The 70,917-nt window shown below is 34.5% G+C and overlaps 7 protein-coding genes and 3 non-coding genes across 10 annotated transcripts; 2 read left to right on the top strand and 8 right to left on the bottom strand.

Annotated features, from left to right (window-relative positions):
- Positions 1–19,425: 19,425 nt before the first annotated feature.
- On the bottom strand, positions 19,426–20,656 carry LOC113783672 (membrane protein PM19L). The gene is made up of 4 exons (XM_027329877.1): positions 20,398–20,656; positions 20,061–20,280; positions 19,806–19,851; positions 19,426–19,716 (listed from the first exon to the last, which is right to left on the bottom strand). Exons 1-4 carry the CDS (start codon positions 20,522–20,524, stop codon positions 19,624–19,626), a joined length of 486 nt encoding a protein of 161 aa, XP_027185678.1. The 5' UTR covers positions 20,525–20,656; the 3' UTR covers positions 19,426–19,623.
- A 1,890-nt stretch (positions 20,657–22,546) lies between these two features.
- Positions 22,547–25,045, top strand: LOC113783683 (pentatricopeptide repeat-containing protein At5g46460, mitochondrial). The gene is made up of 2 exons (XM_027329885.1): positions 22,547–24,411; positions 24,498–25,045. Exons 1-2 carry the CDS (start codon positions 22,627–22,629, stop codon positions 24,513–24,515), a joined length of 1,803 nt encoding a protein of 600 aa, XP_027185686.1. The 5' UTR covers positions 22,547–22,626; the 3' UTR covers positions 24,516–25,045.
- A 4,189-nt stretch (positions 25,046–29,234) lies between these two features.
- LOC113783216 (60S ribosomal protein L32-1) lies at positions 29,235–31,692 on the bottom strand. Its single transcript, XM_027329290.1, has 4 exons — positions 31,589–31,692; positions 31,344–31,468; positions 29,721–29,902; positions 29,235–29,586 (listed from the first exon to the last, which is right to left on the bottom strand). Exons 2-4 carry the CDS (start codon positions 31,431–31,433, stop codon positions 29,457–29,459), a joined length of 402 nt encoding a protein of 133 aa, XP_027185091.1. The 5' UTR covers positions 31,434–31,468; positions 31,589–31,692; the 3' UTR covers positions 29,235–29,456.
- Positions 30,470–30,554, bottom strand: LOC113748488. The gene has a single exon (XR_003464345.1). It is a non-coding gene; the product is annotated as a small nucleolar RNA Z196/R39/R59 family (small nucleolar RNA).
- Positions 30,762–30,841, bottom strand: LOC113748487. The gene has a single exon (XR_003464344.1). It is a non-coding gene; the product is annotated as a small nucleolar RNA Z195/SNORD33/SNORD32 family (small nucleolar RNA).
- LOC113748503 lies at positions 30,951–31,034 on the bottom strand. The gene has a single exon (XR_003464360.1). It is a non-coding gene; the product is annotated as a small nucleolar RNA U31b (small nucleolar RNA).
- Positions 31,693–33,707: 2,015 nt separating the features above from the next.
- On the bottom strand, positions 33,708–42,196 carry LOC113783762. The gene is made up of 10 exons (XM_027329976.1): positions 41,868–42,196; positions 40,530–40,666; positions 40,298–40,429; positions 39,925–40,035; positions 39,014–39,295; positions 37,989–38,188; positions 36,769–37,030; positions 36,113–36,220; positions 35,069–35,260; positions 33,708–34,261 (listed from the first exon to the last, which is right to left on the bottom strand). The coding sequence occupies exons 1-10, from the start codon at positions 42,061–42,063 to the stop codon at positions 33,917–33,919; spliced, it is 1,965 nt and encodes a 654-aa protein (XP_027185777.1). The 5' UTR covers positions 42,064–42,196; the 3' UTR covers positions 33,708–33,916.
- Positions 42,197–44,252: 2,056 nt separating this feature from the next.
- LOC113782525 lies at positions 44,253–45,182 on the bottom strand. The gene has a single exon (XM_027328415.1). It carries the CDS (start codon positions 45,180–45,182, stop codon positions 44,253–44,255), a length of 930 nt encoding a protein of 309 aa, XP_027184216.1.
- Positions 45,183–46,580, bottom strand: LOC113782523 (zinc finger MYM-type protein 1-like). Its single transcript, XM_027328414.1, has 2 exons — positions 45,807–46,580; positions 45,183–45,752 (listed from the first exon to the last, which is right to left on the bottom strand). The coding sequence occupies exons 1-2, from the start codon at positions 46,578–46,580 to the stop codon at positions 45,183–45,185; spliced, it is 1,344 nt and encodes a 447-aa protein (XP_027184215.1).
- A 5,710-nt stretch (positions 46,581–52,290) lies between these two features.
- On the top strand, positions 52,291–59,604 carry LOC113783569 (protein MEI2-like 5). Its single transcript, XM_027329749.1, has 12 exons — positions 52,291–52,393; positions 54,143–54,286; positions 54,384–54,853; positions 55,487–55,645; positions 55,736–55,852; positions 55,969–56,120; positions 56,915–57,006; positions 57,135–58,083; positions 58,176–58,260; positions 58,344–58,412; positions 58,608–58,787; positions 59,054–59,604. Exons 2-12 carry the CDS (start codon positions 54,163–54,165, stop codon positions 59,186–59,188), a joined length of 2,532 nt encoding a protein of 843 aa, XP_027185550.1. The 5' UTR covers positions 52,291–52,393; positions 54,143–54,162; the 3' UTR covers positions 59,189–59,604.
- The last annotated feature ends 11,313 nt before the right edge of the window (positions 59,605–70,917 follow it).

Raw genomic sequence — 70,917 nt, 5'->3', positions numbered from 1 at the left:
TTTTTTCTTCCAAGTTGTGTTGATTAGAGATTAGTTCTGAGTTAAAAGATTGAGCAAGTGGCTCTGAGTATGCTTCTTGAACAACAGCCTCTGTGTTCACTTCTTGAACAATACGCTCTGCATTCAATTGTTGAACAATAGGCTCTGAGTTTTCTTGATGAAGAAAAGGCTCTAAGTTTGATTGTTGATCAAGTGACTCCTCTTCACTCTCGCTACCAGCAAGATCAATCTTTTCCACAATCATTTCTTGGTTTGGCTTAGCTGATCGTAAATTCCTAAGCCGTCCTGACCTCCTAACAGTTCTAGCCATATTTAATAATGCCTTCTTAGATGAATTCTTCTTTAAAGGTAAGCTTCTTGGTGATGCTTTCTTTGACAATTTCTTCTTTGAGGGTAAGCTGCTCGTTGATGCCTTCTTCTTTGATGGTAACCTGCTAGGACTTGTCTGGTCGTCCTCCACGCTCTCCAAATGAGGATTAGAAGTCTCATTCGCATAGACGTCATCTTTGGGCTTGGCTTTGGCCTTGGCTTTTTCCCCATTCCCCTCTCTCTTCCGCTACCAGCAACTCTATCTCTGTACTTCTTTTATTATTATTATTTTTTGGTTGGGGATATGTATCTTTGGGTCTTTACTGTACATTTTGCCTCTCTCTATAATATCAGCGAAATCTATCTTGAGACGAATCGGGACACCAGTCTATACTAGAGCAAGCCAGAGAGTGCCAAGAGAGGGGGAGTTGTCGGTCATGTGACTGGACGCAATTGGGCGGGGTGGCATTAAAAACTTTCTTACCCTCGTCCCGGTTTCCGGATGCCACGTCCCGGTCGTGTGTTGTGTTTTTCTATCACCGTTAGTATCGAATTTATCTCACTAACATATTTTTTCTATTACAGTTAGCATCGAGTTTATCTCACTAACGTGTTTTTTCTATCGCAGTTAGGATGGAATTTATCTCACTAACGTGTGTTTCTTCTTTTACCGTTAGCATCGAGCTTATCTCACTAACGTGTGTTTTTTCTATCATTGTTAGCATCGACTTTATCTCACCAACGTGTGTTTTTTCTATCACCGTTAGGATCGAGTTTATCTCACTAACATGTTTTTTTTTATCACTGTTAGCATCGGATTCATCCCACTAACGTGTCCACCAACTTCGACAGGTTTGGGTTTTATTCCACTGACCCTTTTTACCTTGTTGGACTTGGATTTGATTCCACCAACTACGGCGGCCCTGAATTTTATCCCACCGATCATTTTTATTTGCATTGGGCTCGGGTCTTATCCCACCAATCTGTTATTTCCTGACAAATCAAATTTAATTTCCTGTTGATGAATCTCAACGTCTGCCGTGCACCTTTCTACCTCCCTTCTTGACAAATTTAATTTCCTATTGGAGCGTAACCAAGTCCCAGCGCGCATCGTTTTCTAAATCATAACAACCCACTTTTCTTGACTATTTTGATGAATAATTGTTCTTTATCATTCATTTTGTGTTTCATGTTTAGAAGTTCTGAGAGCTCAAACTTTTTCGATTTTGCAAAGATCATAGATGGTCAATGCACTTGTTTTATTGTGGTTCACTTGTATTTGAACTACGTTTGACCTGATTCTCATGGCAGGATACGTATGCAACTCTACAAGTGTTCGGTCACATGTTTTGCAACGTTATTGCATCATTTTGCCCAATAATTTCAGCCAAGTGTTGGCTTGTTTATTTTAACTCAGGTGCAGTTAGAAGAGATAGGTAAGTAATTTAGTGTCTACGTCTTTGTCTTGAGTTGCTTTGAAACTCTAGACAAAGAAAGTCATCATGAGCCTTCATGATGACTCATGATGGCCATCAATCCTTTTGACCAGAGAAAGAAAAGAAGAAGCAACAGATCCAACAGAAGAAAAAAAATTAGAAGAAAGCAACAAAAAAACTCTCTTACTCTCTCCCTCTCTCGGCTGGCTCAATGGAGTAGAAGAAAATTTTGCAGAGAGACCCTCACTCTCTTCTTCTCTCAGCTTAGGCTGCCGAAATAAAAAAACAGAGAGGAAGAAGGAGAAAAAAATTTCTCTGATCCTTTCGGCTCTATCCCTCCATTTTCTCAATTCACACAACACATCTACACACAATTTAAATACAACAAAGCAAGCAATGAAGGATTGAAGCCTGGGAGTCCCTTCAAAATTTTGACCGTGAAACTCTTGCTTAGATTGAGGTATTTTTTTCATTTTTTTGTTAACCATGTTAAAGCCATATTTTATCGTTTAATTTTCTGGCTTTTGTGGTCTTTTATTGTTATTGTTGTATTGTTAAAAATTTGGAAAATGATTTGAATTAGATTAGGGAAAAGGAAATAATTTTTATATATGCATGCTAACTGTTTGAAAAAATGCCAAAATGAAAAAAAAATAAATTTTAGGGGCTGTTTTGCTTTATTTTAAAAATATAGTGGTATTGTAGAAGTTGCAAGGAGTGTGGTAGTATAAAGTTTTGTGATTTTTGATGAAGATTTGAATGTTAAAAAAAAACTGGACTGACTTTTGCTCTTTTGGCCACTTTCGGGTCATTTTTTTGTAAAAATTAACTTAAAAAATGGAATCTACTTCAAAAATCGAATGGGGATGTGTATTTTGGTAATTTTTGGCAACCAGAGAAATTTCCGGTGACAGGCGTCGGCGCCGCCGTGGCTGTCGGAGCTTCAGTTGGCCGGACAAGCAAACCCAGAAACTGCAGAAGAAAGCTTTGGGCAGGATGCATGAATTTTCTGAAAATTTCATTTTTGATCCCCCAATTTTTACCTAATTTCACTGTGGATCAAAAACTTCTGCAAATAATCAATTCTGCCCCTTTAAATTTAAATTTTCTTTGGCATTTTTTAATATGATTTTTTTTACAAATTATTTATGAATTTTAGGATGAAATTTAAGATTTAATAATTTTGATAGATTTATTATTTTGATTGGGTTTGGTAAAATAGTTGGAGGTTTTGGTTGAGGTTTGTTAGGTGGGTTTTATATAAAAATCTGGGCTATTTTGTTTGGGTTTTAGAAATGGGTTTTAGTTTATTTTATTGGGATTTTCGGCTTGGGATAGGAGGCTAGAGCCCATGCATTTGTCATTGGGCTGGTGTTTTGGATACAACTACGGGCTAGCCTGTGTATTTTTCCTTAGACTTTTGTGTGGACCTTATGGCCTTTGGCCCAAATGATAAATAAGAGTGGCCTAATGGCCGATTTGGCTAAGAATCTGGTTACGAAATTATTTTCAGTTCCTTGATTTTTGAATAATTTTATTGTGATCCTAAATACTTTAGGTTTCTTTCAATTAAGTCCCTAATTTAATTGCAAATAGGTCCCTAAACTTTATTTTTCTTTAATTTTGACCTTGGGTCTTTGTGATAATTCAATTTGATCCCTAAAACTTTGTTAATTTTTGTAATTAGGTCCCTAATAGATTTGATTACTTAAATAGAAGTTGCTTTTCCTTTTTAATTATGAATTATATTCCATTTGAATGTTTCAGTTGATTGATTTCATGTTTATTTCCATTTTTAATGATTTATTTGTTGATTAAATGGGTGCCTTAATGATTTTGGTTAATTTTGGAGTTAAATAGGGCAAATCCAAACTCAAGTAGCTACTACTTCAATGGGAGGTATTTTCTTTCATAATTTAAAATTTTTTCTGTGATCCTACATGTTTTATTTGTAATTGCATGGCTTAAGTGTTTTATTTATTTATTTATTTATTTACTTGTTATATTTTAAGTTCTACAAATTTATTTTTTGATGATTATTTAAAAGGCAATTGAATGCCAAATTGTAATAGTTAGGTCTCTATCTGCTCTTATTTGCTTTGTGTGTTTGCATACTTGTATGTTTACGTGTTTACTCGTTTTCTTAGGGTCTTTGCATTTAGATATCATGTGTTACGTGCTACGTGCTCTTATGTGTTTGTTTATTTTAATTTATGCCTTATTTATCATATTATGTGTTAAGAATGCATGACGTCACCACACTAGTCCAATGCTAGTTGTGGTTTCTCCCTCTATTTACTTGCTAGTCCAATGCTAGTAAAGATTTTTTTAAAAATGGGCTAGTCCAACGCGAGACCCGTATATGGTTCATGCATTAGATTCATCTTTTGTATGATATCCATTACATTTTCATGTATATTTTTATTTTTAGAATTTTTCTCATTTGCATGATATTTCCTATTATATTATCCCCTACCCTCTATATGTGTTAATCATATAATTTAGAATTGTATCTCATTTCAGCTAATTCATTTGTTTGCTCATGTTAGGAGAATTATTCTTTGAACATGGGAAATGGGTGATTATAATTTTTTAGTTTAAATACCCATTAATCCCTGTATAAGAAAATTAGGTCACGAGTTTTTGTCTCCCGTATCTATTATGTTGTTTTTCTATTCTTTGCGCACTTATATCTAGATATATAATTTAAGTTTCTTTTCTTTTCTTTGAATTCAATTTATGCATGCTCGTGACCCCTTCAAGAAATTATTTTGTCTTCGCAATCAATGCGATTGGTATCAATTAAACCCTTAAATGGATATTTTGTCCCTTTTGATATTTTATAAATTTAGATTTGCATTCATGTAGAAAACATCCAAATGTGATAGAATTAAGAGCTAGATTAGGAAAATTTTGACTAAATCTCGCAACTAACTTAGACTAAGTTGAAAGGATGCCTTAAGTTTGAGTTAATCAAATCTTTGCCTTCCCTTTCTTCGACTGTGACTTCCGAACCTATTTTCTCTTGTTTTTCAAAGACCTGTAGTTGTCGAAAGGAGTTTTATTTTATTTTATTTTTGTTAAAAAATATTTTTTGGGGTGACTTGGTACACTCAAACTCAATACCAAGTGGCGACTCCTATTTTCTTTAAAATCCTTTTGACTAAATTTTTGGACCCAAACTGTCGCATTTTTTAAAGTCTCATTTTAGGTCCCTTTTCACATTTCTTTTCACTTATTTTAAATAAAACCAAATCTTTTGTAAAATATTTTTTTTCCATCGTGAAAAATAGGGCGCGACTACTTGGCGAATCTACTGGGAACGCTAGAGAGTCCAAGCACTTGGCATAGTTGTTTTTTATCTTTCTAACCCTTTCATTTATCATATTTGAATGTTTTAGGTTGCATTTTTCTTTTTTTCAGAATGTTTTACATTTCACACTAGTATTCGTTCCTCATTTTTTGTGTATGTGATAAATGGTTTATCTATTTACTTTTGTTTATTTATTTATTTGTATCGCGCTTAGCATTTGGGGATGGGGAGCGACATTACCATAGAGCCTTCATGCATGTTTAAGGGTATTACTCCTTCCCCTCAAATGAGCACTTCATACGTGCATACGTTATTATTTTTAACTTTTATCTTATTTTCTTTTAGTGGTTATCACACCACTCCTCCCTGTTAGGATTAGGATCGATCCACTTGAACATGTGACCGTGGCACGACATGCACGTTGCAATATCAAAGGGGTCACTCGAGCCACCGACTAAGAACTTTGGAATTGAGGACCCTTCGCCCTTTTGTCTGAAGGTTTGGGAATCTGAAACTTTATCGAGTTTAGATGCATTAGTGAGCCCAACCTCATGCATCCATTTAGAAATCACCTAAGATAGAACCTTCATCTACCCTATTAAGAACACTAGATACGACGGGAGGGATTTTACCCCCTCTCTTTTTCTTTTTTATCTTATATTTATGTATTATTTTGTTGATCCAATATGTTATGTGTTGTTTATTAAACTAACCATTGTTTTATTTTCTTATATTGCATTCATAAGCCCTAGAAACAAGAGTCCTAGCGTGGTACTCACTTAGGGCAGACCACCTTTTGTAAATAGCACGTTTAAATTTCAGTTTATCGCGTTAATACTATGTGTATATATAAATATATATATATATACATGTACATCATTTTAAGCTTACCCTGCCATTTAAATGGGACACTTATAGGTCATATTTCAATTATTTCATTGTATATTTAATACGTTTTAATAAATTGTCATCATGCATTAACCATAGACGGAATGCCGCATAGGGAATCCCACGTTAGGAAAAATCTATCTTTTGTCTCGAATACACAATCCAATGTGACTTGCACGTTTATATTTTTGTACCATCCAAAGAGGTAATTCACAAGGTAAGGTAGGATCTGATCCCTTCCACGATGACGACATTGAGAATAGTGATGGAACAGTTTTCGTGCATTGGAATATTAGCCTTTAATAATCATTTTTTGGCCATTTTGTCAAAGTTGGTAAAATCCTTTGCATAAAGGACAATAAATTGAAAAAATTTACAAATAATTTCTCATTGTTGAGATGATAAATATATCGAGGTCAAATCTTGATTTTAGAAAACTCATAGACTAATGCTTTGCAACAAATTTTGTGAGTTTTGAAACTACAAATAGTGGAGTAATCCAGTCGATTTTCGAATAAACCGTTAATTCCATCCAATCCATTTTGACCGATTTATTCACTTCAGGTCAGTCCAGTCAATTTTTGAATAAATCGTCAATTCCATCCAATTCATTTTACTAGTTTATTCACTTCTTGGGCAATCAAGTCAATTTTCAAATAAACCGTCAGTTCCATCCAATTCATCATTCATTTTTAGGATAATCCAATCAATTTTTTTCGAATAAATCATCAATTTCATTCAATTCATTTGATCAGTTTTATTCACTTTTTGGATAATTCAGTCAATTTTTTGAACTAACCATCAATTTCATTCGATCCATTTAACTCGTTTATTCTCTTTTAAAGTTTCGATCTATAGTTCACCGAAAAAACTAGTCGAGACATTTCAATTCTTTCAAAAATAAGTTTTTCACATTAAATTGATTTTTAATATCACTTTATGTGTCAATCAAAGCAATCAATCCATTCGGACTTTTTCCTCATTTTGTTAGAACAAATTGTCTCCTGTCACTCCAATTAGCCAAAATTTTCAAAATTGTCTTTTATTCGAATCTCAATAAGTCGGTCGGATCTATCAGGTATTGTATGGTGCTTACCCCAAAAGATTGTATTTTTCATGCTAGGCCAACCCTTGGCATAAAAGGACTTCCCCATAGGACATGTATCCTGATTTTACAATTTTGCTTACTAACTCTGGGTATTTTTCTTTTATTTTTTCCCCTCCCCTGCATTTAGAAAAAATGTTTCAATGGAGTAAAAAATATTTTTACTATATCTGATAATATTTTTGGTCTGATAAATTTTTGAAAATTATGAGTGTTACTTGATTCTTGGGCAGATCTTATAAAAAAAATAAATGAAAAATCCATTTGAAAATCTTGAAGCATCTCAAAAATCTCTTGATTCATTGTTTCCAAAACATTTTATCTCAAAAGATAGAAAGAGAAAGTGTATATATTTGAAAGTGTATACTTTAGAGATTTTTATTTTCTCATATGTATTATATTTGAGTAAAAAAAATTCAAATATTTGAATAATAAGTTTTTATTTAGACAATTATTATTTTGCATATATTCATTCTTTATTTGCTCATTGAAAGATTTCATGATGGATTTTAAGAAATAAGACTAAATTGAGATTTTTCGACCTTTTGTTTGAAAATTCACAAATGTTTGTCCAATTCCCAAAAATCTTTGTATACACTAAATTTGTGATCTAAACTATTCAATGAGAGTAGTTGAAAGCAAAAGGGGTCACTCAAATTTGATAGTTTGTCATAAAAGATCAACTCCGATACTTTTCTCTCTCTTATTTTTGTAATTTATATTTTTGTCCACGTCTATCGAACTTACAAAGCCAGTCACATTGGTTGACGAGCTTTAAAGTGAGACAATCTTTACAGTGAAAATGTTCACTTTGTCTAATCAGATTCAATCCACATCTAAGTGAAAGCAAAAATGTACATTACTTCTTATTTGTTTTGAAAATTTGGAATGATACTTTAAGTTTTCGTTTATCAATCTATACAGATTTTATCATTTGTTTTTCCATTTGAGACTTTAAAAAATAGAATTTCGTTTCAAATAAAAGCCTCAATGATCATGACCTTACATGAAAAAATTTTCAAATGTCAAAAGGAAATGGATTATCCCAACAGGCTATTCTTTACTTTGGTTGTCATGAGAAATAAGAATGATGTTTTGGCCATCGTTTCTACCATCCAAACACTTTTTATTCTTTGCATCTTTATTTGAACCTAAATTGGTGGGTTCGTTTCAAAAGCAATTATGATCGTACCCCCACACTGAGGAAGGAGTTTTTTTTAAAAAAAAAGAAGAATAGAGAAAAACTATAAGTTGGGGGAATTTGACTCTACCATTGATATTTGGTCTTCAATATCGAAAAGAAAGAGGTGCCATCTACACTCCAAAATTAGGGAGTTTTCAATTCTATAATTGACATTTGGAATCTCAGTATTGGTAAAAAAAAAAAGAAAGAAAAAAAGAGAAGAAAAGAAAAATGAAAAAAAAATGCAAAGACATCCAATGCTGAATTCCCTCTCGTGATTGATAAAAAAAAAAAAAAAAGAGTCAAAATGGGGTCCCGAGTGTTAAGTCCAAAACTGGGGCAATTTTTGGGAAGAAATATGATCTTAAGTGCATTGTTCTTGAAAATTTTATTTCTTTTAGCTATCGTTGTCAAACCACATTACAAGCTCATAAAGTCCATTACTGACTTATCTTTCATGACAATTTGAAGTAAGGATCATGTTTCTAAGGAATCTACCAATCACTCATGATCATAAGACCATAACCTGTTTTCATATATTTAACTATCGTTTCTACCCATATATTACAAGCCTATAGATCTTATATGTTGATTGAGTTTTCTCAAGAAATAAGAGTGATAAACTATTTACTTTCATCAAGATGTGATATTGAATGGGTTAGACAAAATTTGGGCACAAAAAAAAATACAAATCCTGACATACCATCCCCCAGAGCCATCTCAAAATTAGAAATAATACTTGTTTGTTTGATCCTAAAGGATGAGCTAATAAGAAAAGTGGCCACTTTCTCTAAACACCGATCCCAAAAATGAGAAATCGATCTTTTGCAATTTTGTCTTATTTTGAGAGAGTTATCATGGAATCTTCTATATGAGTTTGGATATGACATTTAAATTCTGCATTTGAAAAATGTAGTTTCTATTCACATTGCATGTGATTATTTTGCAACTAAAATAAGCTCAAATTGAGGCAAATTTTTTGTGATATATTTGTGAGATTTCACCAAATAAGTTCAAATTGAGACAATTTTATAATACATTTATAGGATATGTCCAAGGTCAAGTATATATTTTTCAAATTTTGGTAAGTCAACACTTTGCTTGAACCTTAATTCTTATATCATTACTCAAAAAAAAGGAAAAAGGAAAAACAAAACAAAAGAAAAAAAGAAAAAAAAAGAATTTTGAAAAATTCAAGTGTTTTGAAAAATCCCCCTTGTGCAGGAGTTTATGGTTAAGATTGAGAAAAAGACGCAAGTCAAAATCTTGCAAATTTGGAGGGTAATCACGAATAAAAAAGGGGCAATAATACTACATTGCAAAGTGGAGGATCGGCTATTTATTCAGAAGGAGTACATACTTCAGTAGCCAACTTGAAAAAAAAAAAGGAGAAAGAAAAAGGGGAGTGAAAAAAAGGAGAGAGAATTTTCCCTTCAATTTTGCAAATTTTTGCTATTGAACTTTGGGGAGCATTTCACTTGGAGATTACATTTCTAAGTTGGGGCAACACCTTATGCTTCGAATGGAAGTGGTAATACCTGCCAAAATTGAGATTCCGTTCTTGTGCATTTTGACGAACGCTCAGGTAGAAGAAATCAAATGGATCATGAAGCACAATGAATTGCTGTCTCCAATGGATGGAAAAGAGGTTGAATGTTATTTTTCATGAACAATGCTATCAACAAAGGATGGTTTATTGGTTATGACAAGAAAGACAAATGTCGCTTATTTGATGTATGGGATAAGGTTTCGAAGCGAATTCTTCCGATTCAAGAGGAGGTTAAAGGAAAGTTTGCTCCAACTTGACGACTCCACTGGGGAATTCCAACTTTTTGGTGAGTTGATGATTTTCCTCAGTTAAGGCCTCAACCTTTTTTTGTGACTCAATATACAGACTTTTATAATTAAGTTCCATACGCTGAGTTTCACTTGGAAATGACCTTTTTTGACCCTGAACAACCTGAGACTTGAATTCTTCAACAGACTGAACAAGAAAGTCAATTTTTTCTTCCAAGTTGTGTTGATTAGAGATTGGTTCTGAGTTAAAAGGTTGAGCAAGTGGCTCTGAGTATGCTTCTTGAACAACAGCCTCTGTGTTCACTTCTTGAACAATAGACTCTGCATTCAATTGTTGAACAATAGGCTCTGAGTTTTCTTGATGAAGAAAAGGCTCTAAGTTTGATTGTTGATCAAGTGACTCCTCTTCACTCTTACTACCAGCAAGATCAATCTTTTCCACAATCATTTCTTGGTTTGGCTTAGCTGATCGTAAATTCCTAAGCCGTCCTGACCTCCTAACAGTTCTAGCCATATTTAATAATGCCTTCTTAGATGAATTCTTCTTTAAAGGTAAGCTTCTTGGTGATGCTTTCTTTGACAATTTCTTCTTTGAGGGTAAGCTGCTCGTTGATGCCTTCTTCTTTGATGGTAACCTGCTAGGACTTGTCTGGTCGTCCTCCACGCTCTCCAAATGAGGATTAGAAGTCTCATTCGCATAGACGTCATCTTTGGGCTTGGCTTTGGCCTTGGCTTTTTCCCCATTCCCCTCTCTCTTCCGCTACAAGCAACTCTATCTCTGTACTTCTTTTATTATTATTATTTTTTGGTTGGGGATATGTGTCTTTTGGTCTTTACTGTACATTTTGCCTCTCTCTATAATATCAGCGAAATCTATCTTGAGACGAATCGAGACACCATTATAGACTAGAGCAAGCCAGAGAGTGCCAAGAGAGGAGGAGTTGTCGGTCATGTGACTGGACGCAGTTGGGCGGGGTGGCATTAAAAACTTTCTTACCCTCGTCCCGGTTTCCGGATGCCACGTCCCGGTCGTGTGTTGTGTTTTTCTATCACCGTTAGTATCGAGTTTATCTCACTAACGTGTGTTTTTTCTATCATCGTTAGCATCGACTTTATCTCACTAACGTGTGCTTTTTTATCACCGTTAGTATCGAGTTTATCTCACTAACATATTTTTTTTATCACTGTTAGCATCAGATTCATCCCACTAACGTGTCCACCAATTTCGACAGGCTTGGGTTTTATCCCACTGACTGTTTTTACCTTGTTGGACTTGGATTTGATCCCACCAACCACGGCGGACTTGAATTTTATACCACCGATCATTTTTATTTGCATTGGACTCCGGTCTTATCCCACCAATCTGTTATTTCCTGACAAATCAAATTTAATTTCATGTTGATGAGTCTCAGCGTCCGCCGTGCACCTTTCTACCTCCCTTCTTGACAAATTTAATTTCCTATTGCAGCGTAACTGCGTCCCTCTGCGCATCATTTTCTAAATCATAACAACCCACTTTTCTTGACTATTTTGATGAATAATTGTGCTTTATCATTCATTTTATATTTCATGTTTAGAAGTTCTGAGAGCTCAAACTTTTTCGATTTTGCAAAGATCATAGATGGTCAATGCACTTGTTTCATTGTGGTTCACTTGTATTCGAACTACGTTTGACCTGATTCTCATGGCAGGATACGTAGGCAACTCTACAAGAGTTCTGTCACATGTTTTGCAACGTTATTGCATCATTTTGCCCAATAATTTCAGCCAAGCGTTGGCTTGTTTATTTTAACTCAGGTGCAGTTAGAAGAGACATGTAAGTAATTTGGTGTCTACGTCTTTGTCTTGAGTTTCTTTGAAACTCTAGACAAAGAGGGGCAAGTTGTAGACACCAAATTTTTGTCAAATTTTAATGTTTTCTTGATTATTTTTTATTTAATGAGTTATTTATTTTATTGCATTTTAATGTGTATTTTTCTTATATTTGCAGGTTTGTTTTAGGAAAAGAAAAGTAAAAGCAGAAAAAACAAAAAAAATTAGTTTTTGTATTAAAAAAAAAGGAAGTCATCATGAGCCTTCATGATGACTCATGATGGCCATCACCATCTTTTTTACCAGAGAAAGAAAAGAAGAAGCAACTGGTCCAAGAGAAGAAAAAAAAGCAGAAGAAAGCAAGAGAAAAACTCTCTCACTCTCTGGGCTGGCTCAATGGAGTAGAAGAAAATTTTGCAGAGAGGCCCTCACTCTCTCCTTCTCTCAGCTTAGGCTGCTGAAAAAAAAAATAGAGAGGAAGAAGGAGAAAAAAATTTCTCTGATCCTTTCGGCTCTATCCCTCCATTTTCTCAATTCACATAACACACCACAGACAATTTAAACACAACAAAGCAAGCAACAAAGGATTGAAGCCTGGGAGTCCCTTCAAAATTTTGACCGAGAAACTCTTGCTTAGATTGAGTTTTTTTTTTTCATCTTTTTGTTAACCATGTTAAAGCCATATTTTATCATTTAATTTTCTGGCTTTTGCGGTCTTTTATTGTTATTGTTGTATTGTTCAAAATTTGGAAAATGATTTGAATTAGATTAGGGAAAAGGAAATAATTTTTATATATGCATGCTAACTGTTTGAAAAAATGCCAAAATAAAAAAAATGAATTTTAGGGGCTGTTTTGCTTTATTTTAAATTCATAGTTGTATTGTAGAAGTTGCAAAGAGTGTGGCAGTATAAATTTTTGTGATTTTTTATGAAGATTTGAGTGTTAAAAAAAAAACTGGACTGACTTTTGCTCTTTTGGCCACTCTCGGATCATTTTTTGTAAAAACTAACTTCAAAAATGGAATCTACTTCAAAAATCGAATGGGGGTGTGTATTTTGGTAATTTTTGGCGACCGGAGAAATTTCCAGCGACAGGCGTCGGCGCCGCCGTGGCTGTCGGAGCTTCAGTTGGCCGGACAAGCAAACCCAGAAACTACAGAAGAAAGCTTTGGGCAGGATGCATGAATTTTCTGAAAATTTCATTTTTGATCCCCCAATTTTTACCTAATTTCACTATGGCTCAAAAACTTCTGCAAATAATCAATTCTGCCCCTTTAAATTTAAATTTTCTTTGGCATTTTTTAATATGATTTTTTTTACAGATTATTTATGAATTTTAGGATGAAATTTAAGATTTAATAATTTTGATAGATTTATTATTTTGATTGGGTTTGGTAAAATAGTTGGAGGTTTGGGTTGAGGTTTGTTAGATGGGTTTTATATAAAAATCTGAGCTATTTTGTTTGGGTTTTATAAATGGGTTTTAGTTTATTTTATTGGGATTTACGGCTTGGGTTAGGAGGCTAGAGCCCATGCATTTGTCATTGGACTGGTGTTTTGGATAAAACTACGGGCTAGCCTGTGTATTTTTCCTTAGACTTTTGTGTGGACCTGATGGCCTTTGGCCCAAATAATAAATAAGAGTGGCCCAATGGCCGATTTGGCTAAGAATCTGGTTACCAAATTATATTTCAGTCCCTTGATTTTTGAATAATTTTATTGTGGTCCTAAATACTTTAGGTTTCTTTCAATTAGGTCTCTAATTTAATTGCAAATAGGTCCCTAAATTTTATTTTTCTTTAATTTTGACCTCGGATCTTTGTGATAATTTAATTTGATCCCTAAAACTTTGTTAACTTTTGCAATTAGGTCCCTAACAGATTTGATTTCTTAAATAGAAGTTGCTTTTCCTTTTTAATTATGCATTATATTCCATTTGAATGTTTCAGTTGATTGATTTCATGTTTATTTCCATTTTTAATGATTTATTTGTTGATTAAATGGGTGCCTTGATGATTTTTGTTAATTTTGGAGTTAAATAGGGCAAATCCAAACTTAATTAGCTACTACTTCAATGGGAGGTATTTTCTTTCATAATTTAAAATTTTTTCTGTGATCCTACATGTTTTATTTGTAATTGCATGGCTTAAGTGTTTTATTTATTTATTTACTTGTTATATTTTAAGTTCTACAAATTTATTTTTTGATGATTATTTAAAAGGCAATTGAATGCCAAATTGTAATAGTTAGGTCTCTATCTGCTCTTATTTGCTTTGTGTGTTTGCATACTTGTATGTTTACGTGTTTACTAGTTTTCTTAGGGGCTTTGCATTTATATATCATGTGTTACGTGCTACGTGCTCTTATGTGTTTATTTATTTTAATTTATGCCTTATTTATCGTATTATGTGTTAAGAATGCATGACGTCACTACACTAGTCCAATGCTAGTTGTGGTTTCTCCCTCTATTTACTTGCTAGTCCAATGCTAGTAAAGATTTTTTTTAGAAATGAGTTAGTCCAACGCGAGACCCGTAGATGGTTCATGCATTAGATTCATCTTTTGTATGATATCCATTACATTTTCATGTATATTTTTATTTTAAGATTTTTCTCATTTGCATGATATTTCCTATTATATTATCCCCTACCCTCTATATGTGTTAATCATATCATTTAGAATTGTATCTCATTTCAGCTAATTCATTTGCTTGCTCATGTTAGGAGAATTATTCTTTGAACATGGGAAATGGGTGATTATAATTCTTTAGTTTAAATACCCATTAATCCCTGTATAAGAAAATTAGGTCACGAGATTTTGTCTCCCGTATCTATTATGTTGCTTTTCTATTCTTTGCGCACTTATATCTAGATATATAATTTAAGTTTCTTTTCTTTTCTTTGAATTCAATTTATGCATGCTCGTGACCCCTTCAAGGAATTATTTGGGCTTCGCTATCAATGCGATTGGTATCAATTAAACCCTTGAATGGATATTTTGTCCCTTTCGATATTTTATAAATTTAGATTTGCATTCATGTAGAAAACATCCAAATGTGATAGAATTAAGAGCTAGATTAGGAAAATTTTGACTAAATCTCGCAACTAACTTAGACTAAGTTGAAAGGATGCCTTAAGTTTGAGTTAATCAAATCTTTGCCTTCCCTTTCTTCGACTGTGACTTCCGAACCTATTTTCTCTTGTTTTTCAAAGACCTGTAGTTGTCGAAAGGAGTTTTATTTTATTTTATTTTTGTTAAAAAATATTTTTTGGGGTGACTTGGTACACTCAAACTCAATACCAAGTGGCGACTCCTATTTTCTTTAAAATCCTTTTGACTAAATTTTTGGACCCAAACTGTCGCATTTTTTAAAGTCTCATTTTAGGTCCCTTTTCACATATTCTTTTCACTTATTTTAAATAAAACCAAATCTTTTGTAATAATATTTTTTTTCCATCGCGAAAAATAGGGCGCAACAACTTGGCGACTCTACTGGGGACGCTAGAGAGTCCAAGCACTTGGTTTAGTTGTTTTTTTATCTTTCTAACCCTTTCATTTATCATATTTGAATGTTTTAGGTTGCATTTTTCTTTTTTTCAGAATGTTTTACATTTCACACTAGTATTCGTTCCTCATTTTTTGTGTATGTGATAAATGGTTTATCTATTTACTTTTGTTTATTTACTTATTTGTATCGCACTTAGCATTTGGGGATGGGGAGCGACATTACCATAGAGCCTTCATGCATGTTTAAGGGTATTACTCCTTCCCCTCAAATGAGCACTTCATACGTGCATACGTTATTATTTTTAACCTTTTATCTTATTTTCTTTTAGTGGTTATCACACCACTCCTCCCTGTTAGGATTAGGATCGATCCACTTGAACATGTGACCGTGGCACGACATGCACGTAGTAATGTCAAAGGGGTCACTCGAGCCACCCACTAAAAACTTTGGAATTGAGGACCCTTCGCCCTTTTGTCTGAAGGTTTGGGAATCTGAAACTTTATCGAGTTTAGATGCATTAGTGAGCCCAACCTCATGCATCCATTTAGAAATCACCTAAGATAGAGCTTTCATATACCCTATTAAGAACACTAGACACAAGGGGAGGGATTTTACCCCCTCTCTTTTTCTTTTTTATCTTATATTTATGTATTATTTTGTTGATCCAATCTGTTATGTGTTGTTTATTAAACTAACCATTGTTTTATTTTCTTATATTGCATTCATAAGCCCTAGAAACAAGAGTCCTGGAGGGCAGACCACCTTTTGTAAATAGTACGTTTAAATTTCAGTTTATCGCGTTAATACTATGTATATATATATATAAGTAGGGATATTTATGTAATTTCGTATGACTTGCGAGCAGTTCGCGAGCCGCTCGAGCTTTCGTACAGATGGCTCAAACTCGACTCGTGTTATAAACAAGCCACTCGAGCTCGTCGAATGTTGACCAACCTCGCGAGCAGCTCGATTCGTTTGCATCCTATGAGTGACAAAGCAATTCTTGCTTAAATTCTTGACCGGAAACCTGCTTCTGCAACCCTTTGTTCATCTCGTCATCATCAGGGCCGAGTGATTGAGAAGGTATTTTCTGGATGACGTTTTTGGTTGTTGTGCGATACTTCTTTCTTGACTCTCGTCTCGTCATGATCTCCTTAATTAATAGGTCGTGTTTATTGAGCTTTGGAAGATATGATCACGAACTATAATCTGACAAATTTGCTTAGAATTGAGGTGAATAAATTGAAAGTTTTTTTTCTTTTCCTTTTTCTGATGAAGACGAATTTGGAAAGAGTTCTTGCAATGCAATCTTTCCTAATGATTGGCCAATTTTGTTGTACTTCAAAATTACTGACTGGCTTTGGATAAGTGTAAATCTCCAGTACCTAATCGTCATTCATTTATAATTTGATTATTACCATACATCGGTTAAATAAGAATCGCATGAGAAGTTGGTCTTTGATCAATGAAGTATTGCCAATTGCACAAATAAAGCCCCCCCCCCCACCCAAAACAATCTTATTTAAATTATATATAATGTAGAATTAGTGAGTACCACAATCTTATTTGTAGCATTTTTATTAGTCAAGATAAAATTTGTTGATTGATTCCTATATTTCGCTAATTTACAAATCAGGGCTCAATGTTGTCATTCATAGCATCTAACAAAAATTTTGGGGTGTTGTAGGGTGGGGAGGATTTGAGAGCATATGGATTATATTATGTACTTCAGTTTTACTGGGAAGCTTTAAATAAGCAATAAATCTTCACTAATCAATCTTTCTATGTTGATTGATTATCGAATATCTATACTTGTAGTTTGTGTACATGCACACTTATTTACAATTCCTTCTTCAAATTAATTAAATTCTCACATCTATTCAAGAATTATGCAATAGCTACTCGTTAAAAAGTTAGTATTAGATCTATTTCAAACTAACATAGATGTCACTTTATAAGAAAAAATTTGTAATCCCACAAATATGGTAGCATTCACCATTAAGGGCCTTAATTTAAGGCTTCCATTGTTCGACTAACAAAATCCACATGACTAAATGGAGAATTTTCTATAATTAATTAAATAGCACAAAATCTAAATTGTCTGACTGTCTGGTGTAAAATGTGCACCCTCCCGTTCACCAAATTTCTTCTTTTTTTAGGATTCATTTGGTTTATGGGATGACACGAGATTGAATTATTAATCCTATGATATCCCATGTTTGATTGCATTTTATATATGAGATGATACATTTTACCTAACTAAATCAATCCCCCATATAGGAAATAAAATAATCTCATTGGGCGAAAAGTGATACAAGTTATCTCAGGATGAACAAGAGGTAAGATGATAATGATTTGGAGTTATATGCCCCCACTAATAGAATAATACTTTATTCAAATCCCCTCTTTCCCTTCTGCGCTTCTTAAATTCAATCATTCCCCTTCTACACCAAAAAAAAAAAAAGAAAAAATTAAGACTCCAAACTATAGTGGAGGGAAAGAAAGAGGTGGGCTTGAGAGTTGAACCTCAAGGCCACAAATAGATGTTACATTTTGATCTTGTTAGATTCCTCTTCTATTTTTGGTTTTCTGGACAACAATATGCCTTCTAAAGGTGTTATGGTTAGACAAGTCTCAAGTAAAATCATTATTATTGGCCAGATAGTCATTGTAATTTTGTACATAAACTTAATCACAACTAAGGGGAGAGGAGTAGGGTGGCCTTGAGCTTCCAATCCCAGACTCATCTAGTTAATGTTTTTACCCAGTTGAAGTAGATCTTTGAGACACTAATACGCTTTCTAAAGGTGTTAGAGCTTGATAATCTAAAGGAAATTCATAATTATAATTTTTCCATGTAAACTTAACCACAACTAATTAATCCAATAGATATACATGTTGGTTTTATTCCCATACTTATTCAAACATGCTAATCATCTGATCATGACTGTGAATAATTTTACCCTCTTTTAACATTAATTTCGGCAGAAATAAATGTAAGATTCTTTATTCTGATTAGAATCATGACGCGTTTTCCAAATCTTAGGTACTCCTCAAGTGGTAGGCGACTTGCAATTTTAGTCCAGTGGATTTTTTTTTTTTTTTGTCGACACAGGGGTGTCCGGGTCAATCCTTACGAGATCCGACTAATCTCCTGCGGCCCGGGAGAGGAGGCCCCACTCCACACCGAACACGTTAACAGCGGGACTCGAACCCTGGACAAGCCAGGAAGGTTGCCATACCCTAAGGAGGGGGAGTGGACCGCTCGAGCTACCCCGCGGGGGCAAAGACCAGCCACGTAGAGTGGCAAGTTGTGGGAGGCAAGGGTTGAACCCCTGACCTCCAGTATCCCCAAAGAAGGGGATGACCACTGGACCAAATGGCCAGTGGCTTAGTCCTGTGGATAATGTTTCACAATTCGATCAAAGCAATTCCGAAATTTTCCGAGTTTTCACTTCATCTAGGCCATCCAAATTTTGCCTATGCAAAACCTGGCAAATTACTCTAATCCAATTAAAATGACTTAGATAATACACCGACAGCTGATTATTTTCCCAAATATATTTGCTTAAATCATCATTACAATTTCCAATACACCTTTTTATCTTCCTAATTACCTTTTTATCTCACATACATCACATCACAAAAAGTACTACAGTAAAAATATCTCAAATAACTTACAATCCAAACAAACCTTACAATCGTAAATTATAGTTTATATTTTCATTCATTGGATAATCTTGTTTAACGTTTAGTTGTTTGGATGTAGACAAATAGACGAGTAAATGAAGAAAAATCCAAATCAAGAACTATTTAATTTTAACTTTGATCTGTTCACAACATGGTTTAAATGTCATGATGGCTTATCATACTACTTAATTCATTGAGGTGGTTTTTGATCTTGAATATGGCAAGGCAAATTTTTTCCCTTGAATAATGTATATATACGGCATAGATTTTTCATATATTGGCCTATAAAATTTGTTACTGCAGATTTTTAGTGATGTTCTCTTGCTTTTTTTTTTTTTTAAAAAAAATTAACTTCTCAGATGCTTATAAGACAGTGAAGCTAATTTAGTATTAAGCAATCATACTTTTTTACATCCACAATAAATGTATCAAACAAATTGAATCAAATCCGCAGGGCTTATGAAAGAAACTGCCAGTCTTGAGGCTAAATTTGTACAAACAAATTGATTAAAAAATTTTCAAAAAAAAAAAAAATTCAAACACCAAAACACGCAGATCACACACTGGAACAGGGGTTTTGATTAGACTCGTCTTCTTGTTGACGCAGCATGAATGGCAGCAATGTACAAGAGTTGAGTGGCTGAGAGAATGATCAAGAATGCTTCCATAGTTCTCTGAGAAAGAAAGAAATTTATTTTCGACATGAATTTCGTTCCATTTCCAAATTTTACCAAAAGAAATATAATGCATGTGGAATACTAACCAGACGGGCATTCCTGATGCGTAGTTCAATCTCTTTACAAGCAACGCTGGAAAAATCGATGCATTTATTTTCATGTCAGTGAACGGTCCAAAAACGTGGAATTCTATGATATTTCTATTTTTCAATCAACTATATATCCTAATGAAGATATGCTTTTATTTATTAAAAAAAAAAAAAGAAAATTGAAAGAAATGAATATTTCAAATTTGATCACCCCCTAGCAGTGAAATGTACAATTGTGGTTAAAGAAATTACCCCATGGCCAGAAGCGTTAGACTCCAGGCAATTGTGGCAGCAGAAGCAGCAGCGGGCAAGCTATCAATGTCCCAGAAACGAAGATGGTTTACTCCAGTTATGATAGATGCTACTCCTACAACACCAGCAATCAAGGAAAACAGCACAAGAAATCCAGTGGCTGCATTTCCCATGGGGAAGTATATAGGTGAAAAGTGTGCTGGTAAGTCAAATCCGGCACCTGCAAAAATAATCCTCCATAGAATTCATTACCATATATCCCAAAAAAAAAAAATTCCATAAATTTTTGTTTTTAGTATCACTACTATAATTAAGGTAAATTTGGATGTATACTAACCAATGACGAAACCATGATCAATGGCTCTATTCAAAGACCAGCCACCAATGCCCAAAATTATGACGTACATGCAGAAATTAAGAGCTAGTAGGAGTCCGGCGACAGGTCTCATTGCCGCAACAGCCATTTTTTGTTAGTGAAGGTTAATATATATATATATATGTATATATGTATATATGTATATATGTATATGTATATGAGAGGGTTTTTGGAAAATTGGCTATCTGAGCTAGTCTGGTGCTGGGGGCAGAAAATTGTATTTTTCTACAAAGTTCTTTACACCTACATGTGTTTCTTGCAAGTTCTTGGGGTCTTATAAGTGGTTAATGTCTTAGAAGAACTTGGTTCCTTTCTTCTAAGGCTGAATTGCAAAAAAGGGCTTTCGTGGGGTTGTAAAGGAAATGCTTCATGCTCAAGGAAAGGAACCTAAGTTCCGATCCCTTGTTTGATCAGGCACTTTTAGTTTGGTCTTATTAATTCTATCTGTGAGGAAAACTTTATTCTCTCCATCCCCTTTTGCAATCTTTAATGAATACATTAGGTGGCTCAAAAATTTTAAAATGCAAAAGTTTAAGTTTGTCAGGATTGAAAATTATTAACACCAGGGATTCGGTATATTTTGTATTCCCCAAAAGGAGTGAAGAAATGCTAGTAAGCAAAGAATATTCCTAGTGCTTAACCTTTGAAATTGGATAATTGATACTTTCCATGTGTCTTCAAACTGTCAAAAGCAAGAACTCAAGCACTTAAAGAACAGATTTAATGAGCAATCATTGAGTGTGTGTGCCTATATGTATATGTATATGTGTATATATATATATATATATATATAACTTGTATGCCTGACAATATTCAGATTGAAGAGAAAAAATGATACCCCGTCGAATGGAATGCAATGGAATGTAAATCTAAGGACAAATCTCATAATTCTTGAGTCAGAGTCTAATGATTTTGGGGATTACATAGTTGTGAAAGAAATAGGTGTTAAGCATCTCTTTGCAATTGACAAAAACAAATTATAAATTAAGTTATATGGTCATGAATCATATTAACCAAATTACACGTTGTGGTATGTTAAGTCATGCATGAATTAAGAATAAGAAAATTCTAAGTTACTGACATTTGTGGTCGAAGTGTATAATATCAATTTGATTTTGGGGAATAAACTATTACTGCCCCTAAAGTTTGGGGATGATGTGTCCTTGAATATAAGGACCAAAATTTGCATTTTATTATACACAGTTTTAAACACGGTTTAAAAGAAAACCCAAAAAACCTTGAAATTCAAGAGGGAAAGTATACATTTTATTTTGGTTCAGGGGAAAAAGTATTATTACCCCAAAGTTTGGTGCTAAAAGGTTTTTTAGTTATTTATTACCCCAAAGTTTAGAGGCATCTCTTTCGAACATTATTCTTGATGTGCATTGTAGTACCTACATCCCACTGACCCATTCTTTAGCAATTAAATTTGTGAAATTTTGAAATTTGGGGTTGGTTCTATCAAAATAGGCAAACTTTTGGGTAGACCCGATCTATATAGATTTTGTAATCTAAATTTTGCCATATTATCTCGCCAACTCAAGAATTGATGGTACGATAAAATTTGGGTTACATGATCTACAAGACCAGATCTACCTAAGTTTTTGCCATCAAAATAAGTTAAGAGGTTGAGAGACTAATTGATAATAGTGAAAATATATGTAGGTTAAGTTGAAAAAAAAATTAAAAGAAGATGCACTTTATTGTTTCCCTTTCTCTCTCTAGGATTATCTTGCAATCCTCTTCTTCCTCGAGGTGAAAATCAAGAAATTCAATAATGTAAAATAGGCAGGGGAAAAAAGAAGCATAGGAAAAATTAAAGGATTAAATATGTAAAATGCAATTTGTAGTCCCCCGAAGACACAAGTCATAGCGGGCCTAGTTGCTGTTTTTCACCATAATCTAATGTTAACTATCTAACGGCTAAGCCAATGAATCGATATGCTGTTTCTTCGCGCCTTATTTCAAAAGTTAAACTATATGTCAAGATCATCAACCATCCAAAGAAATTTTGTCCCAATTCTTCTCATAAAGCCCTTCAAATCTTTGTTGCGCTTTGCAAAATACTCTACATTAAGTGCTCCCAGTTGTAATTCAGTCCTGCATTATCGCATAAAAAACGGAAAACTCGATGAAGCAAGAGCAATTTTTGATAAAATTATAACACCAGATGTGTACTTATGCACTAGGATGTTATCTGGGTATTTGGAAAATCGTAGATTCGATGAAGCATTGGAACTGTTTGATGAAATCCCTGTGAAAGACATAGTAACATGGAATTTAATGATGAAGGGGTGTTTCGATTGTGGGGAAGTTGAGATGGGTTTGACACTGTTTGATGCAATGCCTGAGAGGAATGTGATTTCCTGGACTACTTCGATGAGCGGATTGTTAAAAGTTGGACTAGTTGAAGAGGCTGAGAGGTTGTTTTTGGGGATGCCTGTGAGGGATGTAGCAGCATGGAATGCAATGATCTATGGGTATTTTGCAAATGGAAGAGTGGACGATGCGATGAAGTTATTCAATATGATGCCTTCTAGGAATGTCATATCATGGACCTCGATGATTAGTGGGCTTGATCAGCATGGGAGGACTGATGAGGCTCTGTTGATGTTTGCAAAGATGGTGGGGTTTGGGATTGTGCCCTCTTCCAGTACTTTTTCCAGCGTAATTACAGCTTGTGCAAATATGTTAGACTTATATCTAGGTGTTCAAGTGCATGGGTACATATTGAAGTTGGGATGCCTTTTTGATGCATATGTCAGTGCTTCTCTTGTCACTTTTTATGCTAATTGCGAGAAAATGGATGATTCTCTTAAAGTATTTAATGAGAAGCTGCACATGAATGTAGCTGTATGGACATCCCTTTTGACGGGATATGGTATGAACAGCATGTATGAAGAGGCATTGAATGTTGTGGTGTCCATGTACAGAAATGGGGTTCTTCCAAATCAATCTTCTTTTACAAGTGCTTTAAATTGTTGTTCTGAAATGGAAGATGTTGATCAGGGTAAAGAAATGCATGGTGCAGCAGTCAAGCTTGGATTGAACACTGATGCTTTTGTGGGTAATTCTCTAGCTGTATTGTATTCTAAATGTGGAAATTTAAAGGACGGGATAGTCATATTCAAGGAGATTTCAGACAAAAACATAGTATCATGGAATACCATTATTGTTGGATGCGCACAACACGGATGTGGTAAGTGGGCACTCACCTTTTTTGCCCAAATGGTACGTGCACGAGTGTGCCCTGATGATATTACATTCACAGGTTTGCTCTCAGCTTGTAGCCATAGTGGTATGCTTCAGAAAGGAAGATATTTCTTTTATTATCTACGGCAACACAAAACCATGGAGGTGAAGCTTGAGCACTATGCTTGTATGTTGGATGTACTCTGCCGGTGTGGAGAATTGGAAGAAGCAGAGAATTTGATAAGAAACATGCCCATGAGACCAAATTTGTCAATGTGGCTTTCTCTCCTAAATGGTTGCAGGAAAGATTGTAATTTAGATTTAGCTGAAAGAGTCGCAAAAGATGTTTTCTCTTTAGATCCAGATTGTAGCTCTGCTTATGTATTATTGTCCAACATGTATGCTTATGCTGGTAGATGGGAGGATGTTGCAAGAACTAGGGTGCAAATGAAAAAAAGGAGAACGATTAAACAGCCTGGATGCAGTTGGGTGACTCAAAAAGGTGTGCGACACATATTTGTGTCTGGTGATAAGTCACATCCTCTGAGCAGCAAAATATATCAAAAGTTAGAGTGGTTAGGGGAAAAGTTGAAGGAGTATGGGTATGTCCCTGATCGAAGGTTGGCTTTACATGATGTGGAGGATGAACAAAAAGAATCAATCTTGTCATATCATAGTGAGAGGCTTGCTATTTGCTTTGCACTCATTGACGGTGAGGAGAGAAGTGCTATAACAGTAATGAAGAATCTACGTGTGTGTGAGGATTGCCACTCTGCCATCAAGGTAATAGCAATAATTGCTAATCGTGAAATCATTCTTCGAGATTCTACTCGCTTTCATCATTTCAGGGATGGGTTATGTTCCTGCAGGGACTACTGGTAGTATGATCAAGACAAGATTAAGCTCCTCTCCATACAAATTACCTCCAGTTCTCCTAAGTATAGGCTTTCATTGTTGTTGACATGTGTACTTTGCCAATATCAATAGCTTATGTGATTTTTGGTTGGCCCTGATAGTTAACTTTGGTTGGGTAGCTGTGGTTAAGGTTGCTTAGTAAAGTCTCCTTCTCTCCACGATTATCATATCACTGAAAAGCATATCAAATTCCAATTAGCTGAAGATCAATAGCATCCTTTGACATTTCCATCCTATTTTAATACATAATTGATTGGAAAATGTGTAGGAAGACAGATTGGCTTTTGGCCCTAAACTTTCACGTCTGACTAAAAAGCCAAGGTCACACAGGATAAGAAGAAGAAGACAAAGAAGGAGAAAAATATGTCTCAATTGATTTCACCAATATAACAGGTATATCTCTTATTTGTAGAAAGTTTATTTGTTGTGGGCTTGTAATTCAAATGAAGAAGAAAATAAGATAGAAGAATTTGAGGATAGCAATTCTGCCACAATGTTTTAGTTTGCCAAGAAGTCATTGATTATTTGTTTGAATGAAAAAAAAAAGCATCATAGAGCTCATGTTCGAACTTGATAGCTAGTAATTGCATTAAATTTCATTGTTGGTATAAGATGTTAATCAAATGATTGATCCATTATTTAGTTTTAATCTAGTGTGTGTGTAAAGCAAAGCGGAGGGAAACCATAAAGAAGATAGAGAGATAGGTCATCTTCTTCGATTTACTGTATATACTGCCATTGTCAGGAGTTCTCTTTCTGAAATTGATAGCTGTTTTTCCCCTGGAAAGTAGACTACCATAGATTGATGGTCTCTTTATTTTGATAAGGCATTGCATTTGGAGATTTGAGTTGTTACAATTTTCTTCTATAACTGTTGGAGAATCATAGTATGATTACCACTGATTCATTACGTTTCCCTTCTTTATATTGCCTCTCAAATAGCTTTTGACTTGTTACTGTTACTGAACTTCCAAGATGGAATTTCCTTCTTAAATTGATCACTAATCTTGGTCAATATTTCTTGGATAGTGAGCTTTTTGCGTAATTTATTTTGGTTTGACATCTACAAAGGGAATATCTTCTCTGGCAAAAAATTTTCACTATATGGTTAGTTGACTGATGATTGGAAGACACTCAAGGAGATAGTTTAAAGAGATTAGAAAGAGTAACATAGCTTTAAAGGATCTGATACGTAGATTTCCATTTTCTTGCCTTCTTCTCTTGGCTTGATCATCTGTACTTTTGATGCATTTTCAAATGAAAAGAACAACATTATGGCCTCGATGATGATATTATATGCAATCGTATTAAATTAAGCTTGGATATCAAGAGAAATAGACTAGAAGAATTTAGAGAAGAAGCATAAGGTATAAGAGACCAGAAGAATTGTCAGAATACCTATAGTGCTCTTCTATTTACTTGTATATCTTGTAACTATTAATTTCTTTAGGTTTATGGAAAGTTCCCCAAAGGAAATGGGGAACAATTACATTGCCATCTGACAGGCTAGCTCATCTTTTCCAACTGAAATCTGGGAGTGGACTTTGACTCGATTCAAAGATGCACATACTTGCTATGAAGCTATGCTGCAGCTGTTAATTTTAGTATTCAAAAATAATACGAAGCAAGAAAATACATGATAGTCCGGATTGCTATTTTCAGGAGTTTTTGCAGAAAAAAAGTACTGTAGCGATTTGATGTATGTGAAATAAAAAGGTAATTAGAAAATGTGTTAATGGAAAACGTAAAAATTTTTCTGTGAAAAATCACAATCCAAACAAATGTAAATGCGTTGTTGGAAAGAAGGCTACAAGTAAAGATTGAGGGATTTTCTGGTGAAGAAACCAAGCAAGGAAACTTGAACGGATCTCCAGTCATATAATCATCCAGCTGTTCCAGCATGGCAGAGATCAGGTTACTTCTTTCGAAGCTAAGCATAACCACCATCTTGTTTCATCATAAATGTCTTGCTTATTGCCATCAAACCTAAACAACGTGCTCGATCTGTTGAACTGGACTTAGCCAATTAATGATGCAAGAGTACAACCCAAAGAAGCTCATCTCTCTACACAAGCTTGGGGTGAGAATTTGTGGGATTTACTAGAAGAAACATTAATGTATATTCAGTAACAGTCACAAAAATGACTTGAAACATGGGAAGTCTTGTAGCTTGTCAGTGTATTTTTCAAACTCGTCGACTAAAAGATCCTTGATCATATTAGTCATATCCCTTGACCCTTTTGACAGAACTATGGATTGAAGAAAGCCTTGAGATTACTGGCATTATTCCTTGGCATGAACAATTATAGGGTAGTGATGTATTTTTGTGAGGGTGCTAATTTCTTTGCATGGGTTTTTTAGACATTTTCCGCAGCGATATGTGAGAAGCTTAAGACGTTCATTTTAGATGAAGATAATGGAATAATCATTGTTGTTCAGTTGGTAAAGGTTGAGTCATATGATCATTTGTGCGTTTGACACTTGGTAAAAAAATGCCAAGAAGAAAACATCTTCATCATCCTTATATAAACTGATGACTAATTTTCAGGTGATGTTAACAACTTAATTTACAAGGATGACACTGGGGCTTGAAAAGAATATTGGTTGAAAGAAAATTTTGCACTCAGACAAAAATGGTTTCTTGTGCGTGGACAACATACGTCTTAAGTAGGTCTGAGCAGCAGTCAGTTAAGTCAGATTTTGAATGGTTCATTGAGGGATTATTTGAAGTTTGATTGGGATTTCATACGATTCTTTAGGTTTACTGTGAATTACAAGCGTAGATAGCCCTAAATTGGAAAATAAAAAAAGGAAAACAATACACTGCAGAGAAAAGAATTTATGTGTTTCTTATGAATTTTCTCAACCATTCTCATTGGAAAACAATCCCTTTTTTGCAATTATTACTAACTTGTAATTAAAAAAATGTACACAAAAACAAAGCAAAAATAGTAAAGAAGACTAAAATCACATGAAAATCTATAAACCAAAAAATAGTGTAAATGTAGAAACACCAATCCTGAGGTCAGCCCAGTAATCAGGAGATGATTCTTAGTGTCTTTCCCCCTATCCGGTTAAAATCAGCAGCATAAAGGCAAAAACAGAAATAAGAACCATCAAAAATGAAAGGTTAAGAATTTTGATAAGAATCAGCACAAGCTGCATAAAATCAGCAGAATAGAAGCGAAAATTTCACTAAATTTAGTTCAGCTCAGAAACTCTCTTGCATCACAATCGTGTAATCCAAATCTAAGTAGTTCAGATACATCTAGTACAACATTGTAATATGATTGTACATCAAAAATTTAAAGATGCATAATAACTAGATCACATCGCACACAATACAACTATACCAGCACTCAAGTCGATCGAAACATGTTCTTAAAGAAACCAACTCGTCTTATTAGCTACCCAGCAACACATAAGGTGCAGTCCTAACGGGGTTCAATCCCTTTACAACTTGCACATTTAGTTCAATCATCAGTGTTGCGTGATAGTCTCCGTGGAGTGTGTTTCTGATTGAGCTTTGCAGATTCTATGGTTCTGCACTAATTTAAGGTGCTTTTTTTTTCATTTGGGAATATCCTTTTGACTAGACTAATCCCCTAAAGTTTTGTAAAGTCTTGCTCTAAAGATACACATGGTAAGACTTTGTAGAACTTTGCTCCAAGGATACACAACGAAATAGCACACGGGAATCCACTGCTGGTAACTGAACCAGTCGGACTACCTGCAAAGCTAATTTAAGGTGCTTGTTCACTTTGCACATTTAGCTCAATCCAGAATGTGTGTGATAGCCTCCAATAGTGTAATTCTGGCCTTCTGGCTGAACGGACTCCGTGGCTCTGCACTAAATTCGGACTCTGTGGTTCTGCACTAAATTCAAGTGCTTGTACGCTAGTTCTCAAACGGTTATATGGTTCAGCACCATTCATACGCTTCATGTGCTTGTTTTATGTCAGCTTTCTAATGATTACACGGTTCTGCAGCAACTCCACATGCATGTTCCATATGTTAGTTTCCGAATGGTCATATGACTAATTCCAGTCTCCTTAGGCTCCCCCTCCTCCCTAGATTAGCCTCCTCCCTAGATTAGGATAGAGTAAGTTATACAAATGTATCGTTACTGACAAAAAAAAATATGACTAATTCCAGTCATAAACCATCCACATGCATGTTCCATATGTTAGTTTCTGAATGGTCATATGACTAATTCCAGTCATAAACCATCTTATTCATATTGCGTATGAAATAAATCTCTGTTACTATGTTATCATAAATCTTTGTTATTATGCACCTACCTGATGAGATACTTTCTATATTTGCAGAAAATGCCAATTTTGCCAACATGTAGTGATCAAACCTTGTAATATACAAATCTATTACAAATAGTTACCAATTATTCCTCTTACCTACACAGTATTACGAGTAATACCGAATTCCGTGTTACAGTTAGTTGATATGGTTTGGAAAACATTTCCCGGTGACGCATCAAAAAAGAAAAACATCGAAAAAAAATCTGCTTGTTTCACTTTTTCCAGCAACGCTAGGTTTCCATTGCCCGTAGGAACAAGTCCTTGCCATCATCATTCTCGTGTTGCTGAAACACAAACGTCAACATATAACCAGTAACAAAATCTGAAAGTAACTAGGCCCCAGCCACATCCTGCGACTAAACTTACCAAACGGACTTCAGGAAAAATCCCAAGGATATCAACTTAAGAAGACAAAATCACTTTACTACATAAAAATAAATGCACTAACCATATTGTATATCTGTATGCATGAGACATTATAGAACGCTCTAAACCATCTCATCTGTCAAAATTACAATGTTACTAACAAGGGATAGCGTAAACAAAAAGGCATGATAATCAAAATGAACCAAGTTCAGCGCATGAAAGCCAAAAAGCTCATTCATCCTCCTGGCTCCGCAGCCTAGCAAGCTTGTTAGTAACAACAACATCTAGCTGAGCTGCACGCTCCACTATCTCTTTTCTCTTCTTTGTGGACACGTTGTGTGCAATCTCAGCACAGTAAGTCCTGGGTAACATAAACAATAGATGTTCAGAAGACAAACCATCAAGATGAACCAAACTCCATACAAAAATATAAGTCCAAAGTTCCAAGTATAGAAAAATAAGAGACAGTTTGACTTAGGTTGAATGCATTATTACCTGTTGTGCATCATCAATAACTCAAGCTCACTGACATTGTGCACAACAAACTTCTTAAAACCATTGGGAAGATAATGGCGAGTCTTCTTATCAGATCCATACCCAATATTGGGCATCAAAGTGCATCCCTTGAACTTTCTCCTGACCCGAGAGTCAATACCCTTAGGCCTGCGCCAATTGGTCTGTCATAGAACAATAGTTCATGATCAGCAAGCAGTGCTCTAGAGTGAAACATTGCAAAAACATGTAAAACTGCAGTATGTGTTTTATTTTTGGAAATTGAGGGGCAAGAGATGACGTGCATTAGTTTAAGAGACAACAATTCTGCTTCTACCTTCCACCCAAATCCCAAAGGTTACAGTCAACACAATGGCGTCTACTTAAAGGTTAAAACAGGATTTTCGATATGCAAGTTCATACCACATTAAAAAAGAAGCCATAATAATTTCTCCCAGTTACTAATTCAACAAAATAAACATCTTGAATATAATAACTAGCATCACTAAAACACATCATGATATGTGAAGATGTAAGCAGGGATATAGTAACAGAAAGCTTATCATGTTTGAAGCTAACTGTGTCGCAAGACCTGTTTTCTAGATTAATTTCTGCCCTCAAAACGAAACATCCAGCAACCAATAAAAGTCTGGACATTAGATACCACGGGCAAACATCCCAATTTGGGAATGCAACAGTTGATACAAGTACACATAGAATTCAAAAAATGAAAATAAAAAAATAACCTTAAACGCAATCTCAGCCGAAAGATGGTGAAAATGTTTGTGATAATCACAGTTAAATCAGTAATACTAATGACCGTCATCATAGATTGCGTAGAATCACATAATAAAAAAAATACGGATAATAGAATGGATATTTGGACTTTTTGACAGAAATAACATGCCCTAATTCTTTTGCTGGCCAATATCACATTAGCTAGCTGGTTACCATCCAAAAGTCATCATTAGAATAACTAAACCTCCCCAAAACGCACCAAAAAAAGGTAACTCTAGAAATGACATCACAAAATGAGATATACAACAGAGATCAGATGGTAGTGCATGTATGATAATTCATCATTCAGAATGCAGAATAGGTGGATAAGCATCATCACACCTCGTTGCATATCTCCATCAAGCAAATTTCATTGCAATATGAGAACCCTATTAAAAATAACCCAAAGACCAAATTTGACAATTTAAAAAAAATGTAAATAATTATACAGAAAAGGAATCAGATATAGAATATGTCAATCACCAATTTGCATCTCAAGATGCAAGTAAGACTGGGGCGACAATGTACATCATCATATTCCTCAATACCTCCAAATAATTCAAACTACTACCAATCACAACAGAAAAATAACATACCCTCTTACTAATTACAACAAAAAAAACTAAAAACACAAAACAAAATCTGAACCTAATATCGAAGATTCCAACTTAGTTCCTCTACATTTCTTATCATTTTCTTTAAAGCTTCCACAATCATTTTCCCATTTCGCAAACAAAACACTAAAATAAACATCAATCTGCAAATGCCTTAAATAGTGTGTTTCCTAAATTGTAAAAAAAAAATTAAATTAAAAAGCACAATTTTTTCAAGTGAATCACGGTGATATACCTTGACGGAGATTTTTCGGTCGCTCTGGGGTCGCTTGAACTTCTTGACCCTCTTCTTCACTATCTTCTTCGAAAGCAAAGGTACCGCCATCGCTGCTGATTCTTCTTACCTTTTCCCTCCTTAACCTGCACATTCCACACACAAATCACAATCACCAATCTATCTATAAGCGTCTGTAAAGAACAGCGCAGCGCGGGGAAGAATAAGAAAAAAGCGGCAGCGGCCGCCGAAGATTGAGGGCTTACTGTGGATTAGGGTTCTGCGGAGCCGCCCAGGTTTGGAATGGAAAGGGTTGTTTGAGGCTTATATAATAGCCAGATAGGCTTGGTCGAAGCTAGGGTTTTGGGGGATTATTAGTTGAAAAAAGTTTAGTATGGATGATCAACGGTTAGGAAATGAGGTCTAGTTAAAGAGCGGCGGAGATTTTAGTACACTATTTTCTACAGTTTTTTTTTCCGAGGAAATCACGCTTCCAAGTTTTAAAACTCCAAGTAACCGGAAGTCGAGCAAGTTGTTGCAAAAGCGATATTTTGGTACAGTTAATCAAGACAAGTATTAAAATAGAAAGGAACAAATTTTTATTGGAAAATTTGTAGTTTCAGTCTCTAATGTTTAGTCTCTGTGCAAATTTGATTCTCAATGTTTCAGTTAAAATAAATTTAGTTCCCAAAATTTGTGATTTTAGGCAAACTTAGGACAAATAACAAAAATAGAATAATGACTAACCGTCAACATCGTCAATTTATGTCTGTTTGGATTGATGAGAGCATTTTTCAAAAACTAGTTTTGAGTTTTTCAAATACAATAAAATTTTTTAAAAAGTACTCTAAAAGGTAATCTAAAAATTAGTTTAAATATTTTTAAAATTTTAAAAAATATCTCAAAATATATTCTAGAAACTCTTCTACTCTTAAATATCCCAAAATATTTTCTGAAAATATCCCAAAATATAATCTAAAAACTCTGCTACAGCAAAATTTTTCAAAAACACCCTAAAAAACAGTTAATCCAAACGGATTACCGCAATATTTTGATTTTCAATCATAAAGCTTCCCTAATTTATCAATAGTGGTATTAAGGGTTTTAGGATGTGTTGAGATGCAATTTAGAATGTAAATAGTATTCAATGGATAATAAAAATTCTAGTCTTTCAAACCTCTTTTTCTTCTTTTTTCCATTTTTATTTCATTTATTCATGTTAATAATATATCATATTTTTTCTTTTATATAGTTAGTCTCAAATTTAGTATTATATATATATATATTATTTCTCACTATTAATAATTAATTGATAATGAATTTTATTATTTTTATTTATAATGATAATTAAAAACTTAATTAAATATCACTTTAAAGTATAAGGAATACATACTTTTTGCAAATTAAGTTGATCTTTTTTTTGGCCTTTTAATATGTTATCAATTGAGTTTGAAATTAAGTTGGCATTTCATACACATTATATGCACCACTAAATGATTATCAATAGACATAGATATTAAAATAAATACTTTAAAACTACAATATTGGAACATTAGTTTTCTAATTAGCAGGAAAGACAACAAAAAATAAAAAATAGCTTTCTTAAGAATTCCTAAAACTACTTCATATTGATGCTTACCTTCAATAGTTTTCATAAGTTTATAATGGCTTACTACAAGAATTTGAAACCTATGCACACAAGCCATGCAACCAATTTTTATAGTAACTATAATAAACTTAGATTATAAAACTAGAATTCTCATTTTCTTCCACTACTTTATGTTTTATTTGTTATAGGTATATTATCATCCAATTATAACTTATTTAACAAAGATGGTTTTTAGAATATGATCATGTTATGCTAATATAAAGTGTTTTAATTAATGGTGGGAAACAATAATATGCATACGTTATACCAAATTTATGACTAACTATGCAAATGAAAAGAAAAGAAACATATGATATATTATTAGCATGAGTAAATGAAATAAAATTAAAAATAATAAGAAAAAGAAGCATAATTAGAATTTTTATTATCCATTTAATGCTATTTTACCCTAATGTGTATCTCAATTCATGCTACAACTCTTAATATCACTACTTAATATCACTATTTAGTGATGTATAAATGATTCACAATCAAACATTAGGGACTAAAAGTGCAGAGTCAATTGATATTAACTATTAGTCATTGTTTCATCTCCATTAGTTGTCCTCAATTTGCCTAAAATAAAAAATTTTGGGAGCTAGACTTATTTTGACCAAAATATTGTGGATTAATTTGGCACACAGGTTACACATTGGGGACCAAAACTACAATTCTCCCTTTTTTTTTGTATATTTAGATACTTAGATTTGATTAGCTGTAACAAAATTTTAACCAAATTGACTCAACTGTAACAAATTTCTCTAATTTCACACAAATCCATGTTTAAAAGAAACCAAAAGAGAATAAAAACCAATTCATTTGGGACCTGCGGATCCACTCTTTTTCCTATTCAAAGATCAGCCCCCTGGCTCTGTGTTTTCACGAGAATTATCAGTTGGCATTTGCAGCTTAGGAGACTTTTTGCTGATAAAGAACAATTCATCTATCACTCTGTAACCTCCAACACAGAAACCTGACTGGGAGGACAAGAGTTCAAGCAACTGTATATTGAACAACGAAACTCCAAGGAGTTTGGAGAAGTCGGAATAACATCAACCCACTCGGTGTCAACCTTCTGTGTGTGTGCACTTGCCTTTGGAACAGCTTCAAAATGCAAATTATCCGTCTGCTTCGTTAATTTTTTCATAAATTTCATCGAAAATACCATGTTCAGATTTCTCTCTGTTTGGTCCATAGCCTCGGTGATTTCGACTCCAGCATTTGCTTTGCGTGAATCAACAAGCCCGAGTAGCGTTTGTCTCCGACTATCTCTAACTCTGTAATTACAAACCTGAAACAGCATCCCACGGTAGTAAATCAATGTCAATGACATGCAAATTCAACACAGAAATTTGAACATTTGAACCCGCATTGACTTTGGATACAAGGGATGGCTTAGTTACAGCTAAAATCATCAAATGGTTCAGGTTCAAATCCATTTCTGGGATACTTTGTATGACAAAGAACGGAAGCACTGAAAAAAAAGCAGATATTACGAGTGACTAGGACGAGAAATGCTGCTTTCAGCTACCTTGCCACCTTTTTGAAACGCCAATTTGTATTTGGAAATCTTTTTCTGATTAGCTTCACAGGCAGAAGCTAGAAAATGGGAAGTGATGCACAAAGATGCAGACTACTAACACCTAAAGCAGATGCTCATATTACAAGCATATGTTCCAGACCATCATAAATTCCATTTTGAACATCTAGTGAGACTACACAAGTTTCGGAGTTCTATTTACAACTGTTAGCCTTTCTCATCATGTGGGTTCATGCATTTGCGGGTAATTATATGATTACTAAAGCAGATGCTCATATTACAAGCATACGTTTCAGACCATCATAAATTCTGTTTTGAACAATTAGCGAGACCATACGAGTTTCTGAGTTCGATTTACAACTGTTAGTTTTTTTATCCTCTGGTTTCATGCATTTGTGGGTAATTATATGACTGCAGTATCTCAATTGTCAGAACAACTGTTAGTTTTTTTATCCTCTGGTTTCATGCATTTGTGGGTAATTATATGACTGCAGTATCTCAATTGTCAGAACATAAGAGCAAAAAATGCAGAACCTTTCACTACGAAATATATCTGACCTGAATATAATCCACATCATGTGTACTAAGGTTATTCAACAAGTTATTGGATGAAAGGAAGCTAATCACTCCTCCTGATCCGACTGGTGTTTGAAGTATCTCCCATGGTGATTCCATCAAAATCTTATGCTTTTTGGGTTCTTCGAGAGGAACACCAACAACTGGAAGCTTCTCTTCTTCAAAGAACCAAACCTACAAATAGTTTTAAATGATAAGAGCAAGCGCATAATAAGCCAAAAATTTGAAGCAGATTTGGTGAACAGGATCTAGACATTTTTACATCCTCGAAACTATTTAATTAAAACATAGCAATGGTATTGCTAAATAAGATTGTACAAATCAACAGTAACAGCATGTTCCTGAATCATATTTTTTAGCAACCACGTCTAAGATTCCAGTTCTCTAAATTATATTTTGAACGCCATATTAGAGTTCAACCCAGATTCCTGAAAAAATCAACTCTTCACTGTTTACTTTCCCCATCTGACTGAAAGAGCATAAATAGAATCAGCAATCTGCATCAGGTCAACAAATCAAAAGGCCTCAAAATCAAATTGTTACAGTCAGAAGGATAAAAAGAAGGGCCCTCCTGGCTTTTTAATATGAAGATCAGTCCAATTTAAGAAAATATGGTCACCTAAAGAACAACTTAAGTTCTTAAATCCCTGCATTAACTCTCTGCAAGAATACAAAAAGCTATTCCAAATATATCTGCAGATCACTAGAAAATGTTTTTACTTTCTCTTATACATTATCTTTCTTCACACAGCTTCTAAGAGAAATATGACATACTAGTTCATAAAATGAAAAGTCATCAACAAAAAAGAAAGTTCAAACCAATGCAGGCACTATGACTGGAAAAATGTAGTAGTTTGATCAAATGCTACATGTGACTTGCAAATCTTTAGCATTTACTTTGCGAAAGTCAACGAGAATATAGAAGATGGTAGAATGTCATTGACCACAGGATATCTCCCAGCTTCATCAGCCTGAGTAGTTAATTTACAAAATAATGCCAGAATATGATTGAAAGCAATAATGCACCTTATCAGGGTCAAAATCAAAGTGGCTGTAATCTGAAAAGAGTTCCTGAAGAGAACCAATTGAATGGGCTGGACAAACCACTACCAGAGGAACGGAAGGGCGCGATTTCTGCAATTAAAAACTATACAAGTCAGATTATGCTGTATCACAGTGCTTCCATCATGCTGTATGACAGTAGTTCCAACATCTTTCTTCTCCAAAATTATATGGGATCAAAGGAATTTTAGCATCCAATTATAAGTGTGACACTAGTATTTTCAGAGTTTCAGTCATATATCAGAAACAAGCATTATTTCAAAGAAATAAGCAGACATGGCTAGTACCTTTTATAATTTCATCCAGACTTGAACACAATCATATAGTGACCAAAACCTAATTTACCAAAACGGTTTAACAGGAAGGACAGAACCCAAATTTATAACTAATAGAACCAGAAAAAATTATAAGCCTAAGAGATGATCTCTTTTAACATACTTCAAAAGAATATCAGTGCAGCATACAGATCATCATATGCAGATGGACAATTTAGCATTCTGTATGTCGACAGTGTACAGATAGTCACATCTGCTAAACAGTTCAGCATACTGAAAGTCTTCTATATAACCACCCAAACTAACAAAAAGTTTGTTGAATTTGACTGTATCACAACAGATCACCTTCACTAATTGTTGGCTGTCGCTCATTAGTGCCTCCACGAGCAAACAGTTCATTCCTTCACTTCCCTCAGAATCAACAGCAGACTGATTAGAACTCCTAGCCTCTTGACTGTCTTCCAAGAGCAAAATAACAGCAACCTTGCCTTGAGACACAAGGTGTAGGCCCTTCTGTTGCAATTTTGAATATGCGTCTGATTGCTCCCTAATTTTTGCAGAGAAGCATTTTCCCAAATTCTCTAATGGACTTTTTATTTGCATATCGCTGAGAAAAATAATTTCATGTAACAGAGGTCAACACAAGCATAAATCAGATCCAAAGAGAACTATTGCTCCTGGCACCTTGACGAGTGGACGGAGGCAAGGGGAAGAAAATAATGTATAGCACATACGAAATATATAAGAATTACTTTTTTAAGCCAATTGGAAAAGTTGAAAATGAGACCAATCAGCAAATTAAGTTTTATTCAATTGCATTCAAAAATTTTTTTTAAAAAAAAGGACTGTAGAGGGTTTCACCTAAACATCTTCTCATTTCTCACCCCCTCAAGTCTCCCACATTACTGAAGTTCTGATGAATCCATCCAGCTTTGGCAGAGAGAATACACCAGAATTAAAACACCAAAATAATTAAATGGTTAAAGTGCTGTGGTAAGGAAAAGTAAGTCAACTCCAAAGCTTAATTTAAAAAGCCATATTTAAAATCACCTCCTTCATTACTGAAATTTTTTTAAAAATCCACAGTTAAAATCACCTCCTTTTTCACAGGGTGACAGGAAAGATAAAGATGTTCCAGCATGCACATACCTCTAGCTTGATAAAGTGGGAAAGCTGGCTACGAAGAGTGAAAGATTAGTAGTTCAGACATCGTGTATCTATGGGTGCAATTGTTAAGCATTTGATCTAGTAGGAAAAAGCACCACAAATCAAAGAATTCCATATGACTTGCATATAAAAAAAAGGACAAAACAGATTTTAACATTTCTGCACTTTCAAGCGATTAGGAGTTATGGTGACAAAGCCTGATATCAAAGTCACATAACATAAGCTGTTTTGAAATATACAAGTATGTTCAACAGCACTGCAATGTGCAAGATGTTCCCTGGCCTCAATCATTAGAAACCACAGCAATGTGTTTAATTGGATTGGTCCAAAGTCATGTCTGTTAATCCTCACAAGAATCAAAACCAAATTACGTACAGCTAATATAGCTTAAGAATTACCTCAGAGTGTTCATCTCAATATTCCGTAATGCCTGTTGAAGCAATTTAGAATTTACAGTGACTATCTGATCAGCAAGTATTCTTCCTTGCAATTTTCCCACATGTCTAAACCCGTCAAAAACATGTTGCTGCTGCAGTTCACAAAGTTTCTTCTTGGCTGCTATGACGCGCTTTTGAAATTTTTTCCTTTCTTTCCACTCCTGGAATTCACAAAGAACACGGCCAAGTCTTAAAATCTAGACCTGCAGCAAGAGTCCTCATATATGGAACTGGAATTTATCAATGTAAAGTACAAATCAACTTTCTCAGACTCAACTAAAGACACCAGTGGAAGTGCTCAGTAGCTTCTATGGTATAGGTTATAATGAATTACCTTTTGCAACTATAACTGTAGTGGAAAGAAACACAACCGTAAGAGCACAAACTTAGAAATTATATTGACAACAAATGAACTTAACAAAAGTTTGTGCAGATCAGTATGCAAAAAAGGCCTACATCTAACAGGTATAAAGAGATAGTCAAACTGCAGCACGAAAGAAAGGCAAGAACATGAATTATGTTTCACAAGCAGATGGATGCTGTACAATACAAAGTAGCAGAGTACAAGTAACAACATCACAAGTCTAAGAAGAGCAGCAAGAAAATACATTTAGAACTGGACACATGTCAGAGGCTCAAAATCAACCATAGACAAGGGAACTGTTACTAAGACAAAGTAGAGACATTAGTAATATTAGGGTCAAACGATATGCAATCAATGGCTCATACATTGAGGATAGACATTAAAATGATCATTTGAGAATAGAAATAGACCCAGGAAGACAAAGACAAAATGAATATTCTTCCACATTGGAAAAGTGGACAGTACATGCACACAAATGCAGAACTCCAAAGAAAGAATGGAAATTCAAATAGAATGAACAAATTTATAAAATAACCGATCCAACGATCATAAACAATACTCTTGCATTTTAGATGTAAAATCAATAAAACAAAGAGTCAGATAGAAAAAGAATATGCCTCACAAGCTGGCGCCTTTCTTTCTTGGACCTCTCATCAGAGCGCATATTTAACTCGAGGAGCCCCTTTGGAGGTGTAATCAGCATCTCTCTCTTACTTACATCAACATCTGGAACGATTGCTTCAACAAATGGAATCCACACAAAAGGGCCAGAACCACCTCTTTCCTGTTTAGGTTTTCCAGTTTGATTAGATATGTCTACAGATGAACTGAGTTGGACAAGTAGAAGGTCATTCGCTCCGCTATTGTAAACACTGATAACAGTTCCAATTGGTTCCTCAGTATCCTGAAACAGACAACATGCAATGAAATGCTACAGACAGATGAGAATGACAATGAATTAGAGTAACAGAATAAAACTATGAGTCTCATTGAGAAACTTTATACGCAACTGTTTATGACTTCTGATACAGAACACATAGTAAAACATGTTCCTACTTTGAGATGGTAGTGCAAGTGCAGCAGCAACATTTTTAAAGTGAGGTTAGTACCTGTTTAATGATAAGTCAATAGAATTTTTTATATTAATGACCAGCACTCATTTGAGATTTCAGGAATATGTGTGTCAAAGAGGCACGCTAAACACAGAATAATTTGTTTGAGTTCGCTTAAAATCAGCTGCTAATAGATGTTTTCTAGACTTAGTTGTTTATAGGTGTTTCAGTTTGCCTTTGACTTTTCTGTCTAAGTTAGTTTAAGCTTACAAAGCCAATAGCTATAAGCAGCCCTTTAAGTAATTTCGCAAAACAGCTTTTAGCTTCTCACAACATTGATACATAAAGATGTCTTCAATTTGTCAAATATCTATATTCAGAATCACTTTCTCATAATCAGCTTAGAAGAACCAGGAACTAACAAGACATATCTTTAATTATTGGATCTCTTGTTGCAGGTTTACAAACTATGGAGCACAACCTTAAGAATAACTTTCATGCCAACAAGGTCATGAGAATAAAACTCCCCTTCCTCCAACTCTGGTCTATCTTCTTCAGATATCAGTATAGTTGACCCAACAAGTTTCAGAGCCTGAAAAAGAAGGAAGTACATAGTAAGTTAAATAGCATGATTACTTCAAGACCATCCAATAAATTAATATTTGCTTAATCCAACACCAGAGAAAGTTAATATCTAAAGATTACAAAATGTGTTGACCAGAAATATTGCCTTCACTCTTGAGCCATAATAGGTCTAACTAGCACTCAAGAGAGTGTTAGTAGTATATAGTAGCAAACATGTTAGAAATATCTGCATTGCAACATTTCAAGCAATGGAACAATTCTAAGAATACCTGATCAACAGAGTCAATTTTATTGAATTTAAGTATCCAAGCCTGTCCTGGGTGTCCTCTCCCCTCAACCAGTTGAATTTCTTGCATCATTTCCCTCCCAGAAACTTGCTGCCTTAGCCATCGCCTCCCAGGCTAATAAGGAACATAGACCACCAAATTAGAAAGCATGAAGCACTCCAAAATGGAAGATTCAAAAATTAATTGCAGATTCACATTTCTATTTTTTTAGTACCTTGGAAAATCGTAGATCAGGAAAGTCAGTGCTTGGGTTTACTCGCACCTCCCCTTGAAGCCCATGCACACTACATATGTACCCGATGTCAACTAATTCTGATTCAGTTGGAGTTGTTTCAACAACCTCCTGTGTAACTGTGGTTGAATCATTTCACAAGATTGCATTAGTTCTAAGCCTTCAGTAACTATGTAAATCTACCAGAAAAGTATAAACAAACAAAGAACAAGCATTTAAGCATTTACTATTGCACCAAGAACTTAAAATAACATGTGGCAACAGTTTGAGAATCATGTTAGAATATCAAAGCTTTCATGAAGCCAGAGCATGAGATATAGAGAAAAGATCATAGCAGCGAAAAAGAGAAAGAAAGATTTATCTGAGATATCATGATGAACGGAAAGATGAACTTGGTTTAATCTCATATCCAATAACCATATGTTCATAAGTATGAATTGTAACCATACTAAATCTATCAATGAATCGACAGAACTTCAAATCAACATCACTTAAATGACACCATATTTTATGGATGAATCTCTAGTTCCCTGCCAACATGTAGTCAAGGGGAAATTGCTCGTGCAATTGTTCAGGCCACTAAATTATGAAGTGAAATAACAAGCTCGGTAAGGATACCCAACATAAAAGTGAAAAGGGTAATTAATAATAAGTAAATTTTGATTGAATTTCTCCTAGCTGCAGAGTGCGAAAAAAGCAAAAATGACCCACAAACTAAAACTGGTATTTTTAGTTTCTTCTTTCTTTATGATTACTCTGAACTAATGCTTCCTTGAATCACAATCAGCAACAATAGAGCTTGGCCTACAGGCTGATCACGCTATACTTAGTACATTTCAAAATAGCTCTACTAATTTTGAGCACTCTAATTTCTGCTGCTAGCTATACAATAACAACAACAGAAAGATTTCTCCAAATTGATCAAAATATTCAGAAAACAAAGAGGAAAATACTCTCCAATTCTAACCAAACTGATGCCTTATCAGTCCCATTTCACAGGGTAATTCACTTAATTGGGACAAATAGACTCTCCTTCAAACATTGTTTGAATTCAACTATTCGGCGTTGGGGAAAACCAGTCAAAGAATTACTGTGCAAAAACAACTATAGTGCACTGGCAAAAATTGCCAAAACACGAAAACCACATGCGAAAAACAATAAAACATGACTAAAACAAGGTTCGCTAATATCATCATCTTCCATAAACAAACAAACAAGAAAAGGGAACAGAGAGCATAATACTTAAAGAATATAAACAACCCACAAAGGAAAATCTCCAAAAATAAAGGAAGGATTGAAACTTTATGGTTATAGCATTACCTGTACAGTGAAGGGAGGGGAAGATATATTGGTGAACACATAAAGAACTGAGTGGAAATTTAGCTGGAAAAGGAGAAGGGGAAACTGTTTTAGTTGGTTGGTTTCTAGAGAGAAGTGCAAATTGCTGAGGAGAAGGGAAAGGAAGTGGGGAGAAGGGAAAGTTTGAAGAACAGAGGAGACAAGAAGAGCTTTGCATGGTGTTTGTGCTGAAACGCTGAGAGCAGAATTGGAGAATGGAGAGTAGAACTGAAAGGATACCGGCGGAGAGGTGATAAACTAATTGTACAACGTTCAATGCTCGAGGTACAACTAATGATGCATCATCTTAATCTAGCGGTTGCAGTCGGTGATAAAAATCTTCTGATATATATATGTATATATATATTTTGAATATATATATATATATATATTTTGAAGCATTGATACATACATATATATATTGTGCAAGTTTTTGAAATAGGACTAATTTGGCTTCTTTAATCCTTAAATGGAATTAAACAAAAAGACTTTCGCCATATCCTTTTTTTTTTCTTTTAGTGCAAGGTTTCTACTACCTATTTGAATAACACAAAGTTGCATACAAGTGGAGTTGCTTGCAAGCCGATCGTGAGCCGTTTAAGTCAAATCTCGATTTAAACTGGATCAACACCGAACTCGCGTAAAAAATTTGACAGATATTCTTTGTGATAATTAAGATTTTCTCAATGACTATAAATCTATAACTATGACATGATAACTCAAGTTGATGAAAGGGTTAGGATTATATATTTTAATTAGTTGAAGGGTTACAACTTATCAGTTAATAATTGTAGGGATAAAAGTTGAATTTTGTAATAGTTTAAAAGTCATTAGGGTATTTTGTCTATCTCACGAATCCTATATCTCTGTTAGACAAAAGGATGAGTTTGAACTGATCAAGTGGAGTTCAAGTTGAAACTCATGTTTAAAAATACTCGGATAGTTAACTTGCGAGTCAGTCGACTCGATTATATATATATATATATCTAATATTTTATTATTTATTAAGAAAAATTACTATTTTATTCATTTTTTATAAAATAAAATAATTTTTTTAAACTCGAGTTCAAACTTTACATTTAGAACTCACCGACCTCGAGCGAACTTAATGAAATTAAGTCAAAATTCGGAATAATTAGATCAAAATTTAACTGGACTCTTTCGTTCGCAACCCAAGAAAAACATGAGTATTATGGTAAAATTTCTAGGTTCAATTTGGTGTGCAGGTCCCATGTCTCTCACCTTTTGTTTGCGGATGAAACTTACAGCGTTTGCGAAAGCAACAGTTGAAGAAGCGCCTCATTAACACGATAATAATAAGCATGTATGGTGCTGCTTCATAACAAGGGATTAATGTGGACAAGTCCGCCACTATCTTAAGTGGCTCAGATGCGGATGTTTGGGATAGTTTCTCAATTTTTGGGGATTAAGGAAGTTGCATCTCACCTACAAATATCTTGGGCTCCTTGTAAGTTGTTGGACATTCAAAACAGAAATATTCTCTTCAATTAAGGATCAAGTTCTAAAGTTAGCAAAGATATCTTGCTAAAATTAGTATACAAGCCATCCCAACTCATTCCATCTCTCGTATTGAATGTTCGAACTTTTCACTAACTAATATTCGACCAATGACGAGTTGAGTGCCTTTTAGTGCAATGCAGTGTTTCAAGAATTGAACCAAATTAGTCAAATCACAAATCGGCAATGATATCGATCCAATTCACTAGTCAACTTAGAAAATCAATTAAATCAATCAAATCTGATCAACGGTCAGTCGAATTGGTTAAAATCAATAAAAATTGACTTTTAAACCAATTCATACTAATTTCTTTTTTAAAAAAATAAAAAATTTTGAACTAAGTTAAACCAATTGAACCGATTTGAACTGCGAATCAAAAACTCATCAAGTCCACTTAAAAGTCCAGGTATAGAAACATTGGTAGGGAGGTGGCATAGAAACCAATACACCAAATTAGTTGGGGTAAATTTTGCCTCATCATAAAGGAGGAATTGGTTTTTGTCACTTGAGGACATTTAATCGAGCACTTCTTCATCAAGTTTTCAAGTCTAAATGCAGTGGCGGAGCTAGGAATTAACTTTGGGGGGGCGAGTCTATAACAATGAAAGTAAAATATATTTACAAAAAAAAAATAATGTGAACATATATACCACAAGATTAGAAACAACCTTATATAGAATGAAAATTACTTATACGCTTCATATATACAAAAATATCATCATATTTACAAATCTAATTGACTGTGTGAGACATATGAAATTGTGCACGACGACTTTTAATTTTATCAAAGTCATCAATGATTGAATTTACATCAAAAGTTCTAGCAATTTCTTTCTCAATATACATTATCATAGAGTTGGCAAGAAAGTCTTCCTCCATCCTAGAACGCAACAAGTCTTGATGATTTTCATAGCAGAAAATGCACGCTCTGTTGTAGCTGTTGAAACAGGAAGAGTCAAAATAAGATGAACCAATCTATCAATAAGAGTATAGCACATTGACTTTCTTGTCTTCGCTAACACTTGGCACAACTCCTGAAGTGATGACAAATTTTGAAGTTGAGAATTACAGGAAAACTCAATCTGGAAAAGCTCTAATTGAGTTCTTAAGTGTAACTTCTCTTGATCTGTGAAGTCAGCTGAATAAAACTTGTTTGCAAGTTGACAAATTTGTTCAATATTGAAAGCCTGAAAATTATCTTTGGGGTGCAATGCTGAACTAAGAATAAGCAACTCTATTACATCTTCTTTAAACCTATTCTTCATTTCAAGTATTTGAGAATCAACCGTTGCCAAAAACACATCAATCTTGTAGTGATGCTCCATGGTAATTGGATCATTTTGTTTTCGAATTCTTTCTCGACCTGCTTTATAAATGACATTCATATCAGGCATCTCTATATTTCGTGCATCACAAAATGTCTTTACATTGGTGAACAATTCATTCCATCCATTATCTCTGTAACTTTGAAGTCGATCCTTTGTTACTGAAACCAATTTAAGGGCATTCAAAATATCTTGAGATTTGCATTGTAAAGCTTGAGAAAGTACTTGTGCAAATCCTAAAATGTCCCTCATCATATGCATAACAAGAACAAAATCAAAGAATGTCATGAAATCGTAAATTCTGTCAGCTTCACTTCTTTGAGTTGATGTATTTCCATAATTGATAACATCAATTAGGACAGAGCAAATGTCTTCATATTCTGTGAATAAGCTATAGATAGAACTAAAATGAGACCCCCATCTTGTAGTCCCTGGCCGTTTTAAGGTACCCATCTAATTCTGACCCCTACCAGTCTCAAGTTCATCAATAGCAATCAATTCAGCAATTCTAGCAGCTCTAGCAACTCTAAGTTGGTCCACCCGTTTGCAAGAAGATGAAACTAAATTTATAAGAAGAGATAAGTTTGTAAAGAATTGTTCCACAGGAATTACCTCTTGAGATGTTGCTACCAATGTTAATTGCAGTCGATGAGCAAAACAGTGAATATAATATGCATAGGGGCACTCCTGAATAAATAATGTTTGCAGTCCATTCCATTCTCCACGCATGTTACTAGCTCCATCATATCCTTGGCCACGAATGTTTTGCACACTAAGATTATGGCAAGAAATGACATCACATATCTCCTTCTTCAAAGTCAAGGAATTGGTTTCGTGCACATGAACAATGTCAAAAAATCTCTCTCGAATATAGCCTTGCTTGTCCACAAATCTAAGAACAATAGCTATTTGCTCTCTTTTTGATCTATCTTGAGCCTCATCAACAAGTATAGAAAATTTTGAATCACTAATCTCCTCTCGAATATGCTTTTGTATCTTGATCGACCAAATGGACAATATCTCCTTTTGGATCGTAAGAGAAGTATAAGATGCATTTCAAGGAGCATTATCAAGAACCACAGCAGCCACTTTTTCATTATAAGAAGACACATGCTTGATCAACTCAATAAAATTACCTCGATTGTTAGAATCTAAACTTTCATCATGACCCCTAAAAGCCACCGCTTGAAATGCACACCATTTTGCAACATCTATGGAAACTTGAAGTTGCAACCGATTTTTTGCAACCTGCTCAGAATTTTGCTTCTCAATAATTTTGTCAAGATGTTGCAATGAGTTTCCCAAATCATGATAGCATTGCATTGCCACTTTGTGTGATGAGTTAGGATCTTTTCCAATGTGATTTAAAAAAGCACAATTTTTTCCATCATTTACCTTCTTCCAAGATCTAAATCCACTAGTTGTGAAGGCCATTGATCCAAAACGGTCCGTTGGCTTGGAAAAAAGTGAGCAAGGAAGACAAAAGGCAGCATTCTTTGTTGGAGAAAATTCCAACCAATCTGGAAACAATTTATACCAAGAGAAAAGGAAACGTCGGCCCTTCTTGTCAACAACCATTGATTCAATCGGAAGCTCAGGTTGGTATGGCCCAAACTTAATATATGCTCTCCGTACCTCATCCCTTTGATGCTCTAGATATTTCCAAATGGATTTTCTCTTTCCAGGATCACGTTCTATGGATGAAATATCAAACTCTAATGATTCAGCTCTACAAAATTTCTTTGTTTGATGCTTAGGAGAAGAATCACGAAGAGGACAAGGAATTTCACCACTTCCATTTGGTTCTAGGCGTCTTTTCTTGAAAAAAGAATCAATTGTCCTGTTGGCCATTACCACTACATTTGCAACAAACAACAACATGTAATCGAAATAAAATTGATTGAGAAATGCTGATTATGGCCTATAGAGATGGAATAAAAGCAGCAAGAACATTTGCAACCTAAGTAGACATAAGTGACATGCACAAAGTATTATTCAATAATAAAATGCAAACAAATGATAAAAGATCTCCATTAGAGCAGAACAAGTTCTCATTTCAAACATATCTCAAGGAAGTTTTCATAGCTTGTTATTAAATCGGCTGAACTTGAACAACTAACACCTACTTGAACTCATCAACTACTGTAATCCGAAAAATAATCAATAACTATCCATGCCAGTAAAAGTTTCTATAGTCTCAACAAGCATTACTATAAAGTATACTCAACAAGCATTACTATAAAGTATAAACGGAAACCGACCATAATAAATATGTACAATTTAAACTCCTTAAATTGCATAGCAAATTCTCAGCACAATGTCGAGAAACAAAGATAGACAATTCTAGAGGAACAAATATTCAGGAGGTCTTACTGCTTGTTGTCTAGAAAATCATGATAAATAAAGCAATGATAAAATAAAATCAGTAAAATGACAAGCAGAAAACTAAAACTCAATGCGACAAGTTATTTGCCCAATAAAACTCAATGCTACAAGTACGAAAAATAATACAAGTCCTTCTCGATCAATTCATCAAACAACTAGCGGGCGAACTTTTTTACACCCACATTTCACTAAATAAATTTCTATGTAAAAAAAAAAAAATTTTTACACCCCTCCAATTGTTAAAAAAAAAATTACCTGGACAGCTAGGCCATGCAAAATGCAATGGTACAAATGTACAATCCTTAGCCAGTGGGGGAAGGTCTTCACAGGAGAAAGTTTCTTCAAGCCTTCACAGGAAAAAGTTCTTCGGGGCCCAAGCCTTTGACGTTTCTATTTTCTACTTTGACGTTTCTACATAGGAAGAAGAATTGTGGCAGTCAATTGCCAAGTTAACTAACTGGCTATCTTTTTTTTGCACTTCATACGTTAAGAAAATAATTCTCTGTTATTTGGACTTTCAAATATTATTATTTGGGCCCTTGGGGGGGCAAAGTGAATTTTTTGATTAATTTTTGGGGGGGCAAAACATAATAATAAAATTTTTTTTACTTAGAATTTTTTTTTAACAATTGGAGGGGGGGCGGTTGCCCCCCTGGCCCCCCCTTCCCTCCGCCCCTGTCTAAATGTTTTCCTCGTTGCAGATTTCTTTCTTGCAGAATCAGGCTCGTCCTACACTTGGAATGGCATCTATGGCATTAGGAAATTCCTTATAGCAAGTAAATAGATATTACAGGCCGCGGGAAATGGAAGGAGCATCAAATTTTTGGCTCAAGAAAGTTCAACACGTCTTCGGTACTGTCATAGGTGGTTTGGAGAACAAGGGTCTATTCATTGACGGATGTAGTTTATCTATAGTTAATATCATATCTTATGACCAACAAACTTAAAACTCAATGAAAGTAAGCAAGGAATTTGTCAAACCCCAATTCGATGAAGATAATCGTAAATTTTATGAGTGATTTTTTTCAATTTTTTTTAAATACGCGCAATACGTAATTTTAAAATAATCACATTTGACAACATTAAAATGTGGTAGATTTCTTATAGAGAGTAAGAGCTCTGTCGAGATTGAAATATTCAGCATGCTATACTTTTTCAAACAGATTAAATCAAATCGAATGTGATGTAACTAAAAGGCTTCAATATACTTTGAAACAATAATGCATCGAACATGGAAAACAGCTTATGGTTCAAGCAAAATAGCTTGATCTCTTTTTCAGTAAAGTAGCTCAAGAAGTCCTTTGCTAATCCAAGTGCCTGCTAGATAATAGGCGTACAATTAAGGCCAATGTAGAAAGAGCTAAATGATTAAGCCTAATCAAGAATGTATCATTTATGATGAAAATCTCATTATACAAAAATCAACTCTTGGCTTGCTCTCTTGTAATATGTTGATTGCTTTCCCATGTGGAAAATTTCTGCCCTCGTATGTTTCTCCATTCTTAATGACATATCCTCATGAAGAGACACGTGGTTCTGTGTAGTTGTGTTATGTGCTCTTATTATACTTTTGTTTTTTTTTGTAACAGAGGAGGAGTAAGATTTAAGAAGCGAAGAGGATGAATGAAGGGATTTAAACTCTAAATTTCTAAAATATTATCATATATAGTGCTGATATTTTGATATTTGCTCATCTAAATAACTAAGTAATACGATATTCAAGAGATTTCTTGAAATCGAACTCATATATGCATAGAAATTTCCAATTTGTTGATGTGGGATATTTTTCTTCTTTTATATGAACATGGAACCATCTTAACTTGATGGAGTCATTTTTATATGTAATTTAATAGGTTCATAATGGTATTTCATTCTTTTTTACTTAACTTTACTACCCTATTTTCTTCTTGATTTCTTATATTTTCCCTTTCTTGTCAATCTTTTCTTTGTGCTAAAGAAAGATAGGATTTGGTTTCTAACTTTGTACGAAAATGAGCTATGAAAATTAGCTTTTGTCTTTGTAAATCATAGTTTGCTATAGTTAAAAGTAGCCAACTTTATTGTGTTGTTTTTTTTTTCTTTCTTATTATTAGAAAGTTACCATGAAGCTTCCTTTTTCTCCCTTGACAAAAGATGGAAAAAATGCTTATCGTAGTTTCCTAGTTAATCCTTCAACAAAAATATATTTTTTCACATTTAGTTTAACTTAAAATGTTTAGGTAAAGCTCATTTTGGACGTTAAATTGATAGATATTTATTGAATATCCAAAGGAATATTCTCCAAAAAAAAAAAGAATATTCAAAGGATATTTTACGATTAAGATGTCATAAGACAAATCTATAGTACCTTCAAAATTGATAAAACCAACTTTTTACAAGATAATAATTGTTTACCAACTTTATAAAAAGTTTCATCCAAAAGTTATCTTTTTCCCCCCATGTTTTTACCCCAAAAAGGAAAAAATATATTAATTACAATTGCAAAACCCAAAAAGGAAATGAGAAGGAAATTGCGATGATGACTCTGAAATTAAACAAGTGACGAAAAATGGAAAAAAGAAAGAAAACGTGGAAAGCAAATAGGATATTCCCTAGTACCAAAAGCACAAAGGGCATTAAAGGAATCTAGAACAACTCCACAGTTTATTTTATTTTTCTGGCTAGCACTTTCCTTGTAAATATGATTTAGTCATTTAATAACATTATCCAGTCACCAACTTTCACTCTCAGCCATTCCAAAAAATCATTATTATAATAATACCACATTACATCATATAACCATATTTAAATGCAACATTCAATTCGATCTTATCATTAATAGCAGCTATCAAGCATCAAAATCCCAGGTGAAACCATTAGGTCATATACATACATACATACATATATACACACAGATATATATATATATATATTATTCTATTTGAAATTTTTAATTTTATTCTATCTATGAGTTATGAAATTATTCTTTAATAAGCGTTAAATCATTGTTTTAATATTGAGAAGAATTATTTATGGCGTTTTAAGCAGAATATCAGGGTACTTTTCAATGAAATAAAAACGATTTCTACGTACACCTTCTTTTTTTTTATTTATCTTTAGAGAATAAATGTTTTTATTCTTTAGTAGACTAAATAAATCCACAAGCTAATCTCAAGATTTTTAAGAAAATACACCTAATGAATTAGCGTGTAATAACTTTTAAACTGATCAATCAACATAATCCAAAGGTTAAGGTGCTTTGTAGCATGCCTTGTATTTTGCACTTACTCCCTTACATGCACATTTTTTAAGCTTGAACCCCACCATACTCTATAAAAGTAAAACAGCCACCATTTATTTCAGGGTTAAATGCATATAACACACTTTAACTTTTATTCAAGTTGCATTTTGTCCCTTCCTACTAATTGAATAAGGACTTGTGAAAAGTATTTTTCAATAATTCATGAAAATCTCTTGTCTTTCTTTGAGACTTCTTTTTGAAAAAAAAAAACTCATATTTTTTTAAATCAATTTTTCTTCATCAATTATGCAATTGCTCAAACCGATAGTAGTAGTTATTGCTCTTGTTTAGCACGTTAAATAAGTAGAAAATCTCACATAAGTAACATTTGATAATCTCTCACTTTTCACATTTCTCTTTTTGTTTCTTTCTTCTAAAGAACATCGCTAGATTTTATCGAGCAGATCTAAGACTTGTGGTTGTGGATGGTAATAATAGCGGTGCGTAAATCACTATATAATTCAACAGAGGCTATTAGAGTATAAAAAATGTTGCTTATTTTTCAAATTCTTGGTTTTATTTTTTAAGCTAGTTGCCAGCAATAATTAGGGAATTTTGTTTTTCATTTTTATGCTGCTTTGTGTACAAAAGAATTAGTTTAGATATTCTATTTTTTGTTATCAAACGCGTATGAAACATGCTAATATTTGAATTCATTAAGTTTAAGTACTGAATTGGATTATCAAATAAAACCTAAGTAGTAAACTGGATAATAAAATGTTTAAGTACAACAATGAATAAGTTTGAAAGCTAGTTGACTTGATTTCAAAGAACAAATTACCTATTCATAAAATTTTTTGAGGGGTAAAGTCTAACTTTTCTAAGTTTTGGGGATCTAGTAGATACGATGAATTCATCATTAGATACAATCAACTATAAATTAAAACCTCCTCCTTATCCACTCCACCTTTCCCTAAATTAATTTTTAACTATATTTAATTAATCAGTTTATATTTAATGCTTAATGGGAACTCCTAAACAGTTGTTCAAGTGTTAGTATTTTTTTTTTTAAAACAAAAGATGAATAGTTAAGCAGTATAAGTGTCGCAATTTGAGAGTGCAATAAACTCATATATGCATATTTATACATCAATTTAGATGTGATTCACGTGTCAAGAGTATCTATTGGATAACAGTTGGAAAAATCCTCAATTAATATATTATATAATATCATCCCTCTTTCTTCTCAGTCATTTTTTCCCTTACTTTACCTTTTCATCTAATGACCTGATTTTCTCTCTCTTCAATTTATTAAATTAAATTCATGTTTTTTTTTTGTCAGAATATCAATTCTCAAGACCTAAGCTAATCTCACAAGCCCAACCAAAAGGCAATTGCTGACTTCTGACTACACTTATGAAACTTAAATCCTAGACACTCACACCCTCAAATAACGATGTGGGACTCAGGGAGAGGGAACATGGAGCTTCTACTAAGCACTAATTAGCACCCACTCACTCTTGTTTTTAACCTCACCTCGGGTCTTTGTTTCTTTTTGTCAGAATATCAATTCCTAAGACTTAAGTTAATCCCACAAGTCCAACCAAAAGGCAATTGCTGACTTCTGTTCGGGCTGCACTTATGGAATCAAATTCATGTAATCCATAATTAGAAAAAATATATACTCTAATTCTCCTATGTGAGAGCGCAAGAGAGAGAAATTAAATCAAATAAACAAATTAACACAGATAATACAAACAAAAACTAAGCAAGACAAACCTTTAAAAAAAAAAGAAAAACAAAACAAAACAACGGCACGTCTCTTTGCTGGTAATACTTCACTTCCTAATTTATTTTTTCTTTTTCATTTTCTTTCTCTTTCAAGTTTCAAAGAGTTGTCTTTATCTGCTTCTATGGGTGCATTGCATATATACATAGAGGTGTCTGTTTCCCTTTCTTTCTCTGCTGAGCAGGGGTTGTAACTGAAACCTTATTTTCGTATATTTCTTGCCCAAAATCTGGAGTGAGTTTGCCTTGCTTTCTTGAAATTCTGCTTCAGGTATTCTTTGTGCTTGTAGTCTCTGAGTTGTTTAGTGTCAGCCATTTTCCCGCTGAAGTTTGTGTCTGTGTTTGTTTTTCGTCAGTTTATGCCTTTTTTTTTTTGGTCTTTTTGGGGTTGGTTTTAGGAATTGTTTGGCTGGTTCAAGAATGCCGAGGTTTAAGCCTTGAATTTTTTTTTAATCCTGTCCGTTTCGTGAATTTCTATGTGCTTTTAGATAGCATTTGTTAGTAAAAGGTTTTGGGGGTTTGGAGAAAAAATGGTGGTAATACTGTAATTTTGGTGCAAAAGTGTGCTTATCCTTCTTTTTTTTTGGGTTCTTCAGCTTTTTTTTTTTTATGATGGGTATATGATTCTGATAATTCGATGTTGTCTACTTTATCTATTTTGTTGAATTGTATATATATTAATTTACAATTTAAGTTTTTAGGTATAGTTTATGATAACAACTGCTGAACAGTCAAATCGGCCTATAATAAATCTTTTAGAGTTATTGCTATTGTTTACATTCTTTTGATCATCGAGTGTTGACCTTTATTTGCTTGCTTATTGTCTCTGCTTAGAAGTGTTAGTTCTCTGTACGTGTGCGTTTGTGTTCAAATTTTGGATTATGTAACTATCTTGTGTTATTATGCCTGCTTTATTTGCTTAATAAGTCAAAGTTTAAATACACATGGTTGAGGCTACTTACCTGCATTCTTCTTGTCCTGTTAGACTAAGAACTTGGGCGTCTTTATGTGGTGGAATATATCCTTAATCAATTATCATACATTGAGAACCATTTGGGAAATGTGGGGACTTTGGCAGGTTGGAATTTCTTCTAGTTTGTCAAATTAGGTTGGAGTTGGAGATGCCTTAAGCTTCCTTTTCTATTGACTTTACCATTGCTTTATAGGTTTTACTCAAGTATAAGGACAGGGTGCGTGATAGATTCATTTTTTTTGTTTGATTCTATTAGTTAGATACAGTGCTTGACTTTGCTGTTTTTAATCTAAACTGCCAAACTATTTCAGATGAATCAGTTGGAGGTAGTTGTTGTAATTATGTTTTGTGGTAATTTTCACTGAACATGCATGTGTCCACGTGAGCATTAAAAGTCAAGTTAATGAGATAGCTCTATGCAACCCCTTGTTGTCAGCTGTACTGATTGCCATGTTCTTTTGCTTGAGCATCTTTCGTGCTTGTTTTAGATATCACTGTTAAGCGTAAAGACGTAAAAAGTCAGGTCAATGAGCTCCTCATGCAACACCTTGTTGTCAGCTGTTTGAGCATCTTTCATGCTTGTTTTGAATTTCACTGTTAAGTGTAGTGACGGAAAAAGTCGGTTAATGAGCTAGCTCATGCAACCCCTTGTTGTCAGCTGTATTGATTGCCACGTTCTTTTGCTTGAGCATCTGTTGTGCTTGTTTTGAATTTCACTGTTAAGCATAACGACATAAAAATTCAGGTTAATGAACTAGCTCTATGCAACCCCTTGTTGTCAGCTGTATTGATTGCCACATTCTTTTGCTTGAGCATCTTTTGTGCTTGTTTTGAATTTCACTGTTAAGTGTAACGACAACAGGGACCGCAACCCTGTGTGAATGTTTATGTCAGTGAAATGTGGAGGATCTATTCTCATTTAAAATCTACTGAACTAAATTTTTTGGCAAAATACAGTATTGAACCTCATAAATCATAACGTTTGCTTGGAATGAAACATCCTGTGATTTCTTTGGTTTCTTATTCCAACTTCGTGGTGTCGTTTAGGTCCTTCAAGCAATCCCTTGATGAGTGCATCTGATGATATGGGAACTAGTGTACGGAAGATCTTTTCTGGATCTAGTGGTTACCATGCCTCAACCGATGCTGCACTTTTTTCAAGTTCATTACCCGTTCTTCCCCGTCAGAAGTGTATGCACCTTCCATACTTTCAATTCTGTATTTAGAAATAATTAATTTTTTTTCCCAAGAAAACAGTTTATAGTCTACTCTGTTTGCTAAAATGTAGTGAATGTAAAAGATGCCGACCAAACTTGCCAATCAATTGACGATGTCTCCGCCAGCTTGAAGAAATTCCACCCACATGTGGGCGGTAATGATGTACTTGAAATAGACCAGAATCATGCAATTGGAAGCTTGCTTCCTGATGATGAAGATGAACTTTTAGCTGGAATAGTGGATGGCTTTGATCTGGGTGGGTTGTCTCATCATGTGGATGATGCGGAGGACTTCGATTTTTTTGGCAGTGGAGGTGGCTTAGAATTGGAATCAGATTCTTTGGAGAGTTTAAGTATGGGAATTTCTAATGCTAGTCTTTCTGATGGTTCTCCCAGCAATGGAGTGGCTCATTTTGGACTTTCAAATGGTGTGGGAATTGTTTTTGGAGAACATCCACTTGGAGAGCATCCTTCTAGAACATTGTTTGTTCGTAACATCAACAGTAATGTTGAGGACTCAGAGCTCAGAAGTCTCTTTGAGGTAACCTTTAGTAGTTGATATTTGAAGGAGACTATGAAATGGAGAACTTAACTGGTACTTTCTAAGTCAATCAGGGTTAGATTGTATTAAAGCATTTCCATGTATTATAGCCTATTACATACTTTCTTCTGAAAGATAAACATTAAATTCACTTTGGAGGTACTTTATATCAAGGGGTTGTTGGGTTCATTCTGTTTCTTGTTTGGCATTGAGTACCATGATTTTTAAACCCAGGACTGTGAACGTCTGCTAAATTTAGTGTTTTCCCTCCATGAGTTTGGAGGATATGTTTTCCCATGCCAGACCCAAAACATGATACAGGTTACTCTTCACCACATACCCGGTGAAGTTAGCAAACTAGATCACTTTTGTCCTTTCTCGAAGGAAACAAATCAGCTTTTTAGTTACACAACTTAAACTCCATAGTTAGTGTCCTTGGCATTATGGAGTCAACCTTTTCATTTGCAACCTCCTTTGGAGAGATCGAAGTCAATTTTTGGAGGTTTTCCTTTTCAACAAGCTAAATGGTTTAGGAATGTGAAACAGTATTTGACCTATGACCTTTGTTGTCTGATTATTAATGTAAAATAATTGTCAATTTTGTGACTGAGTGTTCTTTTTACTGTATAATAGCAATATGGGGATATCAGAACACTTTACACTGCATGCAAGCATAGAGGCTTTGTGATGATATCTTACTATGATATTCGTGCTGCACGAACTGCTATGCGGGCGTTACAAAATAGGCCGCTGCGCAGGAGAAAGCTGGACATCCATTTCTCAATCCCAAAGGTTAAATCTGACATTTTTACTAGTTGCTAGTAAAAGTTTGCCCTTTTCTTTATATCTGTTTCTTTACTTTTTGTGTCCCCTTCTCATTAGGATAACCCATCAGAAAGGGATCTTAATCAAGGTACTTTGGTAGTGTTTAATTTGGATCCATCTGTGTCAAATGATGACCTCCGACAGATATTTGGGGCTTATGGTGAGGTCAAAGAGGTGAGAGACTTCTCTTAGGTGCTTTTTTTTTCTCATTGGTGATTTACGATTTCTGGCCCTGACATTTTAGGATATGGTCTTATTTTGACATCAAATCCATCTTTATGTGAAAGCAGATTAGGGAAACACCAAACAAGCGACACCATAAGTTTGTAGAATATTATGATGTCAGAGCAGCAGAAGCTGCGCTGAGGTCCTTAAATAGGTGTGACATAGCTGGGAAGCGCATAAAGCTTGAGCCTAGCCGTCCTGGAGGATCACGTCGAAAGTATGTAGTCCTGATTAATTTTTGTTTCTCATTTTTGACGTTTTGCTTGGTTTCCTTTTTAAACCCTCTAGAAGCTTGTCTTCTTTTTTGCTCATCAGCTTTAGCCATATGCAATGAAACTTCCAGAAGGGAAAGAAAAATGATAAAATAATTTGATCTATGTAAAAGTCTTTGTCATCTAAAATAGTTGTAAAACCATAAAAACCATCGCGACTTGGAGTCTTGCGTTTATCATTCTTTTCCTTTCGTTTAATAGAGTTGTATTCATCATATATTACTGATATTGATGCTTGTATGAATTTTCTTTGACTGCAACTTCTTTTTGTCTTTTCCTTTGGGTTCTCCTTGGTACTTTTGCTTCTTCATCTTATCTGAATGTTTTATTTTGTCTAAGTGGTTCCGTGTATTGGCTTCTAGACTTGTCCACACTGCTTCTGTTTGGATCAGTGGTATTTATGCCAATATGGAAAAGATGAACAATGATCTCTTCCTTTTCCTTTCCAACAAGGAACTAAAATGTGAGAACAATTGGCTTATAAAAAGTGCTTGTTTGAGTAGCAAATAATTTTGCTGCTTTTTTTTTTATTTTTTTTTAAATTGTGCCACTTAGGTTCCTTTAACTTATGATGTGCATTTTGTATCACATTATGTTAAGTCATTCTTGATCAAATTTAGATATTTTCATTATCACTACTGATAGGCTTAGGCTATATAAGCTGCTGTGTTTATGTTATTCTTATCCACCATATTGTTGATTGATTCAAGTTTTACATTTTTATGCATATGGACTATAGTTTTATGTTCCAACTGAGTCATGATCCTGAACAAGATGAACCTCAAAGCTGTTGTCATCAAGCTGCTTCTTCCATTGGTACTTCGCCCCCAGGTGAGGCCTAGTCAGGACAGTTTTTCCAGTAAAATATGTCTGCCTTGCTCATTTGTGAATCTACTGAGGGTCCTCTAAAATGTCTTGTAAACCTTTTGGACATGTTATGGTTCTCGTATTTCTGGCAGGTGACTGGCCACAGTTGGGCAGCCCTTTGGAACATAGTCCTCTGCAGAGTCTTGGTAAATCCCCTGGTTTAACGTCTGTCAGTCCAACAATGGGCAACAATTTGCCTGGGTTAGCTTCTATTCTGCATCCTCAATCCTCAAACTCTATGAGGGTTGCACCAATTGGCAAGAATGCTGTGAGGAGCAGTTATTCAGAACATGTATGGCCCAACAGGAATTCAAATGTGGGGGCTGCCTCTCAACAGACTCTTTCCCTTCATAAGCCAAACTCAAGTCAGTATTCTGGTACTGTGTCTTCTTTTGGTGATTCAAGTTCAAATGGCTCAGGTGTTGAAACATTAACTGGACCTCAATTTCTCTGGGGAAGTCCAAAGCTATACCCAGAGCCAACTGATCCCTTGGCTTGGAGAGGGAAATCGGCTGGACATCCTTTCACATCTAATGGCCGTAGCCATGGCTTTTCATTCTCCAACCGTGTGTCACTCTTTGGTTCATCTTATGGCCACCACCAGCATCATCATCATCATACTGGATCTGCTCCATCTGGTGTCCCTTTAGAAAGGCACTTTGGTTTTTATCATGAACCTCCAGAGACATTTGTCAAACCCAGTTTTGGAGGTGTGGTGTATGGTTATCATGACAGAAATTTGATGATGAATATGAGTGGTAGTGGCACTATTTCAGTTTCAGGAAACATGTCAGAAAATGGCTCTCCTAGTTTTGGCATGATGTCTTCTCCTGGATTTGGTCCTATGAGTTTGGGTAATGGTTATTTGTCTGGATTAGCGGCCACCAGCTTGGAGGGTTGTAGTGAACGTGTACGTGCCAGACGTGTTGAGAGTAATGGGAACCAGATGGACAATAAGAAACACTTTCAGCTAGATTTAGACAAGATTAAAAGTGGTGAAGACACTCGAACAACACTTATGATAAAGAATATTCCAAACAAGTAAGAGCGGCCTCTCAGTAGTGTTATTTTCAAGTTCACACGAACAAAAGTACGATGTTATATCTGGATATTTAACAATTTTCTTCCTCTAGGTATACCTCAAAGATGTTGCTGGCTGCTATTGATGAAAATCATAGGGGTACCTACGACTTCTTGTATTTGCCCATCGATTTCAAGGTAATCTCATTCATGTATTTATTATGCTTTTGCTGTTTTTCTTGACTATGACTGTACTGATACACTCTAGTCTGCACATGAAGAATAAGTGCAATGTCGGCTATGCATTTATCAACATGATGTCCCCAGAATACATACTCCCATTTTATGAGGTTTGTCATCGTTCTTTCTTGAGATATTGGAATTAGGAATAGTCATTTTTTTCGTCAATGATAAATTTAAAGCTTTAGAATCATGGACTGGGAGACCTGCGTATCTCCTTCTGCCTGCTCAGTTTCCATCGTGCATAATAAATTGGATGTGTTTTAGCACCATGGAGATGTACTGAGGCTACCATTCTTGTTTAGGCATTCAATGGGAAAAGATGGGAAAAGTTCAACAGTGAGAAAGTAGCATCTTTAGCATATGCTAGGATTCAGGGGAAGATGGCCCTGGTTTCGCATTTCCAGAATTCAAGTTTGATGAATGAAGATAAGCGCTGTAGGCCAATTCTTTTCCATTCAGAAGGCTCTGAATCTGTTGACAAGGTAACATGGCCAATTATTGTACAAGAGCAACTAATAATAACAAGCTATTTTCCTTGGTCTCTTTGCATTGATTAGCAGCTTTTTTTCATCTAAGATAAAATTTGCAAACCTTTCCACTACGGTTTTCCCCATTTACTATTGGGGGAAGACAATTGGACAGGTTGGTGGTGTGTGGTTGTTTATTGGTGATTAGGGGAGTTTTAATTTTCAGCTCTAAAATTCAGGATTGAGATAAAAATGGTTGCTGACATGTCTAATCTATCTAGGTCATTTGGGAACATCTTCCTTCCGATTGTTTGAACATCCAAGCTCGTCCATTATATGGTTCAGAACCTATGGATTCTCCTGGAAATGCAGTGGACGATGGTCGATGTGATAAACTAGAGCAGAGCTGGCAGTAACATGGGGTGGTCACATGCCATGTTAAAGGTTGGCTGTGGGTGGTAAACACTATCCTACCAGTGTATATGTGCACAAATGTAGGAGATAAACCAACAAGAATTGGACTTGACAGTTCTATATTATAAGTTGGCATTTTGAGACAGGTTCAGATAGGGTCCTGTGGCTTTTGTTTAAGATCCATGAGAGAATATGGAAGGCAAAGTTTGCCTACATGTAGGGAATTATTCGAATTTTGTGTAAGTTGAGATTGGGAATTCAATCTCTATAGGAATTCGCTCCTGCAAGGCCATCGCAAGAGGGTCTGAAAGGTTGCAATTTTTGGTTTACAGACTTAAGAACAGAGTTGCTGCTGAATGTCTGTGTAGCAGGAAGCAAACCTTTTTCTAATTCTATATCAGTACTTGTTATTTATCAATCTTTTTTATTTTTTATTTTTTTGGTCCTAGTAAATTTTATATACACTATCAGTATATATACTATCACGGTTGGATGAATAATATATGAATAAATTTTGAATTTTGAATTTCAAATTCAAAATTTGCACATGTATTATATATCTAATGGTGATAGTGTATACATTGATAGTATATATAAGATTAATCATTCTTTTAACGGAGGCAAGTTAGTTTACTCACAAAAAGGATATATATATTTTTTGGAAATAAGTTATCCTATTGTTTTTGGTAGGCTTGTCAATTGAGCCATTTGAGCCAATCTTTCATAAGTTCAGGGTCAACTCATTTCGAACACTACTGGATTTTGGGTCATGAGTTTCCGGTTGATAAATATGAAACTCATATTTGACTCGCAAAATATTCGGGCCATTTGAGCCGATCTTTCATAAGTTTAGGCTCAACTCATTTCGAACACTACTGGATTTTGGATCATGAGTTTCCGGTTGATAAATGTGAAACTCATATTTGACTCACAAAATATTCGAGTTTTGATCCTTATTTGATCTGAGTTCAAGTTCATTTATTACTCCTCAATTCTCTTAATATAATTATTATAACTGCTAAGTTGTAAAACTAATTCAACATTCACGGGACCACAATATTCAAATTATACATGAACAAGTAATAATTCTTAAAAGTACATAAATTAAAAATTTTTTAACAATATTTATATCTAATTCGTTTAAAATATATTATCAAAATATAATTATATACCAATAATTATATATAATATCAAAATATAAATATTATATACATATATATATGTTAGAGGTGTCAAAATAGGTGACTTGGGCGGGTTTGAGTTGGTTAAAATAGGTAATGAGTATAAGTGGGTTAATCCATTTATATTCATTTAATTAAATGGGTATGTCCAAAAATGAATTGGGTAATCCAATTATTCATTTGTAACCCATTTATTTTAACTTTTTATAAACTCATTTAAATTCATTTTTACAAACTAAGTTATCAATTTATACCACCATTTGTACCCATCATTAGTTTTAAATATTTACTTATAATACTCAATAAGCCTAATTACTACTTTTTTTCACATCCGTACTCTATGTTGCAAAATTACATATATTTAATAATTGAACAATAAGAATATAAAAATTTGAATTAAGTACTATAAAAGTTAACATAAAACTTAATCCAAAATTTTGACCCCCTAACATTTTTTTCGTGTGTAAATTTAAAATTTCATTTTGAAAAGGTAGGAAAAGAGGCTAAAACTTGTCATGAATTGGTAATGTTGAAAAATAAGCAAGTTAACAAACTAAGAGAAAATAAAATGATAAGATAATTTCAATAAATAATAATAATAATGAAACAAAAGTAGTTAACATCATGATAAAATGAAAATTTTGAATAAAAAAAAGGGTGGGGAAAGAGAGGAGGTTTGGGGGAAGAGAATTCTAAATGGGTTAATTGGATTTAATAGATTACTCAATAATGGGTATTATTGGGTAATCCATTTATACCCATATGCAAAAATTTAAAATACCCATACCTATTTATTCATGGACGGGTATGGATAAATTTAGTTAAATGGGTTTGTTTGCCACCTATAATATATGTCATAATATATATAAGTAATTAAATGATCAGGCTTATATCGGATTAACTCTAATGAGGCAGGAACTTGACTCATATTTAATTTGAACCTATTGTTTGGGTCCAAGCTTAGCTCAGTTCACTGAAAGGTTGGGCTCATCGGGTTTTTTCTCTGATCGAATAAGTCGAGTTTGGGTTGGTCTGACTCCATTAACAGTCCTAATTTTTTACCATTAACAATTTCTCTAGGTAAAAATTGCAATTGTGGTTCTCAAAATCTGCAACATGTATGCTTCCGATCCCTTAAGTTTTGTGAAAAAGCAAATATGATCCCTAATATTACGAATTTGATGCACATTGAGTACAATTAGCGGGTTATTCCCAATACTTTCACTATTTGATCACATCTCCATCAGCTAAATTATTCCCTCTACTCAATAAAAGAGATTTTTTTTTTTAATTTCCCAACCTTTATGTATAGTAGAAACATGTTTGAATTTTATAGATGTTCATTCCACCTTTACTCATTATTGACATTCGTGTGAGAATTTATTTGATGTTAGGCAACTTGTGGGAAAAGACTTCACGGGTCCCATATCATTTTAAACCCATTATATAGCTGTGAGAAACATGCATGAAATCTAACAAACAAACTTTATGGTGCCTCTCATACACTAATCTTCTTATGTAATAGTGTACCTGACTCTCTCTCCTAAGTGAGGGCCTCTCTCTATCTCTCTCTCTCTACATGTGAGCTCACTCTCCCCTAAGTGGGAGTTTTCCAAACTTTTCAAACTTTATGGCTAGTTTGGGAGTTTAGGTAGAAAAGAAAAGAGAAGAAACCTTAAGTTATGAAAGAAAAGAAAAGATGAGAAAAGAAGAGAAGATATTTTAATATTGTTTGAGAGTTTAAAGAAAAAAGTGGAAAGGTTTTGAATATATATGTCATTAAAAATTTGTTCAGTAACCATTTAAGGATACAATTGGCATTTTGAAAAAAATTTATAGATTCTCTTCCACTTTCCGTCCAAATCAACCCAAAATGGGCAGAAAGGTTTTCTCTACTATAGCCTCCAAACACATCCAACCAAATCAGCTCATTTCCCTTCTTTTCTGACACGAAGAATCTCCTAAACGATGAAAAATTGATTCCCTTTATCACTTTTTTTTCTAGGCAAATCCCTCCTCCAAACGCACCTTATAACTTCAAAACTTCAAAGCTCCAAATCTCAAATTTCCAAACTTAAAAACTGAAACATTCAGACAACCAAATCCCAAACACAAACTCCAACCAACTCAAACCATATTGGTTCCTTTCTTCAGACTGGTTCCTTTAAGTTTCATTATTAGTAACCCACCTGGATTTTTTTTCATTTTGACTTTGATAACCTAAAAACTATACTGCTTTTACTATGTTTTTGCTATCTTTTCCTAGGTTCACTACATATTTGCACATGTCTACACCATTTTCTGTGATTGAAGCAGAATCCCCCAAGTACTCAAGTTTGTTAGTCATGAAGGAGGAGCTAGTAGAGATAATTCAAAGATTTGCACTGTCCTTATCCGAAATAAAAGGAGCTGAATTAGACAGGAATGATGTAGACTGTGGGGTGATGGAATGCCAGAATAGCTCAATCGGCAAGATAAAAGGTGAAAAAGTTGCTAATTTCACAGAGTTAAGAAGTTTGTTAATAAAGCATAGGGATATCCTAAGGAGCTGAGAATGAATGAAATAGGGCCAAATCTATTCCGGTTCATAATCCAAAAAGCAGAAAACTAGGAGAGAATTCTAAAAAGGGGTCCATGGATTTTGGACAACCAAATATTAATAATCAGACAATGGAGAGCTGGAATTGAAGAAGATGAGGCAGCCTTTAACTTAGCTCCTTTATGGGTACAAATATGGAATTTACCCCTGCATTGGATTGCAAAAGAAGTTAGGAAAAAAATAGGAAGCATCTTTGAAGAAGAGAAGTTATCATACCCCGGGGGAAAGGGAGGGAAAGAAGGAAAACACTTGAAATTATGGGTAACAATGGATATAACCCAACCATTACCATGGGGTACGGCTGCGAAGATGGATGGAGTTTCTAAATGGGTACAGTTCAAATATGAACGATGCCTAGATTTTTCCTACCAATGTGGTTTGATTGGGCATAGTGATAGGAACTGCAAGACAAAATTAGTGCTAAGTAAAGGACAAAGTGAGAGCCAATATGGTCCATGGACGAGAATTGGAGGAGGGAAGATGTCACCACAGAAAGAGAGCAGTATCAGCCACAGCCCCACAAATGAAAAGCAACACTGGATTTTTAGAAATAGGGAGATGATTCCTAAGTTTCAAAATATATCACCACATCAAAAGGAATTGATGGACAAATTGAAGGCAACAGCTAGAAATGACCAAAATGGTGAAGGTGCAAGGGATCAAGAACTTACCATTGCATATATAAGAAGGGACAGACTGCAAAGAATAAAAGAGGATCGAGGATCAGGAAGAGAGGAAAGGATGACAAAGGAATTAGATGAGCAAAGAACCGAAGCTGCAACAAATAGCAAACAAAGGGAAGTGAAAAGGGATGGACTAGGAACTACAAAACAAACAGACACAAAGCTAGAGACGGAAATAAAGGACAGATTCATCAATGATAACCAAGAGGATAATAGAATCAATGAGTCTATGGATATGCAGGTGGATCTAGAGATACAAAATAGGTCAGAGATCAGAAGTGCAAAAGCTGTAGGGAGGAACAAGAGAGGAGTCAAAATTCAAAATAGACCAAGATAGGCTTTAAAAGATATAACTGACCAGCAAAATGGAACACAGGAAATGGGAAAAGGAAGCTCTGGATTTGTGATGAAGCATGGAAGAGGCAATTGATCATGATCAGCTGGGAAAAAGAAGCAGGATGGAGGAAATCCAAGGACAAGGGAGCAAGAACAAGGAAGGGATGCAGATAAGCCTTAATTGGTCCCTAAATAAGCTATGAAGGTACTGGTGTGGAATTGCCAAGGAGCAGGGAGCCCCTTGACAATTCCCCAGCTGAAGGAGTTTAACAAATTCCTCTCCCCAGATGTTATAATATTAAGTGAAACAAAAAACAAAGGGGCATTTATGCAGAAAATGCAAAGAAGTCTAGGAATGGAGAATTGTTATTTGGTTGAGGCAATTAATAAAGCAGGAGCGATGGCAATAATGTGGACAAGTGTGGTATAAATTAAAAAAGTGCAACATACCACATTTACCACAGAAGCTCAAATTGAAGATGGTGATGCAAGAACAAGTTGGTGGCTAGTTGGCATATATGCAAGTTGTGAAAGGCAGGTGAGAAAAAACAATGGGATATCATCACTGAAAGGCAAAGAGCGTGGGGCGAAAACTAATCATAATAGGAGATTTTAATGATATAAAATGCAAGGAGGAGAAATAAGATGGAAGAGAAAGAGAAGAGTGGAGCTTTAGGGATTTTAAAGAATCATTGGAAAGAACAATCTGATTGATATAGGCTATGATGGGGTACCATAGACATGGAGGAATAGTTGGGCTGATGAGATTGAAATCAAAGAAAGATTGGACAGGGGATTGAGCAGTCTTGAGTGGTCAGAAGTGTTTGATGAAGCAAAATGCACATGTGTGGAAAATTGGGTTTTAGATCATAGCATCTTTGCTGTTAGACACCTGCCCTGCAAACAAAGGAGGAAAAAAGATTTTACTTTGATAAATGTTGGTTGCAATATGAAGAAACTCATCAAGTGATAAAAAATGTCTGGAACATATTAGGTGAAGGATCAAGAATGTACAAAGTAACAAGAAAGATCAGGAACTGCTGAATACACTTGTTGAAGTGGCATATCAATAAGATAGAAAATGCAAAAGAGAGAATTGAGAGAATAAAAGCATTGCTGGAAGAAACAAAGAAGCAGGAGGAAGGAAATATAAGAGTAGAAATTGGAGCTTTAAAAAGATAATTAAAGGAAGCTTACTAGGAAGAAGAAATCTGCTGGAGTCAAAAGGCAAGGTTGCAATGGTTAAAGGAGGGAGATAAATACTTCAAATACTTTCATGTAGTAGTGAATGGAAGAAGGAGGGCCAATAAAACAAAACAATTACAGAGAGGGGATTGAAGCTGGACAAAATTAGAAAAGGAGATTGGAAAGGAAATAGGCCAATATTACAGGAATCTGTTTACAGCCTCAACAGGAACAGTTAGGGAGGACAACATCCAAGAAATACTTGAGAGGATTCCAACTACAATCACAGATCAAATGAACGAGATCTTAATCAAACCTGTGGAGGAAAATGAGATAAATATAGACAATCACAGATCAAATGAACGAGATCTTAATCAAACCTGTGGAGGAAAATGAGATAAATATAGCAACATTCTCAATAAATCCAAACAAGGCCCCAGGAAATGATGGTATGATTGCTCTTTGTTCCAATTTTATTGGGATGCGATCAAGAATGACATTGTTAAAGCAGTCCAAAGTTTCTTTCATTCAAGTACTATGTTGAAGTCCATTAATCACACCATAATCTCCTCATTCCCAAAATTCTTGTCCCTACTTGTCTGATGGATTATAGACCTATAAGCTGTGTTCTGTTCTGTACAAAATAATGTCCAAAATTTTAGTGAACAAGCTCAAATTTGTGCTAGGGAATTGTATTAGCAAGAATCAGTCTACGATTATTGCTAGTAGACAAATCCTGGATAATGTTATTTTGGCTCATGAATTTCTGCATTCTCTAAAAAAATAAGAGGAAAGGGCAAGTGGGTTGTATGACTGTTAAACTTGATATATCTAAAACTGGCGATAGAGTAGAATGAGATTATTTGAAAGCAATGATGAACAAAATGGGCTTTTGTGACAGATGGGTAAACTGGATTATGAATTGCATAACCATAGTGTCCTATTCATTCAATATCAATAGCGAGCCAAGAGAATTCATCTAGCTAGGAAGAGGATTTAGGCAGAGTGATCCTCCATCACTCAACTTATTCTTGATATGCTTAGAAGGATTTTCCAGCCTACTCAGAATAGCAGAAATCAACAAAAAGATGAAAGGAATGAAGATTATTAGGAATAGACCCATCAAACCCATCTCTTTTTTGCAGATGACTCCTTAATACTATGCAATGCAGAACTTGAAGATGCAAGAGAACTGAAGTCAGTTTTGAAGAAATATGAGCTAGCATTTGGCCAACTCATCAACATGGAGAAATCTTCAGTTTTCTTTATTAAAAACACCAATCAAAGCAAGAAACAAGGCATCTGTGAAGAATTAGGGGAGATCTAGGCAGTCAATTAGGGCAAGTATCTTGGACTACCAATGATATTCACCAGAACTAAGGAGTAGATTTTTGGCTTCATTAAAGACAAGGTAAAGAATAAAATGGAGCACTGGAAGACAAAGCTACTTAGCCAAGCAAGGAAGGAAACATTGCTCAAGGCAGTGACAATGGCTATCCCAACATATGCCATGTCATGCTACAAACTCCCTCAAAAATTATGTAAGGAAATATGCTCTTAGATAGCTAGTGGCTGGTGGGAACAAAAGGAACAAAAAGACAAGATGCACTGGATTGCATGGAAGAAGTTCACCAAGAACAAAGAAGATGGAGGAATGGGGTTCAAGGACCTGCAGCTCTTCAACAAAGCTTTTTTTGCTAAGTAGGTATGAAGGATAATGACAAATCTTAACTTGCTAGAAGGCAAAATATTAAAAAGCAAATACTTTCAAGATGGGTCAATACTGGAAAGCAAGATGCTAAAGAATGCCTCTTAGATATGGCAAAGCTTAATGAGTGCAAAAGAGCTCATTGAAAAAGAATGCAAAAAAAGAATAGGGAATGGGAAAGAAGATGACATATGGAAAGACAAATAGATTAATAGCAATAGCAATGTGAAAGTACACACACAGAAGCCAGAAGGGAGTAGACTGCAAAAGGTATTAGACCTCATCATCAATCATAGATGGAATAGGTTCTAATTTTCAAGATTTTTAGGAAATAAGATGCAACACACATTTTGAACACCCCAATAGGCATGGCTGACAGAGTAGACTGTATGACATGGAGGCATTGCAAAAATGGCCACTACACAGTCTCATCCGGGTACAAGATTTTGTAACAGGGAAAGGGGAAAAAGAAAGAAGAAAGAAGAACATGAGAGGGATGCAGCTACCAACAAATGGACAACAAGCTGTGGAAAGCACCATGGAAGCTACCCATCAAACAAAAACTGAAAATCATTGTCTGGAAATGCATCAACAATGGAATGCCAGTGAAAGACAAGATATTCCAGAGGACTCAACAAGGTGATCCAATATGCTGTGGCAGTGCAGAAGCAGTAGAGACCATTGAACATGTATTGTTACAATGTAAAAAAGCAAGGGATATATGGAAATGTGCACCACTGCAATGGGATGGATTGGAAGATCAGACTGGATGTTTCAAGCAATGGTGGAAGATTATAATGCAAGCAAGGAACAGGAACGAGGAGGAGGATTATATATCTTTAACAATACATGTGCTTTGGCAAATCTGGAAAACAAGGAATGATAGAATCTTCAATGCAACTAAACACAACCCATTCCAAGTAAGTGAGAAAGCTATAGAGGAATGGCTAGAATATAGGGAAACAAGACAGCAGCAACCAAGGAGGAGCATAACAGAAACAATGAGGCATCAAGACAACAATTGAATAGAACAATTGGACCAGGACATTGTGATAATGAAGCTAGCAATTCAGCACCAAACAGAACAAAAAACTGTTGGCATTGGAGTAACAGCTTCAAATGCTTTAGAACAAGGCATGGAAGCATGGTCTCTGAGAGAAAGACAATTAGTAAACAAAAAGCAAGACTATGTAGATGCTGTTAGACTATGTCTGATAAAAGCAGCAGAAAAGGGATGGAGGAAAGTCAGGATGCTCTTTGCTAACAGGAAGTTGTTATCTCCTTTCTGACAGGAAGTTGTTATCGAAAATCCAAGCTAACAAAGTGGCTGACAATGGGATAGCAACCATATTGGAGGACATACAAAAAATGGCCTCTTGGTTTCGAATGTGCTTTTTTGGTAGCTTAGATCAGGAATCATATATCCTAAGTCATAGTTTGAGCAAAATTGCTCTACTTAATTTTTGTGACATGGAGTGGTCCTATACCACTCTATTGTGCCAATATGCATGTTTGTAAAGACTGGGGCCTTTGCTCCGATACTGTACATTTTTGTGAAAGTTATAAAATCTCCTAACATTTCAAAAAAAAAAATACACCGATCTTCTTTCTTTTTTTTTTTCAAGAAGAGGACTTCTACAGGATTCATAACAAATCTTTACTCTTTTACATGATCACTTTTCAAGGGTAATCCTAGAATGTTGGAAGAAAATTTATAGTGTGAATCAAATTTTGGAACAAAGAAAAAGGAAACATGACAATAACAATGGGATGGAGCGAGTAAAAACTATAGTTTAACTATTAATTGAAAAAGGAAAATTCTTCCACCATCTCATTCAACTCCACCACCAAACAGCTAATCGACAACCACCATGAAGCCTCCACTAAAAGAAAAAAGGAAGCAGAAAACAAAAAAAAAGAAGATAATTGAGGAATAATATGAGCAAAGGCAATGGAATTTTCAAATTTTTTGCGTTCAATTCAAAGTACTGAGATTCTTTTGTTGAACGTTTGATCCCAATCCAATTAGACATAAATAATGGTTTCAAGCTGAGTTCGGGCACCCTTGTATGCTACTTGAATGCTCAACGAGTTTAATCAAGCAGTTATATATATATATATTAGAAAATTTACCAGAAGTTTTGTACACTAAGAAATTCTTATATGAAAAACAAGTAATAACATAATTCTAAAATACTAGACAGAGCCAATCTTAACAAAAAGCACTAAAATTCTCAAAATTCACGAAAAAAAGGAAACATAAAAAATCGCAGCATTTGCTGCCTCTCACTCTCCAATCTTCAATTGCCACTCTCTTTGTTCATCTCTCACTCTCCAGAGATTGCTTTTGCCTCTATCGTCTCTACTTTTCCCGTCTCTCACTTTTCGGTCAACTTCTCTTTAGTTTCTTACTCTCGTTATCTTTATTCTATTGTTCGTTTCTCGCTCTTTGACCATCACCGCTATCTCAGCCACACTTTAGGTCTTCACATATGCACAAAAACCACCAAAGCTACAAAAGAGAGTGTTAAATTTTATTCACATACCACCTTAAAGGGGGATTGAGATTGCAACTTCAATTTTCAAGTGTATGAAGGAGTGGGATATCGAGCACAGGATACATGTGAGGACCCGAATTTTTACTTATTTTAATGGTTTAATTAATTATTTATCCACCCGTTTTCTCCAAATAATTTATTTCAACCATTTTAAGGCCATTCATATGGAACAATATATTCCTTATGTTTTTAAAATGACTCATTTCAAAATTTAATTTTTGAAAACTCGTTAAGTGAGAATAGTGAATATGCGATTGGAATCAATAATCGATTCGAGAATACAATAAACTTGAAAAATTGGAGACTTGTACATTAGTCTTGAAATAGGTAATTTTATGTTTAAGTGTTCAATTATTAGCTAGTGATACTATCGTTATAAGAATTTCTTGAAAATTCCACTTTATCGCGCACAAATCGGAAGTACGCATCTTTACGCGTGCGATCAATTGAGGGACTTTAGATCTTTATTTTTAGATCATTAAAAGTGAATAATAATAATATGATTGGAAGTGCATTTGAGATTTAATGCACAAGTGGAACAAATTCGAGAGAAATCGAGCACGAAACGCGCGCGTACGCGCACTATCCTTAGTTGACTTTTGGAGCATTTTGGGCCACACATTCTTAAGCTTCTCATGGAAGCATCACACCAGATCAAAACATTTCTCTTCATCACCTCAAGTGGCGTTGCAACTCTTCCTTTCTTCCTCTTAGCAGCCGTGCACTCCATGGAAGAAAAAGACCAACAATTCTCTTCATTTCACCTCACAATTCTTGCTCAAATCACCTCAAATTTTACGTACAACTTGCTAAACACTTGGTGAACAATATTAGCTAGGAAGAGAGCTTGCTTTCCACGGTTTTGTTGAGCTTCAAGAGGCCGAAAATTTCTGTCTTGCTCATCCAAAGAGGTAATGAACGATCAATCTCAAAAATCTTAGGGTCCGTTTGGATTCTTGTTTTTGGGGCTATTTTTGAAAAACTGTTTTTCACATTCCAAATGCTACAGTAAATGTGTATTTCAAAAACAACTCCAAAAACACATATCCAAACAATATATAAAAAACAACTCCAAATACATATTTAATATGTTTATTTCAATTAAATATAGGATATATATATTATATTAATTTAAATATATTTATTCCAATTATGTATAATATTATATATTATATCAATTGAAATAAATATTATATATTTATATAAATACATTTATTTATATATATATTTATGCAATTTTGTTTTATAATAGATATTAATATCTATAATATGTATATTTCAATTATGTATATTATATATAAATTATATTAATATTAATGTATATTATATATATTATATATTTGTAATATTATATATTTATATATTTATCTATACATTTTATAAATATTTTATTTTATATAAAATATATTTGTATACATTTATAATATATTTATATAAATATTATATATTATATAAATTATATATAATATAATATATGTAAT

This window comes from Coffea eugenioides, chromosome 9 (assembly GCF_003713205.1).
Source record: "Coffea eugenioides isolate CCC68of chromosome 9, Ceug_1.0, whole genome shotgun sequence".
NCBI lineage: Eukaryota > Viridiplantae > Streptophyta > Magnoliopsida > Gentianales > Rubiaceae > Coffea > Coffea eugenioides.
This window is presented reverse-complemented; position numbering and strand designations above follow the sequence as displayed.

Excerpts from the sequence above, each read along its gene's own strand:
- LOC113783762 (XM_027329976.1), bottom strand. The coding sequence starts at position 42,063 with ATGCAAAGCTCTTCTTGTCTCCTCTGTTCTTCAAACTTTCCCTTCTCC. Across the intron at positions 35,261-36,112 it reads TTGATTTTGACCCTGATAAG|GTTTGGTTCTTTGAAGAAGA; the intron begins GTGCATTATTGC and ends AACTATTTGTAG. Across the intron at positions 34,262-35,068 it reads ATGATGTGGATTATATTCAG|GTTTGTAATTACAGAGTTAG; the intron begins GTCAGATATATT and ends ATGCTGTTTCAG.
- LOC113783683 (XM_027329885.1), top strand. The coding sequence starts at position 22,627 with ATGTTATCTGGGTATTTGGAAAATCGTAGATTCGATGAAGCATTGGAA.
- LOC113783216 (XM_027329290.1), bottom strand. The coding sequence starts at position 31,433 with ATGGCGGTACCTTTGCTTTCGAAGAAGATAGTGAAGAAGAGGGTCAAG. Across the intron at positions 29,903-31,343 it reads ACCGAAAAATCTCCGTCAAG|ACCAATTGGCGCAGGCCTAA; the intron begins GTATATCACCGT and ends GTTCTATGACAG. Across the intron at positions 29,587-29,720 it reads TTATTGATGATGCACAACAG|GACTTACTGTGCTGAGATTG; the intron begins GTAATAATGCAT and ends TATGTTACCCAG.
- LOC113783672 (XM_027329877.1), bottom strand. The coding sequence starts at position 20,524 with ATGGCTGTTGCGGCAATGAGACCTGTCGCCGGACTCCTACTAGCTCTT. Across the intron at positions 19,852-20,060 it reads CTAACGCTTCTGGCCATGGG|CGTTGCTTGTAAAGAGATTG; the intron begins GTAATTTCTTTA and ends CGATTTTTCCAG. Across the intron at positions 19,717-19,805 it reads GCATCAGGAATGCCCGTCTG|AGAACTATGGAAGCATTCTT; the intron begins GTTAGTATTCCA and ends TTTCTTTCTCAG.
- LOC113782523 (XM_027328414.1), bottom strand. The coding sequence starts at position 46,580 with ATGGCCAACAGGACAATTGATTCTTTTTTCAAGAAAAGACGCCTAGAA. Across the intron at positions 45,753-45,806 it reads ATGAAAAAGTGGCTGCTGTG|GAGATATTGTCCATTTGGTC; the intron begins GTTCTTGATAAT and ends ACGATCCAAAAG.
- LOC113782525 (XM_027328415.1), bottom strand. The coding sequence starts at position 45,182 with ATGGGTACCTTAAAACGGCCAGGGACTACAAGATGGGGGTCTCATTTT.
- LOC113783569 (XM_027329749.1), top strand. The coding sequence starts at position 54,163 with ATGAGTGCATCTGATGATATGGGAACTAGTGTACGGAAGATCTTTTCT. Across the intron at positions 54,854-55,486 it reads AGCTCAGAAGTCTCTTTGAG|CAATATGGGGATATCAGAAC; the intron begins GTAACCTTTAGT and ends ACTGTATAATAG. Across the intron at positions 58,788-59,053 it reads GCTCTGAATCTGTTGACAAG|GTCATTTGGGAACATCTTCC; the intron begins GTAACATGGCCA and ends TAATCTATCTAG.